This window comes from Eumetopias jubatus, unplaced genomic scaffold (genome assembly GCF_037043125.1).
Source record: "Eumetopias jubatus isolate StellerSeaLion01/CBP00866 unplaced genomic scaffold, mEumJub1_p1.0 scaffold_11, whole genome shotgun sequence".
NCBI lineage: Eukaryota > Metazoa > Chordata > Mammalia > Carnivora > Otariidae > Eumetopias > Eumetopias jubatus.
Genome location: NW_028274817.1, coordinates 83,231,445 through 83,290,460, shown reverse-complemented (window position 1 = coordinate 83,290,460; position 59,016 = coordinate 83,231,445). Strand labels below are relative to the sequence as shown.

Below are 59,016 nucleotides of genomic sequence, written 5' to 3'. Positions count from 1 at the left end.
ATCTCTGTCTCACTCCAAAGGTATGCTGGACTCTCCTTCAGGCAGGCTGGACTCTAATAGTTTTCTCATGTGTGGGTACCTGCCCAGGTGTGCCACTCTCCAGGTTTTCTTTCTGACCACAGCAGTTGGGGGTAGGGTGGGTTCACAACTTCTTTGGCTTCACAGCCCTTATAGAAGTCTTGTTTGTTTATTTTATTTTTTTAATATTTTGTTTATTTATTTGACAGAGAGAGAGAGAATGAGCACAAGCAGGGGGAGCGGCAGGCAGAAGGAGAAGCAGGCTCCCCACTGAGCAAGGAGCCCGATGTGAGACTCAATCCCAGGACCCTGGGATCATGACGTGAGCTGAAGGCAGACACTTAACTGACTGAGCCACCTAGGTGTGCCATTGTTTGTTTATTTTTGGATGTACAGCTGGGAGCAAATCTTCCTGGGTCACTGGATGTAAAGGTGCACTTTTGTTCAGTTATAGATGTCTATTTATTTAAAAAGTGGGGAGAGAAAAAAATAATGTTGCCATGATACTGATGCAACTCTAGTTGGGGACTTTAATATAACTTTCTCAACAATGGATAGATTGTCCACTCAGAAAATCAGTAAGGAAACATTGGACTTAAACTACACAATAGATCAGATGTACCTAACAGACATTTTACAGAACATTGTATCCAAAAGCAGCAGAATACCTATTCTCTTCAAGTGCACATGGAATATTCCCGGGATAGATCATATGTTGGGCCATGAAACAAGTCTTAATAAACTTAAGAAGATTGTAATCATATCAAGCATATTTTCTGATCACAATGGTATGAAACTAGAAATCAATTACAGGAAGAAAACAGGAAAACACAGAAATATGTGGAAACTAAACAACATCCTACAGAAAAACTAATAGGGCAGAGAAGGAATAAAAAGAGAAATCAAAAAATATATTCAAAGAAAGGAAGCACTAAAACTTATGGGAAGTAGCAAAAGCTGTTCTAAGAGGGAAGTTTATAATGATAAATGCCTACATTAAGAAAAAGATCACAAATAAACAACCTAACTTTATACCTCAGGTAACTAGAAAAAGAACAAACTAAGCCCAAAGTTAGTAGAAGGAAGATGATAACAAACATCAAAGCAAAAATAAGTGAAATAGAGACAAAAAAAAACCCCACAAAAGATTAAGAGCTGTTTATTTAAAAAGATAAACAAAATTGACAAAACTTTAGATAAAAGAAAAAAGAGATGATTCAAATAAATTATAAATGAAAGAAAAGACATTATAATGCATACCATACAAAGGATCACAAGAGACTACTATGAGTAATTATATGCCAACAAATTGGACAACATAGAAGAAATGGATAAATTACTAGAAATAATCTACCAATCATGAAGAAATAGATAATCTGAGCAGACCAATTATTAGTAAGGAGATAAAATCAGTAATCAAAAATGTCCCAAGAAAGAAATATCTAGGACCATACGACATCATTCCAATTCTTCTCAAACTCTTCCAAAAATTTGAAGAGGAAGGAACACTTCCAAACTCATTTTATGAAGTAAGCATTACCCGGATACCAAAGCCATGCAAGGATACTATAAGAAAATAAAATTAGAGGCCAGTATCCCTGTTGAACACAAATGCAAAAATCCTCAACAAATATTAAATTGAATTCAACAGCACATGAAAAAGATTGTACACCATGATCAAGTGGAGTTTATCCATGGAATGCAAAGATGTTTCAACATCTACAAATCAGTAAGTGTGATACACCACATTAACAAAATAAAGGATAAAAATATAATTTCAGTAGATTCAGAAAGATCATTTGACAAAATCCAACATCCTTTTGTAATGAGAACTCTCAACAAATTAGATATGGTAGAAATGTACTTCAGCATGATAAAGGCCATATATGACAAGGCCACATGTGACATCATATTCATTGGTGGAAAGCTAAAAGCTTTTCCTCTAAGATCAGGAACAAGAATGAGTGCCCATTCTCACCAATATTTTCAACATAGTATTAAAAGTCCTAGCCAGAATAATTAGACAAATAAATAGATAAAAGAAAATAAATAAGGCATCCAAATCAGAAAGGAAGAAGTAAAACTGTCTCTTTTTGCAGATGACATGATATTATATATAGAAAACCCTAGAGACTCTACCAAAACTTTGTTATAACTAATCAGTGAATTCAGCAATGTTGTAGGATACAAACTCAATATGCAAAAATCAGTTGCATTTCGATACAGTAACAAACAATAGGAAAGAGTAAAATACTTGGGAATTGATTCAACCAAGCAATCTCCAGATTCAATGCAATCCCTATCAAAATTCCACAGAAATAGAAGAAAAAGTTCTAAAATTTTTATGGAACCACAAAAGACCCTGAGTAGCCAAAGCAATCTTGAGAATGAATAACAAAGCTGCAGGCATCACAATTCCTGATTTCAAATTATTTTACAAAACTGTAGTACTCAAAACAGTATGGTATTAGCATAAAAACAGACCCATAGATTAATGGAGTGGAGTAGACAACTCAGAAATAAACCCATACATCTGTGGTCAATTAATTTATGACAGGATCCAAGAATATACAATGGGAAAGGATAATCTCTTTAATAAGTGGTATTAGTAAACTATATAATAACATGCAGAAAAATGAAACTAGACCCCTATTTTACACCATAAAAATAATCTCAAATGAATTGAAGATTTAAATGTAAGACCTGAAATTGTATAACACTTAGAAGAAAACATATGGGGTCAGTTCTTCGACATTGATCTTGGCAATGATTTTTTTTTTTACACCAAAAGCAAAGGCCACAAATGCAAAAATAAGTGGGGGTACATCAAACTAAAAAACTTTCCTTAGCAAAGGAAACCGTCAATAAAATGAAAGGGCAACCTATGGAATGGGAAATAATATTTGCAAACTATCTGATAAGGGGTTAATATCTAAAATATACAAGGAACTCATACAACTCAGTAGAAATCAAGCAAATATCCCAAATAAAAATTGGGGAAAGGACTGAAATGGGCATTTTTTTTTCAAAAAAAGAAAAAGACATACAAATGGCCAGCATGTATATGAAAAGGTGCCCAACATCACGAATCATCGGGGAAATACAGGTCAAAACCACGATGTGATATAACCTCAGACCTGTTAGGATGGCTATTATCAAAAAGACAAGAGATAAACTCTAGTGAGAATGTAGGTAAAAGGGAAATCTTGCACACTGTTCTTGGGAATTTAAACTGGTACAGTCATTGTGGAAAACAGCATGGAGATTTCTTAAGAAATTACATAGAACTACCCTGTGATCCAGCAATCCTACTCCTGGGTACATATCCATAGGACACAACCAAAGATCTTAAAGAGGTATCTCTACTCCCATGTTCCTTGCAGCCATAGCCAAGGTATAGATACAACCTAAGTGTCTGTCAGTGGATGAATAGATCAAGAAAATGTAGGATTATGTGTATATACAATGGAGTATTATTCAGCCTTAAAAAGAAGGAAATCTTGCTATTTATGACAACATGGTTGACTCTGGAGGGCATTATGCTAAGTGAAATAATCCAGACAGAGAAAAACAAATACTGCATGGTATTACTTATAGGTGGACTTTTTAAAAATAGAAAAGAAAAGGAAAAAAAAATAGAACACATAGAAACAGAATAGAAAAATGGGCTTTAGGTAGAGGAAATAAGGAGAGTTTGGTAAGAGTACACACTTTCTTGGGCACCTGGGTGGCTCAGGCAGTTGAGTGACTGACTCTTAATTTCAGCTCAGGTCTTGATCTCAGGGTCATGAGTTCAAGCCCTGAGACGGGCTCCACACTGGGGGTGGAGCCAACTTAAAAAAGTAAACACTTTCAGTTATAAGATTAATAAGGTCTAAAGATCTAATGTATAGCATGATGACTAGAGTTGATAACACTGTATTGTATAATTGAAATTTCTAAGACAGTAGAACTTAAATGTTCTCTCCAAAAAAAAAAAGGGAGTAAATGTGTGAGCTGATGGATTTATGTGAGGTGTTTATTAACTTGATGGGGAGAACCCTTTTACAATGTATACATATATCAAATTATCATGTTGTACACTTCGAATTTCTTACAGTTTTTAATGTCAATTATACCTCAATAAGGCTGAAAGAAAAAGAGTCAAAGGGAAGGAGAGTGATGAGGTGTGGGTATGGGAGTGTAGAAGTTAAAGCATACGGTTTCAAAGAATATAGAAATGTTTAGTATGACCAGATGAAGGATGGATTATGCAGGCGTGGGGGACTGTTGAGAAGTAAAGAAGTAGTATCCATTCGAGTAATTGGATTAGAAATTATATTGAGGAAGTAATAGAAAAAATTCTAACACTTTAGCTGACAGCCCATTTTTTGTAGTCTTAGCTGCAGCAATTGTTAGCAAAGTTCCCTCTTTAATCTGTACTTTAGTTAAAATGCATCATGACATTAAAATATCTTTTCTGTTAAAAATACTTTAAAATATTTATTATTTTTCTGAGACTCACTGGTATATTTGCAGAGATCTTAGGGTAGATCTGGGAAGAAGTGGCTGAAAAGCATAGGAGAGAGGATGAAAAGGATTTCCTGCTATATCAGTTTTAAAAAGGAAAGAAACCCGGGAGAATTAGTGAACCATAATTAAATGAGAGACTGTATTCTTGTGACTGTTAAATAGCTATGGATTTGACTGGGGCAAGTCATTAAAGATTTATTGGTCTCAGTTTCTCATTTATAAAATGGGATAACAATATTTAAAGCTTTTTTGTGAGGGATAAAAGAGAGAATATACATTAAGTGCTTAATATATTGGAAATCATTATATGAATTCGTTATATATATCTATTTTAGCCAAAGAGAAAAATGTGTTCCTTTCTCTTTAAATATCACAAAATTGGTTGTATGTTAATACAGATTTTCTATATATTCTTTGAATGTGTGAGGTGGTGTGTATATATGTGTGCAAGTGTCTATGTAATTTGTCTACAGATGCTTCTACTTTTGAAGTCATTAAAGCCATAGTTTTGTATTTTAAAAAGAAATCAGAGGAGGAGACGAACCATGACTCTGGTTTGACTCTGAGAAACAAACTGAGGGTTCTAGAGAGGAGGGGGTGGGGGGATGGGTTAGCCCGGTGATGGGTATTAAGGAGGGCACATACTGAATGGAGCACTGGGTGTTCTGCACAAACAATGAATCATGGAACACTACATCAAAAACTAATGATGTAATGTATGGTGATTAACATAACATAATAAAAAAAAGAAAATCATAAGGAAGAGAAAATACAAAAAACAAAGACCAAGTCTTTATTGACTAAATCATTTTCTACCTTCAAGCTTTCTTCTCTCTCATAAGTCTTCTGTTCTTCTTTCTGTTAATACTAGGTTTTTAGAGACTATCCTGTCTTAGAGTCTAGAAAGGAATCTTGGATCTTCCTTCTATCGTATATAGCCTCTTGGTGTCACCACTCTATCCTTCAGGACCTGGTTGGGTAATTTCTCTGGGGAAGGTGTGTAGAGGGGAGCTTGGAATTTGGCAGGGTAATTTCTCCGGGGAAAGTGTGTAGAGGGGAGCTTGGAATTTGACAGGTTCTCTTCAGAGCTGTGACTTGTAAATGACTCTTTAAAAAAAAAAAAAAAGAAGCTATGAGGCTGATCTTTCCTAGAAACTTAGAGGCATACAGCTGAATATCTTCACCCTCAAGGGGCGTAAGCCAAGATGAACTTGTTCTCTTCCTTGTCCTCCATCTGCTCTACTTCACCAGACTCAGAAAAATTCTGAGATCAAGGAAGGGGAATTGCTAAGCTCTTAGCTTCAGGAGCAGGTCTTTCTGATTTCTCTGGTGGCCCTATCAGGAGCATTTCCTAGGACTGGGAGTACCAATCCCTAAGAGAGCCTGGGACCGGTGGGTGAACACTTGAAGAATCCATGAGGTTGGAGGGTATATTCTTTGAGAGGATTCTGGGGCTGATGTAGGTGTAGATATATTAACTTTTTAATTTTTATGTCATAATATTATTTATTTCCCAGACTATTCATTTTTAGAGTTACCTTGATTTAATTAAAATATTAAGTACAGGTCATATGTAGATGAGACAAAAACCATGAAGATGGCATGGGTTATTAAAATGGTAGAAATGCTGCTTAATGTCATATTATGTGTTGAGAACTGAGCTGGCACTGTGTGGCTAGGCCCAGAAAAATGAGTCCAATTTCTAGTCCTCAAACACCTCAGAGCTGCCCAAGAGAATTTCTATAACATCTGTTACACTAAGGCACTGGATACACAAGCAAGACATCTACAAAGAAAAAAAATCTATACTAATTTCAGATTGGAAGGGGTATTTTTCCTATCAGTGTTAATGCCAAAATTAATTTTAATTCAACAAATATGTCTACCATATTTCATGCAGTGTGATATCTACTAGATATGAAAAGGCCAATGAAATGGGGTCCTTCCTCTCAAAGGTATCACAAACTAGTGAGGGGGCAAACACTAACCAAATAGCATAACAAAGGACTACAGCTACTGAATTTGAAGTCTGTATAGAGTGGTGAGAAGGGAGGAAAAAGGGAAAGAGGAAACAGTGAAATAAATTGAATGAATAGGCAAAGAAGGAAAATGAGGAAATATGTTTCATTATGAATGTGAAAGCTCTAAACATACTTAGTAATTTTATCAATCACTGGGTTCACATCTTTGATTCTTACCCATAGGAAAATGGCTCTATCATGGTGTCCTGGTGCCCTTTCATGTATCCTTATAGTCCAAGGCCTAAGCCACAGCTAATCTGAGTCCTATAAGAACACCTTGTGATCTTCTCAGAATACAAGAGCATGGGAGGCCATGGGAACTGCTACAGGGCCATTTACTCACATTCCTATCTCCTCTAGGAGGATGTCAGGAGACAATTTCTCATCTCCTCCCTGATTCTGAGGAGATAGAAAATTTTCTGTCCTGTGTTCCTCAAAATAGAGCTGGGGAATATAAAGTCACTTAGCTGTTGTCTAGATTTGGCTCCTAACAACAAAGTACCTCACAATTTGTGTTGTGTAAGACAAAGATCACAGGTTGCTGGTACCTTTGGCTAATCTTCCTTTACTATCTTTGTAAGTAATAAACTGTCTAAATCTAAAAAGTGTCTCATTGCATCTTTTCAGGTCAAAGTACTCAGGCCTTGACTTGGCCTTGCCTTGTTTTTATTAGTAAGCTTAACAAATTTTGTATCCAGTGTGGGGCTGTAAATTTAAAATATCCTTTTAGAAAACATGGGACTGCATAGGCCACGTTAGGAGATAAGATAGATTTCCTGGCATCTGGTAGCACCTGCTCTCACCTATGTGGTACACAAAAGAGAAAGTAGGGTCCTCCTAGTAAGGGATTATAATGAGACCTGTTAGGAAGGGTAAGACTCCTCATGATCAGGTAGTGCAGCCCTTGGCCTAGGAGGTAGGCAAGGGGAGAGGAATCAGGGTCTTCCCACAGGAGCTGTGTGAACCAGGTTAGGGGATAGGACTCCCAGGGATCCACTAGTGTTACCCATTAATAAATGTTTGGAGATCAAGTGGCTACAAGTAAGATCAAAATGAGCTGCTCAATTGATGTTTTGTTTTTATTAAAAGTGCATTGTTGAGACCTGTGAATAGCCATTTAAAACCAAAAGTAAATGCGAAGATAATTTTTATCATGCGAGTTGCTTTCTGTGTGCCACACTTTCCCCCCACTCTTTGAGCTTTCATCTACAATGTAATCTAGAAGTGCCTAAGTTAAAACTTTTTGTTCTGTGTTTCTGTAAAAAAAAGAGAAAGAGAGAGAGAGAAAAGTACCTAATAGAGTATGGGGAAACTTGCCATGGAGAATTTTTTTAAAAAGTTAAAGTGTGGGTGTGCGGGTAAATTGACCTTGGCATCCACTGATAGGGAAGATTAGAACAAAAAAACAACAAAAAACAAAAAACAACATAAGAGCTTATGATGCTACAAGTCAGGGACCCAAACAAGTAAATCAAAGTGGCTCGTGTATTATAAAAACTCAGCTGCACAAACACCTCTTCTTTAAATGGTTAGAGTAGACAGAGATTCTTATAGGGCATGGCCACTTTGGTTGTGCATGGCACAATGCCAGGGGCTGCCCTTCCCAGGCTGTCATCAGAAGATGCTTCTACTAGGGGTTGAATTATGTGCCCCCAAATTCATATGATGAAGTCCCAACCACCAATACCTCAGAATGTGACCTTATATGGAAACTGGGTCGTTGCAGATATAATCTGTTAAGATGAAGTCACGTTGGAAGAGAGTGAGCCCCAAGTGAATATGACTGACGTCCTTATAAAATGGGGAAATCGGGACACAGATACACATGCAAACAGACGTCATGCGAAGACTTGGAGTGATGCTACCACATGCTAAGAACTACCGGAAGACAGGAAAGAGGCCTAGAACCGATCTCTCCCTAGCACTGACAGAGGGAGCATGGCCCAGCCCCCATCTCACACCTTGATCTTGGACTTACAAACCTCCAGAACCGGGAGACAAGAAATGCCATGTGGCAGCCCTGTCTACAGTCCACCGACTACCTTCCAGAGATGTTGACCCCCCCGTACCCCCAGGCCCCTCACATAATGAACTGTGCTAGTGTCTGTTCCAAATGCACTGACATGCCCATAGATGAACCAGGCAATCTATTCTGTATGCTTCGGAAAGAGAGCTCAGTAAAAAGAGAGAAAAGACATGCAGGAGACAACCTGTCAAACACTAAACAACATGTAATGTCCCTGCTGCACTGGTGTCACTGGGATTCAGGAAGACTGACTGGCAGAAAGCTCTGTCTAAGGCCTGCCAACACCAGTTGCTGTGGCCAGAAGGTGTACTGTCTGCTTGGGAAAGAGAACTGTTCCAACACAAAGCTTCTACCTTTTCTGATTTGGCTGAGCAGTGCTTCTGAAACTTCCTGGGGTGTCAACATCAACTGAGAATTTGATTAGAGCCGATAACCCTCTATTGGAAAAATATACTTGACCCCAACATTTGCACACAGGTTCAAGAGTCTGAACGGGGCTGGCCTGAGGGGCAGTGACTTTGGGTAACTGCATAGGGCCTGCCTGGGTTTGGTTAAATACCCTGCTGTCACGGTCTTGAAATTCTTAATTTTTAAATAATGGGTCCCACATTTCCCTTATGCATTGGACCCCACAAATTATGTAGCTGGTTCTAGGTTTTAGGAATACAAAAGCACTGGGAGAATGGGCCTTTAGCTGTACCTATTCAGGGCCAGGAAAGATTTACAACTCCTATTCAACAGATTTTATGTGAGGGCTCCTTTGCAGAAGGGCTACATGGTTAGGGATGCAACATCTCAAGACAGCGAGAGAGGGAACACCAGCAGGGGGAGTGGGAGAGGGAGAGGCAGGCTTCCCGCTGAGCAGGGAGCCCGATGCAGGGCTCGATCCCAGGACCCTGGGATCATGACCTGAGCTGAAGGCAGATGCTTGGCGACTGAGCCACCCAGGTGCCCCTATTATTAGTTTTTTGAAGGAACGGAACCCAAATGCCTACAAATGACTTATGTGTCCAGGGAAAGCCATTATATTGAAAACCCTATTTCTTCAGAATCACAGTTATTTTAAATTTAAATTTTATTAAAATTATGTTTTCTCCAAAAACTTCAGAGGAACATGAGCCAGCAAGCAGGAGAATCTGCCCTGTCTTGCTGACTTATCGTAATAAACAATGTCACCACCATGGGGACGTCTTGACTTTTCAGCTGTATGTAGTCTCCAACGATGGCTGCAGGAAGTTTCCAAGGATGGCCTTCAAGCAACTGAACCAGGCTGCCCAGTGTTCATACCCTTGTGTAGTCCCCTCCCACAGTGATTCTGGCCTGGCCTCTTGACTTGGGTTAACCAAGGGAATGTGGCATAGGTGATGCTTTGGCAATTCTGGACTTAGTCATAAGGAGACTGCTCGCTTCCACTTACTCTCTCTGGGAACATTCACTGTGGAGAGGCCTGAGGCACCAGGCAAGGAATTAAGTGACCCTACTTGAGAGATCACATGGAGAGGCCACAAAAGACCCTGAAACTATATAAGGAATAGAAAGTTCCAGTTGTCTCAGCGCTCAAGACAGATATCCAGATTTCTTCAGTCCTGGCTATCACCTAACTACAACTATAGGAAGGATCCCAAGGAAGACCAGCAGAACTGCCCAGTTGAACCCAGTTAACCCTCAAAACCATGAGAGATAATAAAATCATTATTGTTTTGAAAAAAAAAGTTAAAGTAACTTGTGAGTGAGGTTCAGGATGATTCATTGCATGTACAGTTGTAAAGATGTGTAATTGGTTTGAAATGTGATACATGTTTTAAATTTGAATGTTTATAAAGTATTAGAAAATTCCTTTGATATCCAAAGTTTTCACTGTATAATGATGTTTTGTTGGTTGGCAAATTAAAGATCTCATTCTCAGTGGCCTTGGCTGCCCACTAGCAGGAGTGCCTAATAAGTCCCAACAAAATTCAAGGCCTGCTTGCCAAGAAAAGTTTCTTCAAATAATAGCAACTTCACAACATTAAATCCCTCTGGAAGTCAAAGAAAAACTGCTGTCTTTTGCAAACTAAAAAACAGTATGTTCCTGATAGAAAATTTGTAACTCCTACAAAAGTTGGCCATTTATCTTACAGTAAGAGAAGTGATACGACAGGGGACTTTGGCCCCACCTGTTTCTGGCAGACTGACTCCATTCAGATTTGTAACCCCCTCCTCTTAGAGGCCTATAAGGTTTAAATGCCGTTAGAAAAAAAAGGTAGGTGAGACCCCTCAGGTTGAGTAGCCAGGTATGGAATGGGACCTTGGTGGGTAGTAGTAGACCTAGTTACTGAAGTGTTCCGTGCAAGGTAGAGAACTAGTGCTTAACTATCATGATGATGAGAACCCTAATGAGTTGCATCAGTAGTTACAGTTAGAGATAAGAGTTAGGGACCTTTTAAAGCTAAACAAAGTATTCCATGGTTGTTATTCACTCTCCTTGCTATTGGGAAAGCAAAACTATTTCCTCCGGATCATTAGCTATAGTCACAGATAAAGTACTCCCTGGTAATCAAGAGTTGTCAGATACTCAGAGAAGTGCTAAGGTCTACTCTTACAATGACTAGGAAATGTGGGAAATTAGAAATAGGTTTGAGCAAAAGCCTAATGAAACTACAGAGGCTTGGCCCCTTTGACTAGCAGGTGAAGGAGCCATACTAGTTTTGATGGGTGAGAGGGGATGGAAATCATTCGGTTATCTAAAGACAGACCCATGCTCAAAGCCAGCATGGCCACATGCACCTTGGCTGATGGATGACATGAGCATGGAAAAACAAGTAAAGACCAATCATGGCTTGTTGCATTGGGTCTTTACATTTATAAGAAAATGGTAGTCTACCTGAGATGAGTTTCTGTCATCTGATAAACACACATGAATGAGAACAGGGAAAGCTATCACTTCCCTTATGGTCACTGTAACCCAAGCTGGATTTATAATGGAGAACATGAGTGCTCAGATGAGATATTTATCCAGGGATAGACTGACTGGTTTCAGTCTGGTAGTACCAGGCTGTCAGGAGCAATTACATCTTCTCTTGCACCCCAGAGATCGCTTCCAGATTCTGTCCAACAAACTGTCAGAATGGAAGCCTGGACAAAAGACCAAGAAAATGTCGTTTAGGATAATGAAGAGAAAAAAAAAAACTGAAGTTCTAGACCATAGAACCTTGTTGACCAAGCTATTATGCCAGGAGAGCTCCAAAGAGGAGAGTGATAATTTGCCCATTGTCTTAGTCTATTCACGCTGCTTAACAAAATACTATAGAGTGAGTGGCTTAAACAACAGACACTTATTTCTCAGAGTTCTAGAGCCTGGGAAATCCAAGATCAAGGTGCGAGCATATTTAGTGTCTGGTGTGAGAGCCTGTCTCTTGGTTTACAGACAGCCATCTTCTTGCTATGGCCTCACATGGCAGAAAGGTCAAGAGAGCTCTCTGGAGTCTCTCTTATAAACACACTAGTCCCATTCATGAGGGCTCCATTTTCATGAGTTAATCACGTCCTGAAATCTGCACTTCCAAATACATTGGGGATTAGGATTTTAACATGAATTCTGGGGGGACATAAACACTCAGTTCATTTCACCCATGAAGGAAACTCACTATCAGACCATAAGAGGACTACAGAACTTAAAGATCTTGGCTGTAGTAGGCTACGATCACTGGTCAGCTTTGGCCTTTACTGTGGACAAACAGGAGGAGAACCAAGAGGACCTTGCTGAAGTTTGTGTTGTTCGAATTAGTGTTGATCCAACACCTTCAATATCACTTCTTTATCCAGACCTTACCAACCTTCAAGACAAACAAGATTAGGACAAAGGCCAGGGTCCTTCCTTCTCTAAGAGGGTCTGAAGGCCTTGTACACTGGTCAGGGTGTGTTGGGGACATGATGAAAATGAAGGTTGCAAAACCTTTTCAACTCTTTGGACATAGGGACACAAGCACTACGGTGCTGAGCAGCACTCATGAGTATGGCCAGGATGGTATGCTAAATGATGCCTTCCCCCCAAAATGTTCACTTCCTAATCCCCACAATTGGTGACTATGTTACATGGCAAAGGGAAATAAGCAGGTGTGATTAAGGTAAGAATCTTGAGATGGGGAGCTTATGCTGGATTATCCAGGTGGGCCCAATGTGATAACAAGAACCATTATAGTCCTTATCAGAGGGAAGCAGAAGGTCAGAGGAGAGAAGATTCTATGCTGCTGGTATTGAAAATAGAGGAAGGGGCCATGAACCAATGAATTCAGGTAGCCTCTAGAATATGGACAAAGGCAAGGAAACAGATTCTTCCCTGAAGTCTCCAAAAGGAATGCAGGCCTGCTAATTCTTTAATTTTAGAATTGTGACTTTCAGAACTGTAACAGAATAAAATTGTGTTGCTTTGAGCCACTAAGTTTGTGATAATTTGTTATAGCAGCAATAGGAAAATTATACAGCCTCAAATTAACTAGATTTGGAAATAAATCTCAGATTGGACAATTGACTTATAAAACCATATATGTGGGCCTTTGGGGGCCAATACCCACTAAAGTGGTTGTAACATACTTTTCTTGACTTTAAGGGATATTCCCTATAGAGAAATACCACAATTAGAACAGTGGTGGTAATGTGAATGCAAAACCAGGAGTCTGCCTGACTTCCCAAGTCTATTCATGTAGTTACTATAAAGCAATAAAGATACCAGGGTGGTAATCAAGGACTAGTGGAGGCAGAAATGCTTAAAGAAACCATATAATCTTATAGTATTTCTGTGTGTCTGGTGAAAAAGGCTGATGGTATTTGACACTTTGAACTGTTGTAAACTCAGTGCAGTAGTCTCCCTCATCCCTGCAATTCCAGATAGCATAACAATTACTGAGCATTTTGTGCAGACTGAAGGATTCTGATGTGCAGTGTTGAGCACTGCTGATCTCTTCTCAGCATCCCCCTGGATCTACATGATCAAAGCTAATTTGCCTTCATGTGGGTCAGATTAAAATATATGTTTACTGTGCTGCCTCAAGGCGATCTGAACTCTCTCATGATTTTTCATCATTGAATAGGCTGAGACATAGAAAAGACTGAAACCTCACCACAGGTTTTCTAATAACATTACATGGATGACATTATTCTTGGCTGGAAGGGCTAAAGACAGCATACAGACTGCCTTAGTTAAATAGTACAATATGTGAGTAACCAGGGCTGAAGGATTAACTCTGACAAAAATCAGTGGCCAGCAATGCAACTAATTCTCTTGGTAACCATGTGGGCTGATGCCCAGGGAACAATCCCTAAACTTATTATAGAAAAACTGATTACCCTAAAAACTCCAGCAAACAAAAGGGGATGTCTGATAGACTTGTTCAATATTTGAAGTTCATCATACCTCATATGAGGCAAAAGTAACCATCTTTGAATGTGGCCCTGACCAGCAACAGGCCTTAGAAATTATCTAGCAAGCTGTATAGACTTCCACTTGGGCCACTCAGCTCTAAGGAGCCCTTTCAGATACAAGTGTCAGTAATTGACAATTATGCAGACTGGAGCTTGTGACAGAGAGATCTGATCACTAGGCAATGGTGCTCCCTGGGGTTTTGGACAGCCTCCCACCAGGCAGCCGGTAACCACATGGTGTACCTCATTTGAGAGACTGTTAGTGGCTTGTTATTGGGTGTTGGTAGATTCTGAAAGACTGACAAAGCAACAGCAATGTTGTTATACCCTGATATCCCTACCCTGGGATGGGTCAGAAATCAGAACACCAACAAAATAGATATTGTACAAAAGCATCCATTATTAACTGGAAGTGGTATATTCAGGGGAAAAGGTAAGATAGGCATTATGGCATCTCACAGTACATAAAAAAGTGTCTGGTCACCCTCCAGATGAGGTTGTCTCAGATATGGGGTCTGTGCCAGCACCTTGGGCTTCTTGGGGGCTTTAGTACACTTGAGGTTCCTGAGGATACCTGGGCCTGATTCACAGTTAGATCAGCTGAATTCAAAGCCAGTGAGGTGTGCTGGGTCCCTGCTTCTGTGCAACCCCAAAGAAAACTGTACTACAGCAGTGCATGAAAAAGGGAACTTTGTTCAAAAGGATATTTCCATGGTGTTTGCCCTGGAAAACACTTCCCAGAATGTACCCTGTTACATGGTCACTGACTTATGGGCAAAAGCCAAAAGGCTGACAGTGTGGTGCCTGGCAGGAGGATGACTAGATAATTCTCAGCCTCTGTAGAGACATTAAATGGCAGCAAATCACACAAGACTCACAACCCCTGCTGGTGACCTACACACACACACACACACACATACATAGATGTATATCAACTTGACTATTTGGCCTATGTGGAAGACAGATGGATCTTGGAGAATGACAGTGGATCATCATAAGCTTAACCAGGTAGTGCCTCCAGTTGCAGCTCAGTTCTTTTGGAGTGTAGCACATCTCTTCATGGGTCATGCTTTGTACCTCACCTTTAGGGGTCTGCTGAGACTTGAATCTAATTACAGGTATAGAAGCAAATGGGTGGTGGGAGTGAGTCTTGAGGAGAATCAGCATTGTCTTGCATGGCAGCTGCCTGGGTGAAGACATTACAGTTTCCTCAAGGAATGCAGGGCTCATCTCAGATGGCAGTGGAAGGGCTGCTAACTGGGACTGGGAAAGCTGCTACCACTGGGGTTGGGGAGGGCATTTTCACTGGCAAAGCAGACTCATCAGAATTTAGAGGCTTCATGTCCTGAACTCCATCAAGATCTTCCCATATGTTCCCATCCCAACTTATAATATCCCATTCTTTCCTAATCAATGACCTTACTTTAACAGTAGACACCCTGTGAGATTGGGAGTTCAACTTGTGTTATAATTCAGCTAATTGCTGGATGAAATTCTGTGTTTGATTTTCAGCAATCTCAGCCCTGCTGCTGCAGGAGATAAGGGTCTCCTTCAGGGCACACATAGAAGCTCTTAGAAAATGTATGTGGTGCTTGAGCTGGGAATTCAAATCCCTGAGCCTATCCTTTTTACTTCACTACTTTGTCTAGTGACATTAGGAACAAACTCCTAATGAGCCAATCTCATTATATTCACCAATTTTCCAAAAAATATTCAAAACTATCATATATGCAGTCACCCAGCTCCTTGCTTCTTATAAGTGGCTTATTAGGAATATACAATACAGATATCTTGTTTATCTATATTGCCAGATCCTGCCATGTTCTATCATTGCTCTCTTTACTACTGGAAATAGTCATTAGCATCTTTAAATCTAGTAAGTATGGAGAGTCAATTCCAGAAACTCTGAAACAGTTCAGAAAACTCATTCTTAACATCTATTCCTCTAGAACCACTGTCAGCATCAAAATCTGTATTAATCAGCGTTCTCCAGAAAAACAAAACCAATTGGATATTAATTAACTTATTTATTTATCATGAAAAATTGGCTCAAGTGATTATGGAGGCTAAGAAGTCCCAGGACCTCACACTGTAAGAAGGAGCCCCAGGAAAGCTCTGAAGGCCTGACAACCAGGAGGAGCTGATGGTATAAGTCTCAGTCTCAGGGCAGAAGACTGGTGTTCCAGCCTAAACAGTAAGGCAGAGAGGGGACAAATTCTTCCCCCATCTGCTTTTTTGTTCTATTCAGGCCCTCAACAGATTGGATGATGACCACCCACATTGGGAATGGCAATCTGCTTTACTCAGTCTACCCATTCAATTGTTAATCTTATTCAGAAATATCATCATAAACATACCCAGAAATAGGGGTACCTAGGTGGCTCAGTCTGTTAAGTGTCTGCCTTCGGCTCAGGTCATGATCCCAGGCTCTCGGGATGGAGCCCCACATCAGGCTCTCTGCTCAGCGGGGAGCCTGCTTCTCCCTCTCCCTCTGCCTGCCTCTCTGCCTATTTTGCTTGCTCTCTCTCTCTCTCTCTCTCTCTGTCAAATAAATAAATAAAATCCTAAAGAAAGCATACCCAGAAATAATATTTAGTCAAATATCTGAACACCCTGTGATCCAGTCTAGTTGACACATAAAAGCAACCATCATACTGATCAAATCTGCAGTATCCAGAAAAGGACACCTGGATACAGCATCCATCTGAATACAGCATTGCACAGGTATGGTAATTCATCTACAATCCAGGATTGTAGACTGAACCCCAAAAGCAAGATGTACTGATTCCAGCGCTGAACTCCAAAAGCAAGACTTAGTACATGAGGCTAAGAAGCCTGGAAAATGTGCCCAAACTGCTAGCTACACAATCAAGTGGCAAAGGGAGCTTTGGGGCACATATCCTGAGGTACTAGATCTGGCCAATCCTGGCAAGCAGACTATAATAGCCCCCCTATTTTCCTCTTGAGAGTACCCCTGGGCATTGGCTTCATAGACACCTTTTCAGGATATGGTATTGCCATCCCTGTCCACTTAGCAAATGGAGACCATACTATTCAATGCCTCTTAGGTGAACTGTGTAGTATATTTTGATTCTCTAAACATGTGATTAGACATTGGTACTGTCTTTATAGCAAAAAATAACAAATAGTGGGAAGTTACATAGGCATTCTATGGACATTTTATGCCCCATATCATCCCCAGGCAGTAGATGGATTGAAAGATAAACTATTAAGAAAATGAAAAAGATAATTGGATAATAAAGGCTCAGCTCCCAGTGGAACACATACTTACGATAGGCAGTTTGGGCTTTAAAATGGTAATTCCACAGAAGGTTACCTTCCCTTCAAATAAAATGCCTGATTATGAGGTTGGAGGTGGGATGCGGGAGGAAGCCCAGACGGGCTGTAAGAAAATCCAAACCATATAATTCACTCTTCTCACTCTATCATTTGTTACTTCCATACCTGCTCCTGGGAAATCAGGCTACTAGAACTTGCAAGAAACAAGATTGTGGGGATGGGAAACTCTAATCTGATGCATCTTTAGTTGTCTGGCTATGCTTGATGGATTTGGGCAATTGTGGACATAGATAATAATAATCATTAATGTGAGGTAATAAGCCCTAAGGTGGTCTGGGCATGGCCCACATGTCAGGGGTTGCAAGATCATCTCAAATGTACAAGAAATACAAAGAAGAAATTTCTGAACCACACAGGTACAAAATCAAGGATATGGTTTGGGTAACACATTGGGAGGATTGGAAAAAACGGTGAAGTGATTGCTGCAGGAACCAATCATACCAATCAAGTGGCTATGGAAAGAGAATAACAACCCTGGCTGGTGGAGAGAGAAAATCTTTGACCTTGGGTGGTCAAGGGTAGAGAAAGAGACTATTAATTTCTGTTTCCTTCTCTCAGTTCTTATCCATAGTACATCTGGTCAATTTAACACCAAGTGACACCATCACCCATAACTTAATTGCTGACCAAAACAAATCTTAGTTTAAAAACTCTCAGAAACCTCTTAATATCTGCTGACTCCAGAAAGAACAGCCTTGAAACAAAGAATAAGTTTAACATTCTAGACACTGATATGATTCTCTTTAGCCTTATGTTGTTATTGCTGGACTCTTTATGCTTTTACATATTGAACTGGCTTGACTGCAACTGGCTAAGGTCTCTTCTCCAGATGGTTCCAATCATCCTACTAGGAGTTACAGTTGTCAATCTTATCCAGTGTTGCTTAAGTCAAACAGAACAGATTTGATACAATCCGCTATCAGTACAGTTGATTGACTTATTTGGGTGGTGCAATAAACAGTCTGACTCCATTTTTGGGTTTTTGTGGACTACTGAAAGCTTCTAAGCCATGCCTCTCCCTCTTGTTCATCTACCCACATTTGGGCAAGCTGATAAAGTGCACCCTTCATTAGTGCTGATGGGAGTTTTAAATAATGCAAGATCCTACTTATGCATAGGGACACTCACCATGGTGCCCCCCAAACACAATAGGAACTCCAAGCCAGTTTCCTTTTCTTGCTCTCTCAAGATATTTTCAGACTCGTTTGGGAAGTCCACTCTGCTCTCCCTCAAAATCCTCCTTATGTGAATGTTAAAACTTTGAATATGCTCTTGGTGTGTAGGTGGCATTATCTGAACCTAATTTGGGGTGAGGGGCACATCCTGTGTCTTCAGAGTGGACACAACTATTGGCAATGTGAGCAGTATAGCCTAGGTGATGACCACTACTACAGGGGGTCTTTTTTTTCTTGCCTTGGCTTGATAACTGGCTCTGCTGTCCGATAGAAAGTATGTAATTTGAGCTGTTACCTACTGGCTGGCTTGTCTTTTGAGTGTCCTCCTTTGTGTTGCATTTGCTAAGTTCTACCAAGTTTCTGTTATAGATTTGACCAGCCTAAGTTGGAAGTTTTGATAAATAATGAGCATTTGTGGACTGGAGTATAGGGTTGAAGTTCTCTTTAAAGTAGCCCTGGGACATTTGTCATGGCCCAGACCCATCTATGTGTCTTAGAATGAATGATGTGTTTCAAAAATTAGAACAAACTATTACTGACACTAGGCTCAGGGGAATAACTTTTACCCTGTGACCAATTAATTGTCACCAATTAATCTCAACCAGGCATTGGTCCCCCAGTCTATACAGCACTCATGGGAAAGACTATACCCTGTGAAATATATGCAATATGTGAACTGGTCAGGTGGTCACTTGTGTGGAGGAAGAATAATCACTATTTGGAGAGTAGTTGCTATTTGAAGATTTGAATTTTTGAGGTCCACAACCCTAAAGGCAGATGGCTCACTAGGACTCCACAAAATACTTTAGTTTCTGGTGCTACCTATGCCTGTAACCAAAAAAGATCCCAATCCTGAGGATTAATTATGGAAAAATGCCAATGATACTTCTGTAGCATACCAAGAGATTAATTCAAAACTGACTTAAGCCCAGGGTTCTTAAACTCTAAAAAAACAAATATTGCAATGCGGGAGGTCCCTAATCCTCATGATACCAATTTGAGGCTCTCTGGAAAAAGAAATTTATAAATAAATGGGGTAGGGATAACGCCTCCAAGTATATGGAAAGAGAGAAAAAGGGAGGGAGAGAGAGAAAGCGAGAGATGAGGATTAAGGAGTGCCCTCGTTGTGATGAGCACCAGCTGATGTATGGAAGTGTTGAATCACTCTATTGTACACCTGAAACTAATAATACACCTGTATGTTAACTATACTGGAATTAGAATAAAAACTTAAAAAGGAGAAAAGAGGAGAGGAAGAAGGAAGAGGAGACAAAGAAGAAGGAGGAGAAAAAGGAGAAGAAAAAGAAGAAAAGTGGGTATAGGGAGAAGAAAAAAATGAAACAAAGGTCCAGATTCTGACCCAACTGGAAATCCAACCATTCCTAAATGAATTCATACAAGAAAAAGATAAAGGGTCACTAATTGCCATTTGTGCTTCTATAGTATAGGTACTGAATTAATTTTAACAACTGCTGAAATGCAAAATTGGCAAAATTTCATGGTCTTAATTCTGGGGATCAAATTGCAGTTATATCTCTGATCTCATTCAATTTATACTTGGCGTGATGGATAATTTTATGTTTCAAATTAGAGGGTGTTTTTGAATGAGATTAACATTCTGCAGCTGGCCTTCCGGGGCTGGGCCATGAAGCAAAAGGAGCGCACAGCCAGGCCGGAGCCCCCTGTAGGCTCTGTCTGGGCCTCTCCTTTGGGCGATGGGGTCCTTGGTGAGGTTGCTGAGTGCAGTGATCATGGGGGTACGATGTTGTCCTGTATCAGCAACCACTTTGCACTGAAGCACCTCTCCAGCGGGGCCTGCTCCAAGACAACATGCCTCGAGGCACAGAAACTGGTATGTTAGCCGAGATTTTCACTGACCAAGGGAAGCTCATCCCAGATGATGTCCTGATTCAACTGGCCCTTCGTGAGCTGAAAAACCTCACCCACTATAGCTGGCTATTGGATGGTTTTCCAAGGACACTTCCACAGGCAAAGCCCTGGATAGAGCTTATCAAATAGACACAGTAATTAATCCGAAAGTGCCTTTTGAAGTTATTAAGCAGTGTCTTACTGCTTGCTGGGTTCATCTAGCCAGTGGCCAAGTCAACAACATGGAATTCAACCCTCCCAAAACTGTGGGTGTTGATGGCCTGACTGGAGAGCCTCTCATTCAGTGTGAGGATGATAAGCCGGAGACAGTTGTCAAGAGACTGAAGGCTTATGAAATCCAAACAGGGTCAGTCCTGGAATATTACCAGAAAAAGGTGGTGTTGGGATGTTGGAACCATTCTCCTGAACAGAAACTGACAAGATCTGACCCTATGTCTCTGCTTTCCTATGAACAAAAGTTCCACAAATAAACCAGAAAATATCAGTTACTCTGAGGAAAGATGCATATAACTAGTAAGATAAGCAGAGGCTCCTCATCTCTGCATTTAGAAGTTCCTTGTCCTGAGACTTACATGTATGAATTCTTTGAAAATTATTAGTTTTACTTCTACTGATTTTATTCTGGAAATTAAGGATGTGCCAAATAAGTCAGATACTAAGATTCATCTTTTCATCTAGTGTGTTTTATCCAGTTATCTTCTATCGGTGTGCAAATCAAAAACATCAGGTATGTCATAACTTTTTAAAAATCTTCCAAAGCCTAATTAAAAGAGCAATTGGTTGTAATATAACTTTTGTTTGGAAGAGTAAATGGTTGATAAAAATTTTCTTATTTTTCTGGAAAAGTTAAAAAAATTCCATGCCATTTGGGAAAGTATCTCATCACAGAAATTTGCATATACTGATGCCAAAAAACTGGCATCATTAGCAGTGTGGTACATGGTTTTGTGAGACACCATGTCCATCAAATTTAAGAAAAAAAGCAAGGAATATGCAGATTAGTTTCAGGATGCAAATTTACTGCTGCTTTTACACTAAGAAACTTATAAGCTTAGCCATATATGCTATATTTATTTTGTTATTAAACGTACCTTCAGTTTACTCAGAAGTTTCAGCCTGCTATAAAATTGTACTAAATTAGCATATAGGAAAATATTACTTTCCTATGACATATTTTCTTTTGAGAATACATGTGCATTGAGGAAAATGATTTATGTTAGAAATTGACTTTAGAAGTTCTTGCAAAAGCACCGAAGTCGAGGTTTCAATGGAAAATGTAATTATAGTCTTATGTTTTCAGATGTTACTCAGGCTAAGAAATATGTGCTTTAGAGTCTACTTGCCAGTTTCTTTTTTTGATTGCTATGGATGATCTGCCTTGATGAGTAACAAATTAAAGTACAAAAAGAAAAGAAAAAACCCATGGCCCTAAGTAAAGGAAGCATACTTTGTCCTTAGGAAATAGAAATAGATCAGGTATGCCTGGGGAAAATTCCCTACATATAAAGCAATTATAATTAGTAAACAGGTGTAGCAATTAGAAGGATTTACATGACAGGTTAAAAAAGACCAGGAAAGTAATTGAGTTTGCTGAAGGAATTCTTTATTTCTAATCAAAGAAGTTGACACCTGCTGGCTTTCACTGCCCTTCTATCATCTGGCAGGGAAAGAACTCTGCCTGTATGTGTGAGTAGCCAATTAAAAATGAAGATGATTTGACTTCTTAGTGGGGCAACAAGGATACATACTTATGTCCCATGACCTGGTAGGAAGAATGAGGCAATGAGAGGTTGAGGAGAAACACAACTACATCTTCAATGGCATATTTACTCTTACTTTACTTGGTGCTAAATCAAATGAAACAAGTCCTTGTACAAGCTGTTATTAACTGCCTTTGAACATTTGACCCATTTTGTTCTAGGCACTTAAAATACAAATGTCAGCAAGCAAGTAGTTCTTTATGTATGTTGTGGGGGAAAAACTCATTTTCTTTTTCTTTTGATTTTTAAAAATTCAATGTTGATCTTTCAAAATGGACCAAGGCTTTTAAAAAGGATTATAATAAACATTTAATTCTTTACAAAACTTTCTATAATGCCTTATTTGAATGTTAATATTATGTGCTTTCTAAAAATGTTGTGAACTACTAAACCTTTGAATTATCACTGGGTTACCAGGCATACATTGGTATTAATGTACTAGAATAAAATTAAATTTTATTAAAAAAAATTACATCAGTGAGGGCACCTGGGTGGCTCAGTTATTGAGCGTCTGCCTTTGGCTCAGGTCATGGTCCCAGGGTCCTGGGATCGAGCCCCACATCAGGCTCCCTGCTCGGCAGGAAGCCTGCTTCTCCCTCACCCACTCCCCCGCTTGTGTTCCCTCTCTCGCTGTGTCTCTCTCTGTCAAATAAATAAATAAAATCTTTTAAAACTTTTAAAAAAAATTACATTAGTGAACTTGAGCAAGCCGACTGCTCTTCATAGTATGAGTGGGCCTCATCCAATCAGTTGAAGGCCTAATTGGAACAAAGAAACCATCTTCTGTGAGCCAGAGGGAATTCTCCAGCAGATTGATATTGGACTTTATCTGCACCATTGGTTCTCCTGGGTCTCCAGGCTGCTGGCCCACACTAAAAATTTTGGATTTATCAGCCTCTATAATCTCATAAGTCAATTCCTTGTAGTAAATCGTCTCATGTTTATAAACATCCTACTTACTGGTTTTGTTTCTCTGGAGAACCTTACTAATATAGATTATGGTACCAAATGTTTCCAGAAGAACAGAATCTTTTTTTTTAAAGATTTTATTTATTTATTCATGAGAGACAGAGGGGGAGAGAGAGAGAGCGAGAGAGAGAGAGAGAGAAGCAGAGGGGAAAGCAGGCTCCCAAGGAGCAGGGAGCCTGATGCGGGACCCGATCCCAGGACGCTGGGATCATGACCTGAGCTGAAGGCAGATTCTTAGCCATCTGAGCCACCCAGGCACCCCAGAATCTTTTTTTTAAGATTTTATTTATTTGTCAGAGAGAGAGAGAGAGAGCACAAGCAGGGGGAGAGGTAGGCAGAGGGAGAAGCAGGCTGCCCAACGAGCAGGGAACCCAATGGAGGACTCGATCCCAGGACCCTGGGATCATGACCTGAGCTGAAGGTAGGCACTTAACCAACTGAACCACCCAGGTGTCCCCAGAAGAACAGAATCTTAAGGAAAAATCTTTTTAATTAGTTCTGGAGTTTCTGGTATTGTCTCTCTAATCTGGTTAGATTTAATGGCACTAATGACTCTATTTCCAGGAGTAAAGAGAGCCTTGATAGCCATGACACAATCTGGCGATAGAAATAAGCAAAATATCAACATTAGATACTCCTAATAAGATACTTATAAGAAGCAAGGAACTAGGTGATCATGCATATGATGCTTTCAAATGTTTATCAAATTAACAGGTATAATGATATTGGCTGGTTGTTCCTAGTGTTGCTGGACAAAGTAGGGAAAGAAAAGAATGAACCCAAGAGTTCAAATTCCCAGCTCAAACACCACATAAATGATCTGAAACATTCTGTGTCTGCCCTGAAAGAGACTTTATTTCCTAGAGTCACAGGACTCAGATTGCACAATCTCATCCTGTGAGTGGCTGAATTACAACACAAGTTGAACTCCGAGGCTTGCAAGGTGTCTACTGCTAAAGTGAAGGCATTGATTGGAAAACAATGGAATCCTGAAAGTTGGAAAGGGAACATGTTAGAAGACCCTGACAAAGCTGGGGACATTGAACTCCTAAATTCTGAAGAGTCTTCTTTGCCAGTTGAAGTAGCTTTGTCTGAGGGGATTAATCCTACCTTGCATAAGGAAAACTGTAATAGCCTCCCCGGAGGCAGTTGCCATACAAAACAATGCTGATTCTCTTCAAGACTAACTCCCACCACTCCTCTTTTCCACCTCCTTCTCTGCTCTCCTCTGTACCGCTAGTGCTAGATTCTTGGTATTCTAGGTGGTGCTCCACAACCTCTTAGGTATTGCTAATGATATGCCTTTCTCTAAGGGAAGTAGAGGCCATTTTTATTTCTCTCAGAAGTGATCACAGATGTATGGCTTTGGCAGGTGTGAAGGTGTGAATGTTTGCAGTGGCCTGAGGATTCCTTTGCTAATCATTTGCCTCAGGAGTGCAGGGGGCGGGGACTTTTGGTAGTGGTTTCTTCCAGATGCCTGACTGTCTGCATTTCATTGGATTCTACATCCAGTATGATTTCCACTATCTCTATAGATTCATAAAACTTGATTATCCTTGATTATTATTTTCTTTTGTGATGCTGAATATTTCTAGTTTCACTACAAATGAAGTAGTGATAACAAATAGATTGACTTTCTATGTCAGCTACACCCCACTCAAAAAACACACAAGTTATATCAGTTTGACTTCCATTCCTAGGGAGGTTTGGCAAGAGATATAATACCTGAGCTTCAGTGACTACTTCCTACCTTGCAAGATCATTATCAGAATAAAATTAATTGGATTAGTAATAGAAGTAAAGATAATATTAAAATAGAACAAATAATAGTCCTGTTGTGGGCTGAGTTGTGTTCCCTCAAAATTCCTATGTTGGAGTCCTAACAACTGGCAACTCAGAATATGACTATATTTGGAAATAGTATCTTTCCAAAGAGATCAATAAGTTAAACTGAGGTGATTAGGGTGGACCTTCACCCAATATGACTGGAGTCCTCATAAAAAGAGGGATTTAGGACACAGACATATATAGAGGGAAGACCATGTAAAGGCACAAGGAGAAAATAGCCATCTCCAAGCCAAGAGAGAGGACTTAGCAGAAACCAACTCCGCTGACACTTTGATCTCAGACTTGTAGACTCCAGAATTATAAGAAAAAAAAAATTCTGTTTTTAGGCCACCCAGTCTGTGGTACTTTGTTATGGAAGCCTGAGCAAACTAATACACATACTTTTAGTGCCTCTGACTATGCTACAACTCCTCCTACTACTACTAATAATATAATGACCACATAATAATATAATAATTCCTGTGTCTGAGCAACCAAGTGATGATGAGAAAACCTCAAAACTACATTTTATCTCAAACCTTAAAACCATTATTTTATCTTAAATGCATGACCATGAATGAATGGTTTCTTACTTTCACTCTCATTTTACCTATACCACAGTACTCCTCAATTGCTAGCAGCTCCCTTTCTTTCTAATGACCTCCCTGAATAATTCATTGAGATAATAGAAGTAATAAGGTGGAACTTCTCAGAGCTTCCCAAACCCAGTCTACCTGTTTCTACCCTCAAATTCTCTGCCACCTCTCTGCATACATGTTCCTAACTGCAACCAGCCCCTCAGCTCTGCTCAGGATCCCATGTCTTCCACATCTCAGTGACTTTGCTCCTGCAATTATTGCTTTTCTCTCCTGAACCATAAATTACCTTCTCTACATTGATTTGTTCCCAAGTTAAGGGGAGAAAATACTAAGCCCCATCCCATACATCCTTCTGTAGCTACTTGCACATTTATCTGTGTCCGTCAAAGAAAACTGCTTCAATTTATCCTAAAACCATTCATTCCTCAACGCACTTCATCAGAGCTGATTCTAAAAATTATATAGAAAGGCAAAGGAACACTGTGTGTTATACGCAAACAATGAATCATGGAATACTATGTCAAAAACTAATGATGTAATGTATGGTGATTAACACAACATAATAAAATTTAAAAAAAAAAGAAAGACAAAGGAACTAGAATAGCCAAAACAATTCTGAGGAAGGACAAGTTGGAGAACTCACACTATCTAATATCAAGACTAAATACAATCTTATAGTAATCAAGACAGTGCGGTATTGAGAAGAAAGTGACATACCAGAGGAGTCCAGAAATAGACTCATACATATGATCAATTAATTTCAACAAAGGTGCAAAGTCAATTCAATGGAGAAAGATAAATTTTTCAAGAAATAATGTTGGAATAATTGGACTCCATAAGAAAAAAAAATGACCCTTTACCTTGACTTTAGTCCAAATACAAAAATTAACCTAATATGGATCATAGAGCTAAATGGAACACTTAAAACAATGAAACTTATAGAAGGAAACAAAGAAGAAGATATTTGTGACCCTTAGATAGGCAAAGTTTTCTTAAATAAGACACCATAAACACAATGTATTGAAAACTTGATACAGTGCCCTTCAAAATTAACAAATTATGCTCTTCAAAAGACACGGTTAAGAGAAAGAAAAGCCAAGTCACATATGGGTACAAAATGTTTGCAAAGCACATATCTGATGAAGTACTTACTTCATAACAGAGAGAGAAATAACAACAGTACTAAAAAGCTCACTAGGGGGGTGCGCCTGGGTGGCTCAGTCGTTAAGTGTCTGCCTTCGGATCAGGTCATGATCCCAGGGTTCTGGGATCGAGCCCCACATCAGGCTCCCTGCTCTGCGGGAAGCCTGCTTCTCCCTCTGCCACTCCCCCTGCTTGTGTTCACTCTCTCGCTGTGTCTCTGTCAAATAAATAAATAAAATCTTAAAAAAAATAAAAATAAAAAGCTCACTAGGGTTTGCAGTGCAACTGGAACTCTTACATATTGCTGATGGGAATGCAAAATGATACAGCCAATTTGGAATAGAGCTTGGCAGTTTCCTATAGTTTGAAACATATACTTACTACATGACCCAGCAATCCCACTCCTAGATTATTATCTAAGAGAAAAAAGTTATGTTAATTCAAAACCTATAGATAGAAATTTATGGTGGCTTTATTCATAATTACCAAGAACTGAAAACAACTCAAATGTCCTTCAGTTGGTGAATGTATATATATATATATAAAAAAAAACTGTGTTATATCTATTAGGGAAATACTATTAAGGATAAAAAGGAAAGAAATACTGCTATATACAACCACATGGCTGAATCTCAAATGCATTATACAAAGTGAAAATAACCTCACTCAAAAGGTTACACAGTCTAGGGTTTCATTTATATGACATCAACAACAGAAAGCCTATATATCTTTTCCTCAGGGTCCCCAGCTAAGGCAGCTAGGATCCATCTTCAGCATGCTACTAACCCAAAGATAGATCCTGACACTGGTCTATGATCCAAAGCTGAAGGATATAAGGAGACTTCCACACACATTTTATGGATAGACTTGAGTCTAAGCAGAACAAAACACAGGGATTTATCTACTTCTACAAGAAAAAAAAAAATCTCCCCTTCTTTCTTTATTGACTGCATTTTCTGTCTTCTCCTTGAGTGTCTCCTCACCTAAATTTCTTAATCAAAGTTAGTCATCAGGTGACTTGGGGAAAATAACAGAAATCAGCATGTATCCCTGGTTTTAGCTTGCTCCAAGTTGAGATTGGCTCAGTGAAAACACTTCAACCAAAGTCAGTACAACTTAAGAATTCCTGTTCCCCACAGTCTACTTTTTGTCCTTTTCAAAGAACATTAGGTTATTGTCAGGTTCAGGGATGTCAGGGCTTATAAATCCATGGGAAACATATAAGCCTGGTGCTGTGTAAACCCTTCCATTGGGGAGGGAAAGAATGAGCTTCCAATACTTTGTAGGAAGTTGGCATAATATTGGTATCAAAACTCAAGAAGGAGACTTAACTGGTTAAGCTGTATATTTGTTTTAGGCGTCTGTTAATTAAGGTAATTAAGTAGACTTATAGAAATCTACTGGAAATCAGGAGCTAAAGACAAGTATTCAGTGGAAGACTTGAAATCATCAGTTCAACGAATCTTTAGAAAGCTGAATAAAAAGATAAAAGAAGTGAAACAATAAAAAATAAAGTCTTAATAAATGTGATCTAGAGTTAGATCAAGAAAATTTCCAGTTACTGAGAACAGAGAAAAAATCAGAGAAACTTATCAAAGATATATTGCAAGAAACCTCTTTAAAAATAAATATCATGAGTATCCAGCAAAAATGTATAAAGACTTAGATAAAGGGGTATTACTGTAAACTTTCAGAATACCAAAAATAAATAAAAATAAATAGTAAATTCTCAAAACAACAAGAGGACAAACAATCCAATAAAACATGCACAAGACAACTGATCAGACAAGACTATATGTAGATGGCAAATGAGCACGTGAAAATACACTCAACATGTTGAAATGCAAATTAAAATCCCAAAGAAATAACACTACACACCTTTTTAAAATTAAAAAACTGATCATACCAAGTGTTGGTGAGGATGTGGAGCAGAGAATGTAGAACAAATAGAACCCTCATATACTGCCTGTGGAATTGCAAAGTGATACAGCCCACTTTGAAAAATATTTTGACAGTTTGGCAATAAGGGTGTAAAAAAGAACTTCAGATGAATTTTTAAAAAGAACTTTATGGGACAAGCAGAGCAAGGAAAAGTATTTCTGGTGAATTTGAATTAAAACAGATGGTTCTAAGCAAAAATGATGGTTATAATGAAAAGTACACATGGGGTTCTAAAAATCTTAGGTCCAAAACTGGCTGCACCAAGGACTAGTATTTTTGTTTTGGGGGGTTTTGTTTGTTTTTATCTTTCTTTTTGATTGTCAATATATCTGATTTTATTTTATTTATATTTTGTTTTGTTTTGTTTTATTATTTTATGACCAACTGCCCTGCATGAACAGACAAGCTTCTCTAATATCACCTGTTGCTGGTGGATAGATTTTCTTTGTCTTTTTGTTTTTAGCTTTATTGAGGTATAATTGATACTTTTAAACTGCATATATTTATTGTATACATCTTGAAGAATTTGGACATATGCATACACCTGTTATACCATCACCATGACCAAGGTATTAAACATATCCATCACCTCCAAAAATTTCCTCGTGTCTTTTGTTTTTGTTTGTATGTTTGTTGTTTTGTTAAGAACATTTTACATGAGATCTATAATCAAACATATTTTAAAGTACAAAATACCCCATTGTTAACTATAGGTGCTTGATTTCTAGAATATATTCACTTAGCATAACAGAAGCTTTATACCCACTGAAAACCAGTTCTCTATTTTGCCCTTCCCTAGCCCCTGCCAACTACCATTCTATTCTCCACTTCTATGAGTGACTATTTTTTGATAGCCATATAAGTGCAATAATGCAGTATTTGTCCTTCTGCACTTGGATTATTTCACTTAGCATTATGTCCTCCAGGTTCATTCATGTTGTCACAAATGCCAGAATTTCCTTCTTTTTTAAGGCTGAATAATATTCCACTGCATGTATATACCACATTTTCTTTATCCATTTATCTGTCAATGGACATCTGGGTTATTTCCATACCTTGGCTATTGTGAAAAATGTTGTGATTAATATGGTAGTTTAAATATCTCTTTGGGATCTGATTTCAATTCTTTTGGATATATACTCAGAAGTGGGATTGAGAGCTCATATGGTAGTTCCATTTTTAGTTTTTTTAGTTTAGTTTTTTAGAACTTTACACTGTTTTCCATAGTGGCTACACCATTATATGTTCCAACCAAAAGTGTGTAAGGGTTCCAATTTCTCCACATCCTCACCATTGCTTATTATCTTTTCTTCTATTTTCAGAAATAACCATCCTAATAGGTGTGAGGTGTTATCTCATTGTGGTTTTGATATGTATTTCCCTGAGGGTTAGTGATGTTTTTATATACATGGTGGCCATTCCTATGTCGTCTTTGGAAAAATGTCTTATTCAGATCCTTTGCATATTTTTAAATTGAGTTATTTGGTTTTACTGCTATTGAGTTGTAAGATATTATTATATATTTTGGTTATTAACCCCCAGCAGATAAATAGTTTGCAAATATTTTCTTCCATTTTGAAGGTTGCCTTTCACTCTGTTGATTGCTTCCATTCCTGTACAGAAGCTTCTTAGTTTGATGTAGTCCCACTTGTCTATTTTTGCTTTTTGCCTATCACAGCAAAGAAATCATTGCCCAGACCAATGTCAAGAAATTGTCCCCTTATGTTTTCCTCAAGGAGTTTTACAATTTTAGGTCTTATATTTGAGTCTCCAATCCATCTTGAATTGATTTTTGTGTATGGTGTAAGATAGAGGACCAATTTTATCTTTTTACAGGTGGATATCCAGTTTTCACTGCACCATTTGTCAAAGAGAGTATCCTTTGCCCATTTGAATTTTTGGCACCCTTGTTGAAGATCAGTTGACTACATATACACAGATTTATTTCTGGATTGTCTATTCTAGTCCATTGGTCTATGTCTGTTTTTATGCCAGTGCCATACTGTTTTAATTACTGTAGGCTTGTAATATATTTTGATGCCTCCAGCTTTGTTCTTCTTTAGCAAGATCACTTTGGCTATTCTTTTGTGAGTCCATATGAATTTTAGGATTTTTTTTATTTCCTTAAAAAATACCATTGGGATTTTGATAAAGATTGCATTGAATCTATGAACACTTTGGATAGTATGAACATTTTAACAATATTAACTTCCAATACATGAACACAGGATATAGAAGAAAGATCTCATATAAACAACTTAATTTTATATCTCAAGGAAGCAAAAAAGTAGAATAAACTAAGCCCAAAAATAGCAGAAGGAAGGAAATAATAAGAACAGAGCATAAATTTAAAGCAATAGAGTAGAAAAACAATAGAAAAGATCAATGAAACTAAGAGTTGGCTTTGTGAAAAGATAACATTGATAAATCTTTAGCTAGACTAAGTCAGAAAAGAAGACTGAAATCAAGTTAGAGACAAAAGAGGAGATATTACAATGGATACTACAGAAATATAAAGGATCAAAGGCAAATACTATGAATATTTATACTCCAACAAATTGGATAACTTAGAATAAATGGATAAATTCCTCAAAACATACAATCTACCAAGACTGAATCACAAAGAAATAGAAATTATAAACACACCAATAAATAAGTTAAGAGGTTGAATAGAGATAAAAAACATCCCCCAAAGAAAAGCCCATGACCAAATGGCTTCACTGGTGAATTCTACCAAATATTTGAAGAAGAATTAATGCCAATCCTCACACTTAGTGAACATTTTGAAGAGGAGGGAACACTTCCAAGCTCATTGAATGGGGCCAACACTATCCCAATACCAAAGCTAGATAAAGATACTACAAGAAAAGAAAACTATAGACCAATATCTCTGATGAATATAAATGTAAAAATTCTCAACAAAATATTATCAAACCAAATTCAAGAACAAACTAGAAGGATTATACACCATGAGCAAGTAGGATTTATTCCTGGGATGCAAGGATGGTTCAGACATATGCAAATCAATAAATGTAATACATCACAATTACAGAGTAAAAGATAAAAATCACATGATTAACTCAATGGAACAGAATAGAAAGTCCAGATATAAACCCATGATTATATGGTCAATTAATCTTTGAAAAAGGAGTTAAGAATACGCAATGGGAAAAAGAGTCTCTTCAACAAATGGTGCTGGGAAAACTGGACAGCTATATGCAAAAGAATGAAACTGGACCACTTTCTTACCACCATACACAAAAATAAACTCAAAATCGATTAAGGACCTAAATGTGAGACCTAAAACCATAAAAATCCTAGAAGAGAACATAAGCAATAATTTCTCTGCCATCAACCAAAACAACTTCTTTCTAGATATGTCTCCTGAGGCAAGGGAAACAAAAAGCAAAAATAAACTATTGGAATTACATCAAAATAAAAAGCTTCTGTACAACAAAGGAAACAACCAACAAAACTAAATGATAACCTACTGGGGTGCCTGGGTGGCTCAGTTGGTTAAGCATCTGACTCTTGGTTTCAGCTCAAGTCATGATCTCATGGGTTGTGGGGTGGAGCCCCATGTTGGGCTCCATGCTCAGTGGGGAGTCTGCTTGAAGATTTTCTCCCTCTGCCTGTCCCCCTACTCGATATCTGTCTCTCCCTCAAATAAATAAATCAGTCTTTTAAAAAAATGACAACCTACTGAATGGGAGAAGATATTTGCAAATGACATATCTGATAAAGGATTAGTATCAAAAATATATAAAGAATGTATACAACCCAACAACCAAAAAACAAATAATCCAATTAAAAATGGACAGAAGACATTAACAGACATTTCTCCAAAGAAGACATACACAGCAGACACATGAAAAGATGCTCAAGATCACTCATCATCAGGGAAATGCAAATCAAAACCACAGTGAGATATCACCTCACACCTATCAGAATGGCTAAAATCAAAAACACAAGAAACAAAAAGTGTTGGTGAGGATGTGGAGAAAGAAGAAAACCTCATGTACTCTTGGTGGGAATGCAAACTGGTGCAGCCACTGTAGAATACAGTATGCAAGTTTCTCAAAAATTTAAAAACAGAATTACCGTATGATCCAGTAATCACACTACTGGGTATTTACCCACAGAATATGAAAACACTAATTCAAAGCTATATATGCACCCATGTGTTTATTGCAGTATTATCTACAATAGTCAAATAATGGAAGTTGCCCAAGTATCCTTTGACAGATGAATAAAGAAGATGTGAGATATATATATATATATGCAATGGAATATTATTCAGCCATAAAAAGAATGAAATCTTGTGATTTGCAACAACATAGATGGAGCTAGAGAGTATAATGCTAAGTGAAATAAGCCAGTCAGTGAAAGACAAATGCCATATGATTTCATTCATACATGGAATTTCTGAAACAAAACAAATGAACAAAGGGGGAAAAAAGAGACAAAACAAAAGAACAGTCTCTTACCTCTAGAGAACAAACTGGTGGTTACTAGAGGGGAGGGTGGGGGGATGTGTAAAATAAGTGAAGGGGATTAAGAATACATTTATCTTGGTGAACACTGAGTAATATATGGAATTAGTGAATCACTATATCGTACACCTGAAACTTATATAACACTATACATTAATTACACTGGAATTAAAATTTTTAAAAATCAAATGATCATCACAATAGATGCAGAAAAACCATTTGACAATATTCAACATCTTTTCACAATAAAATCCTTCAACACACTGTGAATAGAAGAAACATACCACAACATAATAAAGACCATATACAACAAATCTGCAACATTATCCTCAAAGGAGAAAAATTGAAACTTTTCCTCCAAGATCAGGAACAAGACAAGGATGCCCCTCTTTACCAGTGTTATTCAATATAGCACTTTAAGTCCTAGCTGGAGCAATGAGGAGACGAAGACAAACAAACAAACAATATCAAGATCAGAGAGGAAGAAGTAAAACTGTTGCTATTTGGAGAATATATGATTTTGCATATAGAAAACCCCAAAGACTCAACCAAAAATATTTTGGAACTAATCAATAATTTTGGTAAAATTGCAGGATATAAACTAAACATACAGAAACCAGTTTTATTTTATACACTAATAATGAAACATTGATCAGGGAATTTTTAAAATTCTATTCACAATAGCATCAAAAAGAATAAAATTCTTAGGAATACATTTAACCAAAGGGGCAAAAGACTTTACAGTGAACACCATAAAATACTAATCAAAGAAATTAAAAGGACTAATGTGGTGACCTTGAATAAGATATTTATCTTTTTTATCTTCAGTTATTTCCTTAATAAAATGGAGATAACTGAGCAGATATATTTTTTTATGAAAACTGGCCACTCTGATTACAGTTAACCCTTGAACAATGCAGGTTTGAACTGTGCAGGTCCACTTATGTCTAGATTTTTTTTCAATAAATACAGTAGAATACTGTAAATGTATTTTCTCTTATGATTTTCTTAACAACATCCTTTCTCTAGCTTATCTTATTGTAAGAATACAGTATATAATATGTACAACAGACAAATATGTATTAATCTACTCCAATCAAAAGTAGGCTATTAGTAGTTATTTTTGGAGTCAAAATAATACACGGATTTTTGAGCATGTAGGGGGTCAGCTCACCTAACCCCCATGTTGTTCAAGGGTCAACCGTATTTAGTTGTTAAGTGTGAAGTTGGTAGGTTATTTTAGATTTAAATGTGAGGCCTAGATGTCACCTAGCCTCATATCAGCAGGATCACATATACAAAATCAGTGACCAGTGGATGTGGGAATCCAGGTGGCCTTTTTTACTCTGAGGATGAGTCTCCTTCTCCTGGTTTTCCTCCTGCTTCCTGGCCACTCAACTCACTGTGTTTTGTTATCTTTTGTTTCTTTTGTTTTGTTTTCTGGGTCCCTTCCTGTGTTTCTCCTCTGCATTTCAACAGCTTTTCTGTTTATGTATCTATCTACCTCACCAGAGTGATATCTCTTCTAGCAAGCACCACATGTCCTTGGTCTTTTCATTTCTGGAATCCCAGATATTTTCTGAAACAAGCTAAAATTCAGTGCATGTGCACTAAATTGATCTTTTGTAACAACTCCCAACAGGAAAAGCACCTCCTCCATTTAGAAGTCAGCATTATAGATTTTATATTTGTAGGCACCATACATATGACCTTTTGTTTGGTGCCAAACACTGCAGAGAACTGGCTCTGCTTTGTTGCCCTGGTGAATTTGCATGTTCCTACTTAGGCCCTGTAGGCAAAGTTAGACTGCAGGCACGTGACTCTTGGTAGAACACCTTGTGATTCCTCTTGGGGGGGGCGGGGGTAAGCCGCCTGATGAGAAGCTGCTACAGAGTAGTTTCTCACCTGCCTCCCTATCTAGCTGGAAGCTGACACAAGGTCAAATATGCATCCATCTCTGGTTTCAGTTTGTTACAGGACATTCCTCCTTGCTCCACCTGAGAGTACAGCTGTGGACTACAAAAATGCTCCCTGCCTTAGGGTACTGCTGTGAACTTCACACTGGCAGAGAGACCCACCAGCCTGTGTTGTCTGTCACTGAACAACTCCCATTCAGTGTCAGTCCCTGTATGGCTACCGGTGCAGGGAACTGACACCAAGCTGATACTGCTTTTGCTGTGTCTGTAAGTAATAAACGGTTTGAATCCATTTGGGCTTACCATTTCCTGACCGGTCAAATCTACAGAAGTGTAATAAGCCAAAATAACAGCTGCTGTGGTTAAGCATGTGGTCCTGTTGGCTTCTGCAGTGTTACTTAAGGACCACTTGACAGACTCTGGTGTTGACTTGTGTGGGTTGCATGACCAGAATATTGACTTATTTTCTTTGGCATCACACACAGCAAGGAACACAGTTCTCAGCACATACCATGACTTAGAGCAGCCTTGTCAGACCTCAGATATTTACAGACCCACTTTAGAATGGATGCCATGTCTAACACCAGCTACATTGTTATTCAATCAATAAATGTATTGAAATCAGTTTCTAAACTCAAATCATTTAAAAAGTTAGCTAAAAAGACATCTATGCCTACTTGAAATTCAAAATCAGTATTACTTGCTAGAGATGGAATTGTGATAGTAAATGAAACAAAAACAATTTGAAAGTTTAAATGAAAAATAAAGGAACAAGCCAAACCCATTCACAATGTAATGCCTAACTTCATGTTATTTCATTTATTCTTCATAGCAATCATTTAGTATAAATATTATAATTTCTATTTTATTTTATTTTTAAAGATTTTATTTATTTATTTGACAGACAGAGACACAGCAAGAGAAGGAACACAAGCAGGGGGAGTGGGAGAGGGAGAAGCAGGCTTCCCGCTGAGCAGGGAGCCCGATGTGGGGCTTGATCCCAGACCCTGGGATCATGACCTGGCCGAAGGCAGAGGTTTAATGACTGAGCCACCCAGGCATCCCTGTTATTTCTATTTTGGAAATGAAACAGACCCAATGGATCTAAATGCCTTTCCTGTCATCAGACAGTGTCAGAGTCAGGACTGAAACCCATGGCTATTTCATGCCATAGCCAAAAGGAGGCAGAATAGGTAAGAACCAAGTTAATTTGCTTTAGCCATACCCCCTTTCTCTTTTTTTTTTTTTTGTTTGTTTGTTTTACTTAGGCCCTCATTTTTTTTTTTAATCCAACTCCACAACCTAGGGACCTCTCATATGTTTTGTGGCACAGTGTGACACCCTACCTTTAGTCTCACTCTTAATTTGAACCTTAGATTTTCAGTACTTTTGGACTAAGGAGTATTTTTCATCCTCTGTAAAGTGGGGAAACAATTGCTGCTTGTAATCCCTTGCCATTCCCTAAATGGGGTGAATTTTGAGTAGTGCCCTTAGTTGCAGAAGTACTTTTTTGGAGTGTGAGGATGCAAATGGGGGCGGGGCTCAGTGATACAAGTAATTCTTGTATTGTGCAGACTAATAGGGGTGTAAGGCTAGAACTAGCCTCTGGAGGTGCTTCTGTGATGTGGTGATTGTTAGGCTGATAGAGATGTATGTAGAGGGAAAAAGAGATCTGCGGCTTTTCCCTCCCTGCCTTTAAATAACTTTTGAAGAGAGGTCAGAAATTCTGCAGATGTTGTGGTCTTTTGCCATGGCGCCTTGTGTCACCAGTTCCTTTCTCTTTCTTCATACAAACCATTCCAAATGGCTTTAGTATGCTAGTTATGTTTTTCTATAGCACAGTAATTTATGTTATCAAAATATTTTTAATGTTTTTGTTATCAATGATTTCATCTGGGACACTCACTATATGATCTGTGGGCCACATTTTGGGAAAACTTTCCTTCAAGAGAAGAACAAAACCTTTTATGTCAAATGGTGAAAAAATTACTATAAATTTTTATGAAAATATCAGATTACCATGATAGTTATAATGTACACTGTGAGTTTTCCTAGATTCAGCATTTTCAGAAATATTTACTTTGAGAAAGAACAAGGCTTCTAACTTAGAACTTGAATCTCCAAGTCTGCTGCTTACTGGAGTCAGATATAAGTTTTGGGTACAATCTGACCTTTTTTGTGAGGTCATAAAATGTATAAAATGAGGTCATAAATGTATGAAACTTAGGACAAAGGAGTGGCTAACTTAGTACTCACCTTACAAATACAAGTTTTTATAATAACTCCTGTTATTATTAAAGAACACAATAAATGGAGTTACTGTCCTAACTGTACACAGCTCTGGTTGGTCAGCCATTCACAACCATTATCTAGGCAAGTTAATAGAGCCATGATGTTTATTTTTCTGGGTATAGAAGAGTAATAGAAGCATAGAAACAGGAGCAGGTAGCTTGCATAATGGCAGCATCATTAGGGGTATCTTGTAGGAAAGATGGGCAACTCACAAGGCTTGAAAAAAATAGTCATTGTACTTTAAGTAGGGTCCAATGCTAAAAAGGAGATGCATTTCAGAAACAGCTAAACATGGGAAAGTCTAGCCCTGCATTACTCACAGCCTGTCAGAGTCTTCAGTTCCAGGGAGTAGAAAAGGGTTTTACATACCAATTCATTTTATGAAGCTAGTGTTACCTTGATACCAAAGTCCAAAAAAGAGAGTACATGAAATAAAAATACAGGTTAATGTCACTCTTGAGGATATACACAAAAATTCTAAACAAATTATTAAGACTTAGATTATTCAGAAGAATAATATATCATGACCATTTTCCCCCCTAGTAATGAATGGTTGGTTAAAAACAGAGGAAGTTACCTATGCATTTCACCACATTAACAGATTAAAGGAGAAAAAAATCCTACAATCATCTCAATAAATGCACTACAAGTGTTTGATGAAAGTCAACATATATCCAAGATAAATATAGAACTTTCTTTACTACATAATAAACATGGTGAAATTTAAAATTTTCCACTTCCTATCAGGAATAAGACAAGAATGTCCAATATTACCAGTTCTATTCAACATTTGTACTGGGTGGGTCTGTCCAATGTTATGAGAGAAGCAAAAGTTATAATGTTTAAAACAGAAGAAGCAAACTGTTAGTATTCAAAGATTATATGGTTGTGTATGTTGAAAACCAAATGGAAGCCAGACATAAACTTTCAAAATTAAAAAGCATATTTAGCAAAGTTGGAGAGAACATCAATATATATCTGTATATACCAGGTAAATCACAATACAAAATTTAAAATAATGAACAAAACAAATGAATAAAGAAAAAAGGAGAGGGGTGCCTGGGTGGCTCCGTTGGTTAAGCGACTGCCTTCGGCTCGGGTCATGATCCTGGAGTCCCAGGATCGAGTCCCGCATCGGGCTCCCTGCTCAGCAAGGAGTCTGCTTCTCCCTCTGACCCTATCCCCTCTCATGTGCTCTCTCTCTCTCAAATAAATAAAATCTTAAAAAAAAAGGAGACAAATAAAAAACAGACTCTTAAATACAAAGAACAAAGTGATCGTTGCCAGAGCAGAGGTGGGTGGGGGGATGGGTCAAATAGGTAAAGGGGTGTTAACAGTACATTTATCTTGATGAGCATCAGGTGATGTATGGAATTGTTGAATCATTATTTTGCACACCTGAAACTAATATAACACTGAATATTAATTATACTTGAATAAAAAAATGACATGAAAATTACAAAGTAGATGCTCAATAAATGTTCTCTCCCAGGGAAATAATAAATAAATGAAGTGATATGATTTTCAATAGCATCAAATGCTTAGAAATAAGTTTAACAAAACATTTGCATGATTCTTTGGAGAAAGTTGTAAAACTTTATTGAGAGAATTTTAACAGTGAAATATCCAGCATAAGAACAGTTTGCATGGTTTCAGCTTGTCTTCATTTAATCCTGTGATTGCCCTTCACCTGTAAGGTAAACAAAACAGTTGGAAACATTACTTAGCAGAATTTTATTTATAGTACATTAAAGGTATACAACAAACACTATAGTTTTGGTTTTATAAGATAGATTTTAGGCAAATATTTAATCAGTATTTTTAAACACATCACTCTTTCTATGGGTACAAGGAAACAAAAAGGCAGTTCAAGTTTAGAACACACTAAATGAATGGAACTCAGGTCAGGATCTCAGGGTCATGAGATCGAGGCCATGTAGGGCTCAGCAGGGAGTCTGTTGGATATTCTCTCTCCCTTTGCCCCTCCCCTGCTTGTGTGCTCACGCTCTCTCTCTCAAGTAAATAAAAATAAAACTTTAAAAATAAATAAAAGCTTCCACTTGAAATAACATTCTGAATATAAGATATCTAAAACAATGTCACATTTTTGCTGCTTAAGTGAATAAAAAGGCCAGTACTACATTTGTTTTGGCTCTATTGTGCAGAAGTGCAAAAATTTTTTTTGAGCTAGTTTAGCCTTTATGTGATTGGTAACCATTTGTTCCCATTTCCACCTGTAATCCTACTATGATTATGAATAATGCCCTTTTTCACACTTGACAGTTTGTATAATAAATTACATGGTCATACTGATTTTAAGTTATCACCATCACTTCTGACATCAAAATGTGAAGCACATATATACTGTGTCTTACAGTATGATACAAAAATGGAAGGAATGAATTGAGGAAGTGAAAAAGGAAATGAATGGAGAGAGGGAAAGATACCTAGAAAAGTCAAACATTTGTTTCTAAAAGTGCTTTTTTAAAACTTTTATTAAGGAATAACTGACAAACATACTTGTATATATTTCAAGTGTACATGATGATTTGCTCCTATGTGTACACCGTGATTACCAAATAAACATAAGGAATTAACACATCCATCACCGCATATAGTTAACCTTTTGTGTGTGAGAATGCTTAAGATCTACTCTCTCCACCTTTCAAATATACAATCAATATCATATTATTCACTAAAAGTAAGTGCTTCTGAGGGACAACTCTGACAAATTTCGGAAGTTTTCTCATAGTATCTGCAATGTTCAGATACTTCTGGAATATATTATGTAAGTTTTCCTAATATATCAACTATTTCATCCATATTTTAAAAATATTAAGAGTTCAAGAATGTATTCACTTTCAGTTATATAAAATACTATTTGTTAGTGTCTTGTTCATATTCCTTATTGTGTGTACTTCATTTTTTTAGTTTCTTCAAGATTATGTAAACTAGTGGATATTCTCCATAAATATTTTTTAAAAGAGCAATCTTCCTCAATTATTAGTTGTATTACTTTTCCTTTTACTACTATTTCATACCTTTTATTCAGTACCTCTTTCCTTTTTGTTAGGTTTATTCTGTTGCTTTTTTTTCTTACCTTTTATATTGGATGCTCATGTAACGTATTATCTATGGAATAACATGCATTTTAAAAGCTATGATCTTCGTATGAGTACATTTTAGCCATGTTCAATAGGCTCCTGGAAGTAGTCTGAAAAATATCTCTTTATGTAAATAGTCTAATGGAATGGTTCAGCAATGTAGACTAAAAACGTTTAGGCCAATGAAAGGTAATTTCCTTCCTAAATATCAAGTGTGTCCTTTAAATTCAGAAGCTCTTATAATTAATGGTCATCAATTTGAAAAACACGTATGTAAAATCTAAGTTGATTACTTAGGAATTATTAAAGTTATAGACTTTAAACTTCAAATCTTACCAATTTATGTCTCAAGGCAGAAACTTATTGTCACTTTTGCTATTGTTATAGGTAATTTATCATAGCGTTCACATTTTTATTGGGGACAGTAGCTCAAGAAGACTGACGGGGATAGTGAGCATGCTTAGCACAGATATCTTACACCCATCTTGACTATCAGTGACTACATGCATTTTCTACATGCATGTATCAGCCACAGGTACTAGAAACTTGACTCCCTCTTGCCATTTTCTTATGTAGTCATTTGAGGCTTCTTGGGAAAAAGGATTTAAAATGCAATTGTTTTTTAAAAGCCAGAAGAATTCAGAATTTGACAGAATGTACTTACACCTATTTGGGTCTCCATAAAGAAAAACAAACATCAGGCAGTATTTAGTCATTGTCTTAGTAGCAATGAAATCTCAATTCAGATGTTAAAATTTGACCCCAGAGGATATTTTACAATAATTGAGTCATGCAAAATAGCAAATCTTTGTATTCTATTCATGCTATCCAACAGAACCAGAGAATGCAAAAATCAGCATCAAAAGTTACTTTAATATATCTGATTTGAATTCACTAATTATACAGGAGTAAAGGTGGGTTTAGAAGTTAAGGGATTCTCCTAGAATCACACAAATTACGGGGGTGCCTGGGTGGCTCAGTTGGTTAAGCGGCTGCCTTCGGCTCCGGTCATGATCCCAGGGTCCTGGGATAGAGCCCCGCATGGAGTCCTGCATCGGGCTCCCTGCTCGGCGGGGAGCCTGCTTCTCCCTCTCCCTCTGCCTGCCTCTCTGCCTACTTGTTCTCTCTGCCAAATAAATAAATAAAATCTTTAAAAAAAATCACACAAATTACGTTAGAGCTGGTAGTAGAATCTACTTTAGTACCTCAGCATATTTCATACAAGCTGATATTTGCTATAAATGCATTATGTATTTGTAAACATAGACATTATGAAAGAATCTGAAAATTATTAGCTCTTGGCTAAAGTACTTATATTCAAAAGTAAGAAGATGTTTTATATTTCATAGTTCAATATGGCTCTGACCCAATTTGTTTCTAGATCTGTTAGTCTATAAATAAGGCAGTCAGGCACTTAGGGTCCAAATTACCTGCCAAATAATCTTTATTATGTGAACAATAATAAATTTGACTATGTCTTGTCATTTTATTATTTAGTCATTTGAGGCTTGTTTGGGGAAAGGATTTAAAATGCAACTGTTTTTATTAAAGTAACAATAATGTTATATCTGTATTATTAATGATACAATATTCTGAAAACTAAAACCACATACTTTGCATTCTTAAAGGGTAGAATACCTGCTTTTGGCGTTTTAATGAACTCTACATTTGATAAACTTGCCCCCTTGACATTCAGACCATCTCTACACTTACCCCAAATATTTGACTCAGCCAGTTCCCAGAGATCAGCTTTCAGACCAGGCCCTTAAAAAAAAGTTAACAATTTAAGCAATGAACATGAAATATAAATAAGGAAAAAATATTTATTCCTTCAGTTATATGAAATAAAATCCTGTCGGCTACTATGATAATAACTATGATGGAAGGATGGACTTCACATCTTTGTTTTCCTGTATTATGAAACTATTTTAAATGACAACCTAAAGATAAACCACACACACAAAAAGATAAACCACACTACATCTACATTTCCATTATATTACCATAGGGCACCAAAAGTAGAGAGCATCAGCTATCTAAGAAATCTGAAGTCTACACCATGGATAGGATTTTAATTACAATAAAATAATTTTCTGAAGGATTAACTGAGTGCATTTTTGGGCTTATGACAAATCTTATAGTAGTGACCCACATCCCCTTTTGGGGTAGCCTGAAACTTATTTTGTTAAAAGTAACTAGCTATATTAAGGTACAAAGGCCCTTTATGTAATTTTCCATAAATAAGTCCTATTTAGAACAAAGTATCAAAAATACCAACAAATTATTAGCAAAATTTCTGTCCCAAATGAGAATAAAGGAAGTAGGTTGGAAGGAAATTAATGGGCTTTGTTGTCAGTCATGTTGTGGAAACCTCTTAACAATGAATTGCTAAAATAATCCATGGCCTAAATTATGTAAATTGACTATAACTTTTTGGTAAAAATATTATATTTAGAAGAAACAGTTTTTGGTTGTATGGTAATTTTAAGGTACTTCTGATTTTCCAAATCATAGAAGTATTTAAACACCTTTTAAAGCCACTTTAAAAATCATACTAATATATTTAGCTATATGCCAGTATTCTAAATTATCCAGCTATTACCAAGCTTACCAGATCAAACTATCAGTAAAAGGAAATAGTGGCTATCACTTATTGAGCTCTTTTCTGGAGCCTCTCTCCTGCTCCACTGAACTGCATTTATTCCTGGGCCAGGACTGAGCTACTTTACGGTACAGACACATTTGAGTATTAAGCATTTTATATAAAACCATTCACTTTTGTTTTTATTTTTTTTCTTAAAGTTTATATTTAAATTCCAGTTAGTTTACATACAGTGTAATATTAGTTTCAGGTGTAGAATTTAGTGATTCATCACTTACATACAACATCCAGTGCTCATCACAACAAATGCCCTCCTTAAGACCCATCACCGGTTTAACCCATCCCATCCTCCCCACCCCCAGCCCAGCTCCCCTCCAGTAACCCACAGTTTGTTCTCTATAGTTAAGAGTCTGTTTCTTGGTTTCCTCTCTTTTTTTCTCTCTCTGTTCATCTTTTTGTTTCTTAAATTCCACATGAGTGAAATCATATGGTATTTGTCTTTCTCTGACTGACTTATTTCCCTTAGCATAATATACTCTAGCTCCATCCACGTCATTGCAAATGGCAAGATTTCATTCACTTTCCATACAGTATAGATGGTAAGAAGAACATAAGCCTTGGAATGAAATATGAATTATGCTTCCATGAGTGAAGTGCAAACCATGATCCCTAAGCCTGTTTTCTCATAAAATGAGACTACCATCCCTATGCAAACAGACTTTTATTCCAGGTGTTATAAGATATGTTGACTTGGCACTCAGCCCATGCTGTTAAAAGTTGCTTACACTTTTTTTAAGTCACTTACACTTTCAATGCAATGACTAAGAAGGTCACACAACAACGTTCTGAGGAAAACAAATTAAACTACTGAAATAATGTGCAATTTTTGTAATTATAGCTAAACACAGTTTCCTCTGCTTTGGCAAGGTATTTTCAAGCAAAAGAAAAAAATCAATCTTGTAGGAAAAGAGCAAATTCATTATAGTGAAGGACTGCACAAAGTTGCAAAGTATAGTCTTCACACTTTCAGCCTATTTTCAGGAAAGGTTTGAGATAATCTGTGTTTTCCTTCCTCCTGTTATGGTATGTCATAATGCATTATGCCCCCTTCCCCCTTCCCCCTTAAGCATTCTTCCCTTTCACCTTCAAACCCAGATGCTCCTTTATCTTCTTTCCCTTGATCAGGTATAATATCCTGACTCTCAAATGGTGCCTTCTTTTGTTTCAGTTGCCCATCACTGCGCCGCTGGGCCTAGGGGTGTGTGTGTGCACACACACGTGTGCAAATAAAAAGTTTTGTTGTTAATAGTTGCCAACAATATGAATCATACAATACATAGATATATCTAGTCATAAATAAGTATAAAGGCATTTTAAAAATCAGATTCTATAAACTTATTCTTAATGAAGTTACTCTTCCCATACACTGACGACTCAAGAAGAAATACCAACAAGGACTTTGGAGGCTATTTTAAATTATACTGGGATAGATGTGTGCAATTTGCTGTTAAAAAAAAATGGGAAAGAAGTCCCAGGATGTATTTCCACAGGCAACACCAGAATGGAATTCTCCTGGATCAGTGTTTCCTTCCCATTATCACCAGAGAAAACTTACCACTGTATCCATACTAGTTCAACAAAATTTTCAGAAAAATAAATTTCTGGTAATAGAAAACATCAAATATTAAAGTACTCACAACCACAATATCAATTCCCTGGGAAGACTTTTGATCATTTCTTCTTTGTTTAGATTGGGATCTTGATTGTACATGCCCACTCATATTTCACCCTGAAAGTAGAACATTGGTATTTGGAAAATGTATTTAAAAGAATAGCTATACCACTACCATGGCTAAACGTTTTCTTTTAATTTTTTTAACTTCAAAAATACTTTATTTAAAAAAAAAGATTTATTTATTTCACAGAGAGAGTGCGCACCAAGCACAAGCAGGGGGATTGGAGAAGCAGGCTCCCCCACCCAGCAGGGAGCCCCATGTGGGGCTTATTTGAGAGAGCGTGAGCCAAGCACAAGCAGGGGGAGCAACAGAGGGAGAAGCAGGCTCCCCACCCAGCAGGGAGCCCCATGCGGGGCTCCCTCCCAGGACCTGGGATCATGACCTGAGCTGAAGGCAGACACTTAACCGACTGAGCCACCCAGGCGCCCCCAAATTCTTAAAATAAGTCCCAGAATATATGGCTGTTTTTACACTAGGCAGAGATGTTTAGTTCCAATACCAACTAAAGGGTCTGATCCTCCCTTGCACTTTGCACGATGCACCACAAGTCTCGGAGAGGCAGTTACAACCTGACAACATTCCCCGTTTCTAGACCCTTTTTTATTGCCCACATGGGAGGCCCCCTGCCCATGGCCCCCATGAGGAATCCAGCTTCCGCGCTCTGCCGGCAGTTCCAGGTACTTCCAGGACTCAGACACCTCAAATAATAACCCCAAGGCACACCCCCATCTTTATCTGACCCGTTCCCTCCTTGGCCCACGTTTCTCCGTTGTCTCCCCTGTCCCCCACCGCCTCGCCCAATAACACGGGCCATGATGGTCACAACGCCTGTGAGAAGAAGGACGACCTCCAGAACCTTCCTTCTTGGACGCCACCAAGTGTGCCACCTGAATTTGCCTGAGGCCCAATAGCACCCTCTTTACAGTCACTCACACTTAGATTCCTGGAAAGACTGATTTGTGGACCTACCAGTAGCGTCTCAGACAGAAAGAAGATGGAAGGAACGCAACAACCTCTACCTCAGCTCTGCTCACAGAACACAGACAGCAGAGCGCATGTGCAGCAACTGACGTGCACAGCAACGGGCATGCGCACTGATTGAGGCACGTGAAATGTGCATTGAGGTTTGTGATAGGTTGCCACTGAGACTCAGAACCACAGGGTCTCCCGAGGATGACAAAAGGGGCTTGAAGAGGTTTTTGTTTTGTTTTGTTTTGTTTTGTTTTCCTCCCACCCAGTCTTTCCTATGCATCCAGAAACTTCAGAGAAAGACAGACCCAGTTTACATTTGGGAAGACTGTTTCTCAGAACAATGTGACAGAAATGGATATTAAGTATTTATTATTTTTATACATGGTTTGATTAATCATTTCCTTCTATGTTTCTGGGACTTCTGTCACTCTCAGTCCACTCTCAGATGGTGTACAGCAATGGTGACTATGCTCTTCATATACCGTACTTCCCAAATATCAACCAATTTGCTGAGTGAAGGTGACTTTATTGCATAACACTGTAAGGGAGAGCACTACCTGGACTGAGCCTTAGTAGAGTCTTGCACGTGGCAGGGCAGGAGAGATACTTATTCAGATTTTGAAGTTGGTGTAGAGCAGGTCTACAAATGTCAGGGGAGGGTGTAGTTAGGATTAACAGTCATAATAGAACAGTTTGGGTTTAGTGAATGTGGTGAGGCAAGAATTTTAAGACAAATGGTTCAAAGAGACATGAGGTTGAAAAATGTCACTTGGTACTTTTTATTGAAGAGTTGATGGGTCTTGTAGGTAGTTCCTGGAATGAATAAGAGTTATTTCCCATTTTTATCTTCTTAGGCAAGAGATTCCTGGATTAGTAAAGTTATGTTGAGGAACCCAGTGGAGTATGAACTCTTGTTAACATAAACAAGGAGCTGTGTGCAGATTTCCTTTCTTATTACTTTTATATAACTTACCAGCTTTCTGTGGGAAGTAGTATATGGAAGGAAAGGACAGGAGGGGGGCCCTAATCAGAAAATAGCATTTTGAAAAGAAATTAGGATGTGTTGGTGAACTCTTATGTATCCCACCCAGTTAGGCTTCTTTTAAAGAAATACCATGAGTGGGGATAAGGGAAGTTTCTCAGTCTCTGTCCCCATAACAAGCAGATGGAATAGGAATTATTTTTCTTCAGAAAAATTTTTTAAGAGTGAGACTAATCATAATCCTTGATCTTTCATTTAGTTTATCTTTTATCTTTTTTGATCTTCTCAGCAAGGACACTATCATTACCAAATTTAACTTGCTTTTTTCCCCTGTTAATCCCAGTTATTAATGTAGTGCAATCAAATGCTCAAAGAATGGAAGATAGTGATTTCTGGATTTAGACTTTCTGTGAGCACATAACCAGCAAATGGTCAAATTCATGCCATCAAATGGCTAGACAGCAATGGTTCATGAGGACCTGGGCTTTGATTATTCCTAAATTGTTCAGTCCGCTTCAAGGGGCAGAGGTTTGCCAATCTTCAGCTTTCTCTCACCATTCCTGTGGGAGATAACTGCTGCCCAACTTGTTATAGGGCAATGATTAGACTTTGATGAAAGCTAGTTGTGAAGCAGCTCTGGTGACACACAGGAAACAGCAGAAAATATGAAAGACACTGTAAAGACAAGAAGAATTGCCTGATGCATGACTCTAGGAACACTCTCTGGGCTGCTAAGCAAGGAGTTAGGATCTGGGACTGCCAGCAGCCGCTCTACCTGTGGGAGGGCTGCAATTTCCCACATGACAAGAGCGTCCTTTCTTTCAAGTAGGAGAATCTAGGAAAAAAATTAAGTTTTAACAGGACCAAGGGTGAGAGTGGGGGATGGAGCAAGTTCTACAGATTCAGGGCAGCCGCCATTTTCCAGAGTACCATAAAAAGCTGGAATCCAAGCTCAGACTGCTTGGTGGCTGAGGTCAAATTATGTATTACTTATCATGTGAAATGCAGCTCTCACACTTGCCTCATAAGGTACACACAGGATAGGCACAGTAGGATATGGGGTCCTTTTGATACAGCCCAGCAATGCACAACATTTAGCTATGCCCCAGCCGAAGCACAGTATTCGTGACACCAAGAGAACAAGAGGCTATAGGCACCTGCTGACACTTAAGAAGAAGAAACAGGTAACATGAATACCTTATATGCATTAAAGGAATTTTCTTTAAAAAACAACAAAGAAATAAAACAACAAATCCAAAGGCTTTTCTTCAAGTAAAATCCAAGGCTCTTATGGCTTCACTGGTGTAATGGTTCATTTTATGTGTCAACTTGACTGGGCTAAAGGATGCCCAGGTAGCTTGTTAAATATTATTTTTGGGTGTGTCTTTGACAATGTTTCCAGAAGAGATTAGCATTTAAATCAGTAGGCCGAGTAAAGAAGATTGCCCTCATCAATGTAGATGGGCATCATCTAATTTGTTGTGCTCCTAAATAGAACAAAAAGGTAAAGTAAGTTAGAATTTGCTCTCTGCTTCAGCTGAGACATCCCTCTTTTGCCCTCAGACATCAGTGTTCCTGGTTCTTAGGCTTTTGGACTCAGACTGTGACTTAGGCCATTGGTCCCATGATTCTCAAGCCTTCAGACTCATACTGAATCACCGCTCTGACTTTCCTTTTTCTCCAGCCTGCATACAGCAAATGGTGAGATTTCTCAGCCTCACAATCACATGAACCAATTACTATAATACTTTCATATTTACCTATATCTATATCTTATTGGTTCTATTTCTCTGGAGAACACCAACTAATGCACATTTTGGTACTGAGAGTGGTCCTAGAGGAACTGAATGTTAAGGATGAGTTTCTGAATTGAATCTTGAGTTTCTGGAATTGACTGTTTAGTATTATTAGATTTAAAGAAGTTAATGACTCTATTTTCAGTAGTAAAGAGAGATAGTCCATGAACTGTTTATAGAGATTTGCAAAATATCTGCATTGGATACTCCTAATCAGTGACATATAAAAAGGAAGGAGCTAAGTGACTCTGTATATGATATTTAGAACATTTTTGAAAACTAAGAAATATAATGGCATTGGTTGGTTTCTCCAAATGTCCCTGGACAAAGTAGTAAAGAAAAAGATGAGCTGAAGGATTTGAATTCTGAGTAATGAATGACTTAGGCTTTTCTAGTTGTGCCCTGAAGGAGAGCCTTATCTCCTATAGCCACAGGGTTGAAATTGCTGAAAATCAAATGCATAATCTTATCATTTAAATTGGCTGAATTACAATGGAAGCCTTGCAGGGTGTCTACTGTTGAAGTAGGGCAATTGACTGGGAAAGAAGGGGATCCTGTAAACTGGAATAGGAATGTGTGGGAAGGCCTTGATGAAGCTGGGTACATTGAGCCCGTAAATTCTGATGAGTCTAATTTGCCAGTAGATGGTGTCTTCCCATGGCCAGTGGAATTGGTCTCCCCATTCCCAGTGGTAGCCTCCCCACCCACAGTAGTATGGCCTTTTCACCTGTGTCTGAGGGTATTAAACTTGCATTGCCTAAGCAAATGATAAGAGCCTCCCATGAGGTAGTTTTCATGCATAACAATGCTTATTCTCCTCAGGACCCACTTGCCATGGCTCTTCTTTACTTTTAGACCTGTAACTAAACTCACATCCCAGTAGGTCCCTAAAGGTGAGGTGCTATGTGACCCATGAGGAGGTGTGCTACACTGCAAAAGAACTATTTGAGTTTTTAATTTATACAGACAGAAATCTGGAGAACATGTGTGGGAATGGATACTAAGAATATGCATGGAACATAGAATAATGGTGAAATGAACATAAAGTTGGCTCAGGCTGAATTTATTGATATGGGCCACTAAGCAAAGATTTCACATTCAATGTTACAGCTCAAGGAGTTAGAAAGGATTCTAGCAATTTGTTTGGTCTGTTGGCTGAAGCATGGAATTTAGGTGGCCCACAGTGAATAAAATAGAAATTCCTGACCTGCCTTGGTATAATGTAGAGGAAAGTGTTCAAAGGCTTAGGGAAATTGGAATGTTAGAATCATTTAAGACCTACTCACCCACACCAGGAGAGTCCTGAAGACATACCATGAGAAATAAATTTGTGAGAAATGCCCTAGCATCCTTGAAGAGCACCTATCTTTAGGTCAGATCTCATAGTAGAAACTGCAGTCACTGAATTGGGCAACCTAAAGCAATGGGAATAATTGGGTCCAATGGTGTCAGGAGCCAAGTTGTACCACTCATCCACCAAAGGCAAAGTGGGTGTGGTTACTGTAGTGGACAGCAGAGACAAAGCAACAATCTGAATAGCCTGACTCATTCAGACATGCCATTGGCTAGTGGATCATTGTGTTCCTACCAGTGAAAGAGATAGGAAGACTACTAAATTTTTACTTGATCTGTATAAACCGAAAAGTTTTAGGTAAAATGAACAAAAGTTTAATCTGGATCATAAGAGAAAGACTCATGACTACTCAATCAATTTCCAGTTTATAGGCCTAGAATTCCTTGAATGAAGGGGAGACTAGAACTCCTTGAGTAAGGACCCTGGTACACTACTGATAAGTATACTGTTACTCTTTCTCCCCACCCTCCCAAAGACACCTGAAGCCCTTTTTCAGGGTAACTGTACATTGGAGAAAGGAAAATAGTTAGACCTTTTCAGGAATTCCTGGACATTGGCTCTGAACTGACCCTGATTCCAGGAGACCTGAAATGTCACTTTGGCTCCCCTGAGAGTAGGGGCTTATAGAGGTTAGGTGACCAATGGAGTTTTAGCTCAGGTTTGTCTCACAGTGAGCCTAGTTGGCCTCCAAAAGCATCCTGTGGTTATTTTGCCAGTTTTGGAATGAATAATTGGAAGAATCCCTACATCGGTTCCCTGACCTGTGGAGTGAGGGCTATTATAGTGAGAAGGGCCTAGTGTAAGACTCTAGAACTACCTCTACCTAGGATAATAGTAAACCAAAAGCAATACGGCATTCCTGAGGGATTGCAGAGATTAGTGCCACCATCAGGGACTTGAAAGTTGCAGGGGTGGTGATTCTCCCCACATCCCTATTCAACTGTACCATTTGGTCTATGCATAGGACAGATGTATCTTAGAGAATAACAGTTGATTATCATAAGCTTAACCAGGTGGTGCTTCCAATAGCAGCTGCTATACCTCATATGGTTTTGTTGTTTGAACAAATTAACACATCCCTTGGTATCTGGTACCCAGCTATTAATCTGGCAATGCCTTTTTCTCTATTCCTAAGGTTCACCAGAATCAGTTTGCTTTCAGTTGGAAAGGCCAGCAGTACACCTTCACTGTTCTACTCAGGACTATATCAATTCTTCAGCTGTATGTCATAATTTAGTTAGCTGGAATCTTATTCACCTTTCTCTTCCACTAAATATCACACTAGTCCTTTATATTGATGACATTGTATTGAATGGATTCAGTAAGCAAGAAGTAGCAACTACCCTAAGTTTATTGGTAAGACATTTACATGCCATGGGGTGGGAAATAAATCTGGCAAAAATTAAGAGGCCTTTTACACCAGAGAAATTTCTAGGGTCCAGTAGTATGGGGAATGTTGAGATATCCCCTCAAATGGGCAAAAAATGTGAAGATATTTGTGTCTTATGTGAATTCTTACCAAAGGGTGACCTCAGCAGAGAATTTAATAATCAAGTGGACAGGATGACCCATTCTGTAGATATCAGTCAGCCTCTTTCCCCAGCCAACCCCTGTTTCATGAACAAGGGGCTCATGAACAAAGTAGCCAAGATTGCAAGAATGGAGGTTATGTATGGGATCTGCAACATGAAGTTCCATTTATGAAGCCTAACCTGGCTATGACCACTGCTGAGTACCCAACCTGCCAACAGCAGAGACCAACCCTGAGCTCCTGAATGGCAACATTCCCTAGGGTGATCAATCGGCCAGCTACTTCAAGGCAGGTTGATTAAATTGGAGAGCTTCCATTATGGAAGAGGCAGTATTTTTGTTCTTATTGGAATAGACACTTACTCTGGATATAGATTTGCCTTCTCTGCATGCAGTGTTTCTGTCAAAACCACCATTTACAGAATTGTATTCCATATAGTATTATGTCTGATCAAGTAACTCACGTCACCACAAATGAGGTGCACCAATGGGCCCACCTCGTGGAATTCACTGGTTTACAATGGTCCGCACCATCTTAAAGCAGCTGTCTTGATAAAACTGCAGAATGGATTGTGAACACTCATTATAGCACCAGCTAGGTGGTAATACATTGAAAGGCTAGGAAAGATTCTCCAGCAGGCAGTATATGCTCTGAATCAGCATCTAATATATGATGCTGATTCTCCCATAGCCAGGATTCATAGGTCCAGAAATCAAGGGGTAGAATGGTAGTGGCACTACTCACTATACCCCTGGTGACCCACTAGCAAAATTTTAGTTTCCTGTTCCTGCAACTTTATTCTCTCCTGGCTTAGAGGTCTTAGTTCCAAAGGGAGGATTGCTTCTTCCTCTAGGAGATACAACAATAATTCCATTGAACTCTAAGTTAAGACTGCAACCTGTCCCTTTTGGACTCATCATCCCACTGAATCAATAGGAGAAGAAGGGAGTTACTCTTCTGGCTGGGGTGATTGATCCTAACTACCAAGGGGAAATTGGACTGCTACTCCACAACAGAGGTAAGGAAGAGCATGTCTGGAATACAGGAGATCCTTTAGGGCATCTCTTAGTATTACTATGCTCTGTGATTAAAGTCAATGGAAAACTACAACAACCCAATCCAGGCAGGGTCACTAGTAGTGGGAATGAAGGTTTGGTTCACCACCCTTCCACCCTAAGTAAAGAACCACAACCAGCTGAGGTGTTTGTTGAAGGCAAAGGGAATATGGGATGGTTAGAGAAAGAAGATATTTATAAATACCATTTATGATCATGTGGCCTATTACAAAAATGAGAACTTAATTATCATGAGTATTTCTTCCTTGTTTGAATGGTTTTTTTTTGAGTTTGTGTGTATGTGTATTTAATACCTTTCTTTCTTCCCTCTGTTAACCCTTTATCATGTAAGATAAGATATATTAGACTTTATATCTTACTATTTAACTATTGAATTTAATTTATGGGATTTAATTTATTGTATCTAAGCTATGGGATATCAAGGAGAAGAGTAAACATCACTCAAGGACTTTACCTCATCTTCTAGGGAAGAGACTAATGTGTTTTGGTTATACACAGTATAGTTGTATCATGTTAGGTGGAAGGATGACCTTCCTATTGACCTCATTTGGAAATTAAGTATGGCTTAAGGAGATGTATATGGGTATCAAATTGGCAAGAGGTAAACTTGTGATGGTTAATTTTATGTGTCAACTTAGAGGTTGTTTTTGGATGAGATTAACACTTAAATCAGTGAACTTTGTGTAAGATTGCCCTCGATGATGTGAGTGGGCCTTGTTCAATCAGCTGAAGCCCGAATATGACAAAATGACTGACTTCCTTGAGCAAGAGGGAATTCTCCAACAGACGACCATCAAACGTCATAATGTAATACCAGCCTTCAGACCGAAACTGCACCATTACCTCTCCTTCATCTCTGAGCTGTCATCCCACACTGCAGAGCTTGGATTCACTAGTCTCCATAATCATGTAAACTAATTCCTTATAATAAGTCTCCTTCTATGTGTGTGCATGTGTGTGTGTGTGTATGTGTGTGTGTGTGTGTGTGTGTATACACCCTATTGGCTGTTTCTTGGAGAACCTTGACCAGTAAACATGGTAACCCCTATAATCTTAGGGTAGTTACTGAATATTAAATAGAGGACAAACAGGTATACCTTATTTTAACCATCATAATTGCTGCCTTGACTAAATTCCCCATGGTAAAAGCACCCATTGCCCTTAAATATCCAATAGTGGGCATGGACACTTTGACCCATTAGGTAATAAATCAAAATTAAATTAAGGATTTGCAGGAACAGGAACTGGTTTAAAGAAATGGAATGTCGTGGACATCTTCTCCACCTTTATCTAGTTAATATGGCCCAATGTAAATTAAAACAGAGCTTTCAAGGAGTGAAACCCATTATACAAGACCTATTTAGAAAAGGGGTGATCCTCACTACTTCTTCATTTCACAGCCTCATTTGGCCTGTTCTTCACTTGGAAAGAATAAATGGGTCTTCATAATGGATTACTATAATCTTAATGCCATTATGGCCCCCATAATTAATATTATGGAACTTACTGACTTCATCCAACCAACGACTGATAAATATTTTTCTATTATAGATTTGGCCAATATGTTCTGCTTAGTTCCTATTTCAAATGCTTCTCGGCCTGTTTTCCTTTCCCTTCAAAGGGAAATGATACACTTTTACCTGGCTATCCATAGGGTCTCAACAGCTCTTCTATCTCACACAATCTTTGCCGGCAAGACCTTAACTGAATTCAACTTTCTTGAGGAACACAAATATGACATTTACACTGATACCATTCTTTTCCAAGGGGATTCCTTGAAAACACTAATTCAGGATATCCAAATATTCAAAAAGGAGCTCACAAAAAGGGTGTGGGTTATTGACCCACACTTAAGTACAAAGTCTCACCATTTCAGATAAGGTCCTGAAAATTAGTAATCTGAGAGCTGCCAATTCTTCACACTGTCAAAAAAGCACAACTTACCCTCTCAACACCCACATTAAAACAAGTCCAACACTTTTTAGCCCTTTTTTCATTCTGGAGGCAACATATTCCTCACTTACGAATTTTATTTTAGCCTATTTACACTGTTACTTGCAAATTGGCTCAACTTGAATGGCACAACCCCCCCCAAAAAGCAATACTATAGGTATTCCTGTTAGTGTCCTCCAGAAACTCTTTCATTGTAGGGGCTTAGCAACCTACTCTGATGCATCTTGGAGTCTCTGGACCACCCATGATGACCATAAATTGCCTGTGGCATTTTGACACAAGAAACTGCACTATTAGGTCCTGTGCTATGTATCATTAGAGTGCAATTGCTGGCTACACACTGGGATCTTCTGGAAATAGAGGCTTTCACAGGCCCTGAGTTTATGACCCTCCATATCCAGCTAATTGTGTCTTGGGCCTTGGAAAAAGCACCCCACAAACTCATCAGTCACCAAACCTCTTTGCTACAGTATGGAGCCAAACCTGGGTCCTCTAGCATATCACACTTGCAGGTAGGAATAGTCCTCCATGTCCCCAGTCTCTTGCCAGATGTCATGGGGCTGGAAAATGTCACCCCTTGGCTACTTGAGGATCATCTTGGGATTAATTTAGTGGATAGCAATGGGAGTTTGTACACTTTATGGATACATTGCCATAATCACACATGATGGATCTAAGTGGATTGTTGCTGTTTTTCATCCCTTAATCCATAAATCGCTGACAAAGTACTAGACCCAAGGATCAGCACAATTTGCCAAACTTCAGGCGGTCATTTTAGCACTGGATACTCTGGGCAACAATTGGCCCCTTCTGCAAATTTTTAGACTTCTAGGCCATTGTCTATGGCCTGGTTATCTGGTTTGGCCAATGGCAGCAACATAAATTCTTTATTCGATTGTCCCTTTTGGGGTAAAGACTCTGGGAATCTCTCGCTTCACAGATAAGAAAATATAAATCAACATCACACATACCTCTATGTATACTGAAGCTATGATGCAAGTCTTCATCAAGAGAGTCCTTATTCCTTTCAGAGTTCTAGGCATTGTTGACTGTGACCAAGGTATTCATTTCATTTCACAGAATACACAATGCTGAGGAAGACATTTGATGGAAGTTTCATCTTCCTTACAGGCCTCAGGCTACAGACTTCACAGAAAACCTTAATGGCTTATTAAACCTGTACAAATTCAATTGAAGAAGCATGGTACATGAAAAGATGCTCAGCATCACTCATCATCAGGGAAATACAAATCAAAACCTTGATGAGATACCACCTCACACCTGTCAGAATGGCTAAAATTAACATAGGAAACAACAGGTGTTGGCAAGGATGCAGAGAAAGGGGAACAATCTTACACTGCTGGTGAGAAGGCAAACTGTTGCAGACACTCTGGAAAACAGTATGGGGGTTCCTCAAAAACTAGAGCGGGAAACCAAGAAAGAGACTCTTAACTATAGAGGACAAACTAATGATTACTGGAGGGTAGGTGAGCAGGGGGAATAAGGTTAAATAGGTGATGGGTATTGTGATGTGAATCAGGAAATGTATATAAGTGATGAATCACTAAATTCTACACCTGAAACTAATTGCACTACTAGGTATTTACCCAAAGGACACAAAAACACTGATTCAAAGGGGCACATGGACTCCGATGTTTATAGCAGCATTATCGACAATAGTCAAATTACGGAAAGAGCCCCAGAGTCCATCGACTGACGAATGGATAAAGATGATGTGATATATATATATATATATATATATATATATACACATAAATACATATATATATATCTCACATGGAATATCACAATGGAATATATATATGTATCATGGAATATATATATATTCCTACATATATATAATGAAATATTACTCAGCCATCAAAAAGAAGGAAATCTTGCCATTTGCAATGACATGGATAAAGCTAGAGTGTATTATGCTAAGCGAAATAAGTCAGTCAGAGAAAGACAAATACTATATGATTTCACTCATATATGGAATTTAGGAAACAAAACAGATGAACATAGGGGAAAGGAAAAAAAGAGAGGGAGGCAAACCGTAAAAGACTCTTAACTACAGAAAACAAACTGAGGGTTGATGGAGGGGAGGTGGCCAGGGGATGGGCTAAGTGGATGATAGGTATTAAGGAAGGCACTTGTGATGAGCATTGGGTTTTATATGTAAGTAATGAATCACCATTACACTATATGTTAACTAGAATTTCAATAAAAACTTGAAAAAAAAGAAACATGGTACATTTTAGTCATCAAACATCAGGGATGAATTGTAATAAAGTCTGTGTCCATTTTGTTTTGATGTTTATTGACAGCTCTGAAACTTCACCCCTCACTCTTCCCCTTCAGCTGCACATCTGGACAAGCTAATAAAAACCCCGGGTGCTCTCTCCTTTGGTGCAATTGAGAGTTTCAAACCATTCAAGCCCCTGGCTGTGCATTACATCCTTCACCTCAGCCCCACCCTCTAGCCGCAACAATCATCAAAGCCAGTCTCCTTTCCTTGTTCTCTCAAGACATTTTCAGGCCAGCTTTGGAAGCCTGTTTTCCTTTCCTCATAAAGCCTCATTATGTGAGTAATAAACCTTTTAGTATCCTCTTGGTATGTAAGTGGCATCACCAATCCCAACATCTGAAACAAATTTTGGATGGGGATGGGTCCATTCTGTATTTTCAGAGTAGCCACAACCAGTGGCCTGTTTATAGACAGAATTCCAAGCAGGATATATGAAAGTGGAATTGTAGGGAATGGCTCATCTATGGTGACCATGCATCCTTGCATATAGTCATATAGGTTTGAACTGCAGCTAATCTGAGTCTGGGTTAAATGCCCCATGACTTCCCAGAACACAGTCATACAGCCCCCCTTTCTTCCCATTTTTATTTAAATTCCAGGTCGTTAACATACAGTGCAATTAGTTTCAGGTGTAGAATTTAGTGATTCATCACTTATATACAATACCTGATGCTCATCACAATACCCATCACCCATTTAACCTCTCTGCCTTCTCCCCTCCCCTCTAGTAATCATCAATTTGTCCTCTATAGTTAAGAGTCTCTTTCTTGGTTTGCCTCTTTTTCCCTCATGTTCATTTGCTTTATTTCTTAAATTCCACATGAGTGAAATCACATGGTATTTGTCTTTCTCTGATTTATTTCACTTAGCAATATACTCTCTAGCTTCATCTATGTCATTGCAAATGGCAAGATTTCATTCTTTTTCATGGCTAATATTCCACTGTGTATATTTATACTACATCATCCTTATCCACTCATCAGTTGATGGACACTTGGGCTCTTTCCATAATTTGGCTATTGTAGATAATGCTGGTATAAACATTGGGGTGCATATCTCTCTTTGAATTTGTGTTTTTGTATTCTTTGGGTAAATACCTAGTATTGCAATTGCTGGATCATAGGGTAGTTCTATTTTTAACTTTTTAAGGAACCTCCATACTGTTTTCCAGAGTGGCTGCCCTGGAAAACAGTTTGCATTCCCCCACCAGCAGTGTAAGAGGGTTCCCCTTTCTCTGCATCCTTGCCAACACCTGTTGCTTCCTGTGTTAATTTTAGCCATTCTGACAGGTGTGAGGTGGTATCTCATCATGGTTTTGATTTGTATTTCCCTGATGATGAGTGATGTTGAGCATCTTTTTATGTGGCTATTAGCCATCTGTATGTTTTCTTTGGAAAAATGTTTATTCACATACAGCCCCTTTTGTTTCTTTGTTCATTAGGGTATGTGGGACAAGGACCTGGGGAGCTGGCACCATTAGCTCATTCTTCTTTGCACTGTGTATATAAACTGTCAAAATCTAAAAGTAGCTCATTGTATCTTTACCAGTTGAATCAGTCAGGTCTTGGCCCTGCCTTGTCTTTTATGTGTGAATTTGTTACCATATAATTCTGATTGCTATCTTTTTTTTTTTAAAAGATTTTTATTTATTTATTTGAGAGGGAGAGAGAGAGTGTGTGAACAAGAGTGAACGAGAGCACAAGCAGGGGGAGGGAGATGCAGACTCCACACTGAGCAGGGAGCCCAACATGGGGCTCAATCCCAGGACCCTGGGATCATGACCCAAGCCAAAGGCAGACGCCTAACTGACTGAGCCATCCAGGCACCCCCCCCCCCGATTGCTATCTTTTATCCATAAAATAGAATGATATAATTGGCATACTTGTATTCATTCAACATTTCTTAAACTGAATAAATACCAAGGGCCTACCATATCTTTCAATCACTTGTATTTGGGAAAGTTCAGTGAATTATCAAATGCAGTGGTGGGGCCAGTTCAGCATCTGAGGGAATGTCCCATAGTATTAAGGTTAGGAATAGCTGTTACTAGAAGATTCTGAAAAAATGTAAACATGATTGATAGACAAATTTTTTCCCAATAAAAAGAAATTTGAGTATATACAATCTTATGATATATCAATTTTCACATTTTCCAGCAAAAAAATACTTGGTAAAATAACAGCAATATATTTTTGATAAGTGGGAGGCATGACAATCATTTATATAATAAACATGTTATGAGCACCTGTGGGGCACC

The 59,016-nt window shown here is 38.3% G+C and overlaps 1 pseudogene; it reads left to right on the top strand.

Moving 5' to 3' along the window:
* The first annotated feature begins 20,227 nt into the window (after positions 1–20,227).
* On the top strand, positions 20,228–20,916 carry LOC114200692 (GTP:AMP phosphotransferase AK3, mitochondrial pseudogene; annotated as a pseudogene).
* Positions 20,917–59,016: the final 38,100 nt, after the last annotated feature.